This window comes from Aspergillus uvarum (assembly GCF_003184745.1).
Source record: "Aspergillus uvarum CBS 121591 unplaced genomic scaffold BO82scaffold_78, whole genome shotgun sequence".
NCBI lineage: Eukaryota > Fungi > Ascomycota > Eurotiomycetes > Eurotiales > Aspergillaceae > Aspergillus > Aspergillus uvarum.
The window spans coordinates 204-62,673 of NW_020291375.1; the positions used below are offsets into that span (position 1 = coordinate 204).

General features: G+C 57.2%; 19 protein-coding genes across 19 annotated transcripts; 10 read left to right on the forward strand and 9 right to left on the reverse strand.

The window, feature by feature from the left end:
- Positions 1-1,417: 1,417 nt before the first annotated feature.
- On the reverse strand, positions 1,418-3,245 carry BO82DRAFT_321021 (alpha-mannosyltransferase). The gene is made up of 2 exons (XM_025632727.1): positions 1,974-3,245; positions 1,418-1,903 (listed from the first exon to the last, which is right to left on the reverse strand). The coding sequence occupies exons 1-2, from the start codon at positions 2,923-2,925 to the stop codon at positions 1,497-1,499; spliced, it is 1,359 nt and encodes a 452-aa protein (XP_025486944.1). The 5' UTR covers positions 2,926-3,245; the 3' UTR covers positions 1,418-1,496.
- Positions 3,246-4,029: 784 nt separating this feature from the next.
- On the forward strand, positions 4,030-5,041 carry BO82DRAFT_250285 (uncharacterized protein; the record flags this gene model as incomplete). Its single annotated transcript, XM_025630873.1, has 2 exons — positions 4,030-4,128; positions 4,205-5,041. Coding segments are annotated over 2 exons (936 nt in total), but the record flags the coding sequence as incomplete, so codon positions are not given.
- Positions 5,042-6,238: 1,197 nt separating this feature from the next.
- On the reverse strand, positions 6,239-8,113 carry BO82DRAFT_358793 (uncharacterized protein). The gene has a single exon (XM_025636392.1). The coding sequence runs from the start codon at positions 8,044-8,046 to the stop codon at positions 6,346-6,348; it is 1,701 nt and encodes a 566-aa protein (XP_025486946.1). The 5' UTR covers positions 8,047-8,113; the 3' UTR covers positions 6,239-6,345.
- A 1,223-nt stretch (positions 8,114-9,336) lies between these two features.
- On the reverse strand, positions 9,337-11,439 carry BO82DRAFT_295403 (MDR family MFS transporter; the record flags this gene model as incomplete). Its single annotated transcript, XM_025631863.1, has 7 exons — positions 9,337-9,735; positions 9,778-9,938; positions 10,002-10,508; positions 10,582-10,653; positions 10,712-10,962; positions 11,033-11,109; positions 11,218-11,439. 7 exons carry the CDS (start codon positions 11,437-11,439, stop codon positions 9,337-9,339), a joined length of 1,689 nt encoding a protein of 562 aa, XP_025486947.1.
- A 609-nt stretch (positions 11,440-12,048) lies between these two features.
- On the reverse strand, positions 12,049-14,158 carry BO82DRAFT_358797 (transcription factor domain-containing protein). The gene is made up of 5 exons (XM_025636393.1): positions 14,025-14,158; positions 13,454-13,954; positions 13,173-13,403; positions 12,844-13,124; positions 12,049-12,781 (listed from the first exon to the last, which is right to left on the reverse strand). The coding sequence occupies exons 1-5, from the start codon at positions 14,132-14,134 to the stop codon at positions 12,186-12,188; spliced, it is 1,719 nt and encodes a 572-aa protein (XP_025486948.1). The 5' UTR covers positions 14,135-14,158; the 3' UTR covers positions 12,049-12,185.
- Positions 14,159-14,389: 231 nt separating this feature from the next.
- BO82DRAFT_358799 (MFS general substrate transporter) lies at positions 14,390-16,503 on the forward strand. The gene is made up of 5 exons (XM_025636394.1): positions 14,390-15,110; positions 15,166-15,371; positions 15,444-15,738; positions 15,810-15,912; positions 15,995-16,503. The coding sequence occupies exons 1-5, from the start codon at positions 14,807-14,809 to the stop codon at positions 16,422-16,424; spliced, it is 1,338 nt and encodes a 445-aa protein (XP_025486949.1). The 5' UTR covers positions 14,390-14,806; the 3' UTR covers positions 16,425-16,503.
- Positions 16,504-16,727: 224 nt separating this feature from the next.
- On the reverse strand, positions 16,728-18,280 carry BO82DRAFT_358800 (zinc-binding alcohol dehydrogenase family protein). The gene is made up of 2 exons (XM_025636395.1): positions 17,563-18,280; positions 16,728-17,456 (listed from the first exon to the last, which is right to left on the reverse strand). Exons 1-2 carry the CDS (start codon positions 18,141-18,143, stop codon positions 16,919-16,921), a joined length of 1,119 nt encoding a protein of 372 aa, XP_025486950.1. The 5' UTR covers positions 18,144-18,280; the 3' UTR covers positions 16,728-16,918.
- A 235-nt stretch (positions 18,281-18,515) lies between these two features.
- BO82DRAFT_358801 (cytochrome P450 CYP5293A1) lies at positions 18,516-20,502 on the forward strand. The gene is made up of 6 exons (XM_025636396.1): positions 18,516-18,818; positions 18,886-19,309; positions 19,369-19,551; positions 19,605-19,676; positions 19,738-19,969; positions 20,041-20,502. The coding sequence occupies exons 1-6, from the start codon at positions 18,616-18,618 to the stop codon at positions 20,400-20,402; spliced, it is 1,476 nt and encodes a 491-aa protein (XP_025486951.1). The 5' UTR covers positions 18,516-18,615; the 3' UTR covers positions 20,403-20,502.
- A 217-nt stretch (positions 20,503-20,719) lies between these two features.
- Positions 20,720-22,631, reverse strand: BO82DRAFT_346294 (cytochrome P450). Its single transcript, XM_025633747.1, has 2 exons — positions 21,934-22,631; positions 20,720-21,867 (listed from the first exon to the last, which is right to left on the reverse strand). The coding sequence occupies exons 1-2, from the start codon at positions 22,519-22,521 to the stop codon at positions 20,920-20,922; spliced, it is 1,536 nt and encodes a 511-aa protein (XP_025486952.1). The 5' UTR covers positions 22,522-22,631; the 3' UTR covers positions 20,720-20,919.
- Positions 22,632-22,835: 204 nt separating this feature from the next.
- On the forward strand, positions 22,836-35,323 carry BO82DRAFT_194565 (putative polyketide synthase). Its single transcript, XM_025630547.1, has 2 exons — positions 22,836-27,471; positions 27,528-35,323. The coding sequence occupies exons 1-2, from the start codon at positions 23,149-23,151 to the stop codon at positions 35,238-35,240; spliced, it is 12,036 nt and encodes a 4,011-aa protein (XP_025486953.1). The 5' UTR covers positions 22,836-23,148; the 3' UTR covers positions 35,241-35,323.
- Positions 35,324-35,862: 539 nt separating this feature from the next.
- On the reverse strand, positions 35,863-39,127 carry BO82DRAFT_358805 (Zn(II)2Cys6 transcription factor). Its single transcript, XM_025636397.1, has 5 exons — positions 39,026-39,127; positions 37,777-38,949; positions 37,667-37,699; positions 37,485-37,600; positions 35,863-37,425 (listed from the first exon to the last, which is right to left on the reverse strand). The coding sequence occupies exons 1-5, from the start codon at positions 39,095-39,097 to the stop codon at positions 36,216-36,218; spliced, it is 2,604 nt and encodes an 867-aa protein (XP_025486954.1). The 5' UTR covers positions 39,098-39,127; the 3' UTR covers positions 35,863-36,215.
- A 5,173-nt stretch (positions 39,128-44,300) lies between these two features.
- Positions 44,301-46,420, reverse strand: BO82DRAFT_378538 (uncharacterized protein; the record flags this gene model as incomplete). Its single annotated transcript, XM_025637633.1, has 6 exons — positions 44,301-44,449; positions 44,528-45,423; positions 45,456-45,853; positions 45,908-45,956; positions 46,036-46,324; positions 46,354-46,420. The coding sequence occupies 6 exons, from the start codon at positions 46,418-46,420 to the stop codon at positions 44,301-44,303; spliced, it is 1,848 nt and encodes a 615-aa protein (XP_025486955.1).
- Positions 46,421-47,633: 1,213 nt separating this feature from the next.
- BO82DRAFT_346301 (phytanoyl-CoA dioxygenase family protein) lies at positions 47,634-48,894 on the forward strand. Its single transcript, XM_025633748.1, has 3 exons — positions 47,634-47,877; positions 47,945-48,320; positions 48,382-48,894. Exons 1-3 carry the CDS (start codon positions 47,673-47,675, stop codon positions 48,731-48,733), a joined length of 933 nt encoding a protein of 310 aa, XP_025486956.1. The 5' UTR covers positions 47,634-47,672; the 3' UTR covers positions 48,734-48,894.
- A 687-nt stretch (positions 48,895-49,581) lies between these two features.
- On the forward strand, positions 49,582-50,901 carry BO82DRAFT_436354 (uncharacterized protein; the record flags this gene model as incomplete). Its single annotated transcript, XM_025641105.1, has 4 exons — positions 49,582-49,713; positions 49,765-49,895; positions 49,956-50,252; positions 50,371-50,901. 4 exons carry the CDS (start codon positions 49,582-49,584, stop codon positions 50,558-50,560), a joined length of 750 nt encoding a protein of 249 aa, XP_025486957.1. The 3' UTR covers positions 50,561-50,901.
- A 211-nt stretch (positions 50,902-51,112) lies between these two features.
- On the forward strand, positions 51,113-51,868 carry BO82DRAFT_358806 (uncharacterized protein). The gene has a single exon (XM_025636398.1). The coding sequence runs from the start codon at positions 51,254-51,256 to the stop codon at positions 51,707-51,709; it is 456 nt and encodes a 151-aa protein (XP_025486958.1). The 5' UTR covers positions 51,113-51,253; the 3' UTR covers positions 51,710-51,868.
- A 706-nt stretch (positions 51,869-52,574) lies between these two features.
- Positions 52,575-55,540, forward strand: BO82DRAFT_425234 (uncharacterized protein; the record flags this gene model as incomplete). The annotated part of the gene is made up of 5 exons (XM_025640324.1): positions 52,575-52,586; positions 52,650-52,720; positions 52,800-52,886; positions 52,938-53,027; positions 53,269-55,540. 5 exons carry the CDS (start codon positions 52,575-52,577, stop codon positions 55,517-55,519), a joined length of 2,511 nt encoding a protein of 836 aa, XP_025486959.1. The 3' UTR covers positions 55,520-55,540.
- On the reverse strand, positions 55,540-57,073 carry BO82DRAFT_194730 (aldo-keto reductase). Its single transcript, XM_025630548.1, has 4 exons — positions 57,024-57,073; positions 56,785-56,968; positions 56,525-56,725; positions 55,540-56,441 (listed from the first exon to the last, which is right to left on the reverse strand). Exons 3-4 carry the CDS (start codon positions 56,700-56,702, stop codon positions 55,561-55,563), a joined length of 1,059 nt encoding a protein of 352 aa, XP_025486960.1. The 5' UTR covers positions 56,703-56,725; positions 56,785-56,968; positions 57,024-57,073; the 3' UTR covers positions 55,540-55,560.
- A 257-nt stretch (positions 57,074-57,330) lies between these two features.
- On the forward strand, positions 57,331-59,237 carry BO82DRAFT_346314 (glutamate decarboxylase; the record flags this gene model as incomplete). The annotated part of the gene is made up of 4 exons (XM_025633749.1): positions 57,331-57,551; positions 57,617-57,644; positions 57,701-58,336; positions 58,442-59,237. The coding sequence occupies 4 exons, from the start codon at positions 57,331-57,333 to the stop codon at positions 59,084-59,086; spliced, it is 1,530 nt and encodes a 509-aa protein (XP_025486961.1). The 3' UTR covers positions 59,087-59,237.
- A 1,624-nt stretch (positions 59,238-60,861) lies between these two features.
- Positions 60,862-62,395, forward strand: BO82DRAFT_406815 (glycoside hydrolase family 71 protein; the record flags this gene model as incomplete). Its single annotated transcript, XM_025639595.1, has 2 exons — positions 60,862-60,936; positions 61,010-62,395. 2 exons carry the CDS (start codon positions 60,862-60,864, stop codon positions 62,393-62,395), a joined length of 1,461 nt encoding a protein of 486 aa, XP_025486962.1.
- Positions 62,396-62,470: the final 75 nt, after the last annotated feature.

The window sequence follows — 62,470 nt, forward strand, 5'->3', positions numbered from 1 at the left end:
GCAGACCGTGGCCTCTTGAGCCTGCTACACAAGATTCGGAACAAGTTGACCGCAAAAAAGCAAAAGGAATACAAAAGCCAAAATGCGCGATTCGAAAGGATTACGAGCTTTGGGGGATTATCACGAGGATTGAGCCGAGATTTAGGGTACATTTTTACTTTTCTTTTTGCCTTTTTACTCTATGCGACGTCTCCTCTTGTTTCCGTCTGTTATCTTTGTTGAGTCTGATATGTGTAACTTTGGTTGCTGTCCTGTAATCTTCTTTCTACTGGCATGTAACCTGTCCTGTAATGCTTGTCGTTGGTTCCGCCTCGTACTAATAGTCTGATGGTTTGATGAAACAAAATCATAACAAACCGTTTTTTTCTTCCACAAAGACAAGTTTATAATCTCAGTTATCGCCATAATTCAATGTTCACTTCGCACAAAAACCATGTTTGTTCAAGCACAGTTAGTGGTCTATCACCTAGGAAACGTAGATCAAGGTCGTATCCGTACGTCTCATTTCTCCTTCTAGGAGAGATATGACCATGCGATATCCAAGATCAGATGCGGAATTTCAGCTAGAAGTAGAAGTTGGAATAATCTGATTCTCCCTCGAATACGATACCCAGACTCAAAGCCACTAACTAGACCATCTCTGCAAGCAAGTAAACAACCACTTTACACCTCCCGTATTACCTACCTCAATACTTTATCCAAACTTAACTTGGTGCGTACCAGCCGATAGAGCGATCGAGCTTAAAGCAAGCTTAACCCCGGTAAGGATAGAACTCCCTCCTTCCGTGCTGGTTGGGAAAAACAAGCTTTAGCCTCAATTAGCTTTTTTTTTATTCCCTTTTTCGTAAACGGATTTACGGTCCCGCACTTTCCAACTCTTCAAAAGCCCAAGGAGAGGGAAGGGCGGGACTGACGACGGACCCACGGCTCGCGGCGGTCGTGATTTCTCACACGGACTTCTGGGACTGGGTCTTCGAGTCCGCTGGGTGGTAGATGCTAGATCGTACATAATCCCGACCGTCCCGTGGAAGTGAGCTCCGCGGCTGATGATGCCGGCGGTACGCTTTGTCTGCGTGATCCATCGGGTGGGGGATTGCTTTAGGGCACGAGTGGGCAGAGGTGCTCGTGTTTTGGGCAATGTGACTATGACGCTACGGCTGAAGTCGGGGTTGGGGAACGTAGCTAGTGGTCTTTTCCCGGAGGGTTTCTTCCTCAGAGAGGAGTTTGCGATGAGAAAGGAGTTGGCCCGGGGACTCCCTTCTTTACGGGTGGTGGAGATCGTGATACTCAAGTGGACAAGGGAGGAAGGTGGTTTGGCTCAATCACTCACTACTGCAGTGATAGAGGATGATACTTTTTCTTTTCATTCAAAGAAACAAAACAAGTCAATCAAACAGGCTTTTTATGGCTCTGTGAGATGCATAAAGGTTATGAACTCAAGGCTATCTGGAAGACACTATCTATACGACGGCTGAGGTGGTACGTTGAGCCCTACTTTAGTCTTTCCCAAATGCGCCCAGCCCGGCCGCCAGCTGAATGGTTTCATTCAACATCGCCTTTTCTGCGTCCGTAAAGTTCGAAATTTGGTTCGAGTGCAGGCAGAACACATTACTGGGCCGGATATCGTAGTGACCGTCGCCCGCCACATCCGGCGGTTCGGTGATGAAGGATTCGAAGCGGACAGGATGCCGGTCGCCCGAGATCTTGGGAAACAGCCAGCCGTTGAACCAGAGCGGCCGCCTCCCGCCATCGAGATGCAGCACCTGCGCCCCACAGACCGTATACTGCGCGGCATCCTTCTCTGCAACTTCCATTGGACCCATCGTTGCGACACTTCCCTCGTGGAAGGCGTACTCGGTGTCCCCGATCAACTCCCAGCTCAGCCAGAAGGTCTCTTTGTCTCCTGCTCTAGCGATTAGTAACCCGACTCTGTTTTGTTCGAATGGAAGAATAAACAGGGGAAAGAAACCTACCAAGGACCATATCATAAATGCCCGGTCTGCCTTCGTCCTTGTTGCCATCGCGATCCGGACCGTTCAGGCGTGTGACGAGGAGCATGGCCGAGAAGTGGCGCCATTTGTCCACCACGACGACCCCGGATTCCTGCATATTGCTGCTCTCGCCCGTCCAGAAGCGATTTTTTCGAACCGCCTGCGATACCGGGGCGGGCAGGACATTCTTCAGCCAGGCCTTCCGCTCCATGGTGGGCTGGAAAACGCGGTCGTAGAAGAACAAGGCGCCGGTGCGCCGGTAAGCCGGGTCCTCCAGTAGAGCGGCGGGGTTGGTGAAGAAGAGCGAGTCTGCATCCACCAAGATCACCTCCCGGAAACTCGACAGGAGCATCGCGAACGCCTTGGCCGCCCACCCATGAAGGGTCCAGCCCTCGTCATCGATCATCGGGCGGAGGTCCCGCGTCACCACCCCAGGGATCGCCTCGAGTTGCTTGCGATACTCCGCCCCTAAGTCCTCCGCCCCCAGATAAAGCACCTCCACGGGCAAGGTACACCCGAGCCGGCGGAGTGACTGGATCGAGGTCAGCAGATAGACCGCCTGCCCGTTGCCCGCAGTGAAGACTAGCCCCCGCCCGCCCGTCGCGAACTCGGCGTGCAGGTTGATGAGTGGGCCAAAGTAGGGCTGGGTCCAGCCGAAGAGAGCGGTGGAGAGCTGGCTGAGGAACGTGCGCGCCTCCTCGTAGGCGTGAATCACACGAGCCGGGTCCATGGCCAGTCGCGCGGCGACGGCCTCCCGGTGGTGCTGGAGGTATGCTAATGTATCCTCGCGGACGAAGGTCGGTCCCCGGGTGGACGAGGATGTCGGCTTGAGATGGAGAGCTTCCCATGCTTCAAAAAAGGCTTTGAAAACGCGGGCGCGAGTCCCCACTTCCCGGATCTTCGCGTCGCCAGTCTCCTGTATCGGCTCGGTCATATCCTTGCGATCGGCTTCATCCGGGAGGAGGGTGAAGATGTCTTGCAGGGCTTGCGCGACGGAAGTAATCGAGTCTTCGCCGCTCCCGCCGCGGAGAGGGTTGTAATCCAGCACATTATGAGGAAAGGAACTGGACGGCTTGCGCGACGGTGCCTTGTCAAAAGAGGTAGGCCAAAAGGAATCCCTGTCCACATCGCTAGTGTTCAGGTTGTTTTTTTCATAGCCAGAGTTGAGGAGCCAGAAACAATATACAAGGACGGATGTGACGATGAGGACTTTGAGCGGGAGTCCTCCACGCCAGCGGTAGGGAAGTGAAAGCATTGTGGCTAACATCGTAGAATCGCTGGAAGGAAAGATGGAAGATGTAGTTCTCTCCCACCGCGGTGTGGGTTAGCTCTCTATAAGCCCTGAGTCATGACTTCATACACCACCCTCAGCCAACGCTTGACTTGCTAGAGTGATAAAGTACTGTTGGGTGTCCCCACTTCGGTCCAGACCTAATATGAGGTTGTGGGACTGTACAGACCACGAAAGGTGGAAGAATATGCCAAACTTGCCATCCACAGCAATGAAGCGTGCTCAGGGAAGCCGTAAATGGGATGTCGAGTTACAACCGGAAGATTTGGTATGCCATCAGTCAATTACGTGACTCATGAAATCATCCATGCTCCAGTAGTTTGGTTGGGATGCGAAATAGAAAAGATCTTCACCCGTGGCTGAGCCGACGGTTCACTCCCGTAAGCACAATTTGGGCGGCGGCTCGGTCTAGAATCCTTTTGCAACAAAGAAACTCAAAGCATCACATCAACAGTCAGGGGCGGGCCTCATCGGATGGCTTCCGTGGATAGAAGAACTTAATAAGTCAAAGCTATAGAATGGCACAATTTGAATACGTTTGGATATCGAGTCCATTATCTCACAGTTCGACTTTTCTCTAATCTCGAGCAGATCCTACGATATAACCCACAAGTTTTTCCTCTCGATCGCGTCAGCAAGATTTGATTATCACCAGGTGCCAGTTCTGAGTCAAGGTCATAGACAAAATCCCGTTCCAAAGCAACGTCCACTATGGAGAAAGAAAAGCATGTCGATATCGGAGCGGTCCCGTCTCCATCTCCAAGCCCTGAAGAAACTGGGCGAAGGGAGATAAGCAGATACCCCACGCTCTGGATAGTCATTAATATCCTAGCAACCGTTACAATTGTAAGTATCAGCGTGTCAGAGAAGCTTTCGGGAGAAAACCGGGGGGAGGGCAAAAGTTCAATAGCTGATCCTACAGGTATACATCAATAAATCCATCTTTTCAGATCCCGCCTTCAGGAAATGCCAGTTCAGCTTCGTCGCGTATCACTTCACCATCACTGGCGTCCTCCTGTTCATCGTGCGACGAGCCTCGATCCTAAAGATCGCGCCCACAGATACCCCCTTAATCGCGATGCTGCCCCTTTCCCTCATCATGCTCGCCAATATTCTCCTGATGAACCTGTCCCTGGCCTACAGTTCGATCATCAGCTACCAGATCGTCCGCATCCTCCTCACCCCACTGACCGTGCTCATCAACCTCTTCTTCTACAACTCCAAGATCCCGCTGTACGCAGCGCTGGCGCTTGTGCCCGCCTGCCTCGGTGTAGGGCTCGCCACCTACGCCGACCTACTCCCCGGCCGGCGATCGCTCCCCTCAAACCCCGGGGTCATGGACTCAACGTCAGCCCTAGGCATCATCTACGCATTCAGCGGGGTCTTCTGCTCCGCGCTATACACCGTCTGGGTGGCGCACTACCACTCGCGCCTGAACATCTCCAGCATCCAACTGCTCTACAAGCAAGCCCCCTTCTGCGCGATCTTCATCGGCGGCATCTCGCTGCTCACTGATACGTTTCCGACTACGGCGACAATCACACCCCGCAAATGCGGTCTCCTGCTACTCAGTGGCGGGTGTGCGTGCTTGATCAACCTCTCGTCCTTCCACGTGATCCACGGTGCGGGCACGGTGACCAGGACAGTGGTGGGCCAGACAAAGACGTGTCTCATCATTGCGCTGGGGTGGGTGTGCAGCTCGCCTGCGATGGCGACGGAGAGTATTCTGGGTGCGCTGCTTGCGGTGCTCGGCATGGTACTCTACACGGCGGCCATGCAAAGGAAAGCTGTTCGATAGCTTGTGTGGGTCATGGCTGTATACATCTATCCTACATCTCTCAAATGACGAAGCATTTCCCGGGGTTAGTATAGGAGAACCAGTAAATCCAACTCAGTAGGGACCAACCCCGGCGGGCAACAGCTTCACCCAGCAGTGGCTGCACCCGCACTGTCAAGTATACTACTAGGTAAGGTAGCCAGTCGAATTCCAGTGACACCAAGAATCAAATAATCTTACTAGCTTTGAGCAAACTCAATTCAATATTTTTCACCCTATGCGCAAGTGACGACCGAAGCCTACACCTTCAGTCGGGGCCGCGGATTTGAGTTGATGCTTATCTTGCAGATCCTCGATCTCAGGCTCCGTCCGTACCATGGAAGATGTGAGCTCGGTTTCCCACAAGCTTAAAGCACCAGAATGCCTAGCGGACAAAGAAAAAGACTGATGTCATGACTGGCCCGATCAACTTTAATGCTTATACCGTGCATGCAACTTTTTATCTCGGATCGGGATGAGCCCTAACTACGGAACAAGCACGCACGGCTTCGTAAACCCACTCCCGGTCGAGGTTACGACCCGCGTAAAAGTGGTGACTAGAGCGGAGCCTGCTCGTCGCCACGATCACACAAGCACTGGCTTTCGAGTATCGTAATTGATTCCAGGTGTCACACTGTCAACGACAGTCAGAAAACGAACGCCCCATCGATCGATTATACTACACGAAAGAGACGAATCTAGACCGATTTCTTCCGAGGACGAACGGGGGTTTGCGAGGTGGGCTCGAGGAGTTTAAGCTCAGTCGATAACAAGTACTGTACAGTATTCCTACTTGAGTGGTATCTATCACGCGCACCATGATCTACCTCGACGTTGAAGAAGCTGATTCTTTGTTGTGTGTAGATCCCATCGTATCGTCGTCATTGATTCCCCCCTCCAGAGGCCTTTGCACATCGCGTCCTTTGCGAAGAAACTTTCCGCTAGCTGAGACGAGGTCCCCATTTGCTTTCATGCGAGATTGAACAACAATTATTCTGCAACATACATCACCGACTATGATCTGAAAGTCTGATCTACAGCTACGCAGGCGCCAAGTGCCCATCCTGTTGAATCTTTACTCTCGGTCATATGACTAGATTCTCCCTCGAGATGGCTGCACCACACGAACTGACCACACGAAGCCCAGATCAAATTGTGCACTAATTAATTAAACGGCTCATTTCGCAGGGGATCTGAAAGCTTGCCCTATGTTATCCTGGAGAACAGGGGACACCCACTTCTCCGTCCTAGAGCAACTGCTCTTTCAAAGTCTCGAAAACCTCCTCGTCCAAGTCCAGGGGCCCAAAGATCGCTGCCATTTCCAGCAGCAACCGGTAGACGTAGATGGACATATCAATATCACGCAAAACGCGACGCGACCACGTGGACCCGGCCTCAGCGATCTCCGCGGAGAGGCGCTCGCCCTCGGGGTCATTGATGAAGAAGTCCATCACGGCGGGCAGCTCCTCCATGCCCATCGTGACGGGGATATAGTGCGCCCAGGGGAGCAGACGCTCGTCGTGCCACTCCTGGAACCAGGTCTGCTTGAGCACGACGGCGCGCTGCGAGAGCAGATGATAGAACCGGCCGCTCATACTGTTTCCGTCCAGGTCGTAGAGGTAGCGGAACTGCCGCTCGGCCTCCTGGCCCTCGTAGTGCGCCGGACCCAGCACCCGCTCCATGTCGCTGCACACCTCGTTGGGGCACTGGATGTACGCCCCCATCTGCACGTCGAAGGCATTCCGCAGCGCGTGGGTGGTGCGTTCGTCCCCGCGCCGGAGGACTGATGCGGCGGCAGCAGTAGCGGCAGCACCGCCAGCACCGCCGAAATACCGACTCATCTCGAGCACCTCCGCCGCCCGCTGCAGCGCGTGCACGAACCCCACAAACCGCTGGCGTTGGCCGTACCACCACGTCGTGCGCAGCGCGTGACCCCCCGTCGACCGGCCCCGCCAGTAAACCGCGTTCTGCTTGTCGAGGAAGGGGACCGAGTCCGCTTCCGTCTTTTGCTCTTCCACCGGGTTGTCCACGTAGAAGGGGCAGGGGATCAGGATGTCGCGGAAGGGGGCCATGCGCCCGTAGCTCAGGATGGGCGCGCGCGCGTGCGTGTAGCTGAAGGTGCTGGGAGAGGCGATGAAGCCGTGCAGCTTCCCCGGCTCCCGGGATTGGCAGACATCGCGTTCCTGGTCTACTTGATGGTGCGCCACCTGCGTGCAGGATTCCTGGATCAGCCGCTCGATGGATCGACCTCGATGGTCAAAGAAGGTCACGTTGTCGGCCGGGTACACCCCACCGGCTTTGGCGAGCACGCGGGGCTCGTCAATCAGGTTTATGTAGACCAGGAGATTACGCGGCAAGGCATGTGCGAAGGGGGCGACGAGACTGGCCCATTCGCGACCGTACCGGATATCTCCCGAGGCATTGACATGGCCTTCCACAAAGGCCACGCGCCGGGTGTACGGCCAGTCTCCCTGGTGTTTCTCGTTAAGCCGATGGAAGACGCGCCGGGCCTCGTCGGTCCTGTAGGGTTGGAGGTCGATCTCGATCTGATCGAAATCGTCAATCACGCGTGAGTCGTGGTCCAGGGCGAATTGCACCCATTCCCGGAAGCCGGGGGGTGGCGGTCGACGGTAGCGCCGTTCGTACTCGGCGATGGCCGCTTCGGGCGTGCGCGATTGCGCCTCGAGGAAATGCGCCATGCGCGACTGCGCGGCTTCAATCTTGCACCGGATCGCAGCGCTGGATAAAGCTTTTCCGACCTGGCGGGGCGTACAGCCCGACCCGCTCGCCCCAAAAGCCTCGTCGTGGCTGCTGAAGTGGTTCCAGGACCCCCCATGGTGCGATTGGAGGTAGAGCTGGGATGAGATCAGGATAATGAAGATGGTGGCTGAGATCACAAATGCAGCCTGAAGGCTTCGTATCCAGAGTCGGAATCGAAGCAGAGACATGGCGAATTTTGCTTGTAGGCGCCCCTCACTTGATGGCCCAGTATTGAAGGTGTTATGAGAACATGGGCGTTGGCTTTGTCGACAGATATATGGCGCTTTTGCTCTAGGGCCAAAAGAAAGAAAGGTTATCTGTGCAACCAACATATTGCATGAAGCTCTTCCGTTCAAAGAACAGAGAAGCAGATATGCGCGTCATTGGGATTATGGAACCATGGTGACCATCTCAGTTGGCTGTTGAACTATACGAAAATGTAGTTCGGTAGTAACTTTCTTGCCAACCAGGGGTCGAGAGGTGGTCCGGCGATCGGCCTAGATCTACCGTTCCAATTCTTTAATGCCTCGGGCTGAAAGGGTACGGAAGACCATTGCGGCCACTCGGCAAAAGGAAAATCTGCCAGTAAAATTATAAGTAAAAGAAGATAAACCCTTATGATCCTAATAATAAGGAATAATTAATAGTCCCTAATAAGTTAAAAGTAGTCTCTAATTAAAAAACCCTAAGAACAATACCTTCGATCCTAGAAAATTCTAAAGATTCTAATATAAAAAGGGGCTGAGTTTATTACATAATTTAAAGAGCTTTCTTAGGAGGAAGAAAAATAGTAAAAAGACTAAGAGTTAATCTAGAAAATACTTTAATCCTATAGGCCCTAGGGGCTGAAGGGGATGGCGGTATTAAGAGAAAATAGGTTGGTTTAGTATAGAATAGTAGCAGTCTATTGTATTCAAGACTAATCCTTGCTATCCTAAGGTATAGTAAGATTCTAGGGGTTAAGTACTGGAGGTACTTTAAGTTATTAATATTACAACCTTTCCATTAATAACATATAGGTAAGCTGTTTGGTAGTTCACCATATTTCCGGGGATTACCTTTAACAGGCGGCGGAGGAGGGACAGCAGAGGAGACTTGGTTACAATAACTATTTTAGTAGGCAGTCACTGCTGCGGTAAGGATACTAAAAAAAAATTCCATTTGCCGAGTGGCTGCAATGGTCTTCCGTAAAAGGGTTTCTTGAATCCATCAGCTGTGGATGAATCACGACACTGAGCAGCCATAGATAGTACGTATGTTGGAACTGGTATGGGTAAAGGTCCGCCCGCTGCACTTCCCGGACAATGGCCGATTATGCGCGGATGAGGACGTAATTCGTAGTCAGGATAAGAGAGACACGTCAAGTATCGAAGACATAACTACCTGAGGAGGAATTTTATCATCACAATATACACCCAGAGCAGAGAACAACGCTAGACCGACACACTCATTCTAAGACCCAACCCAGCCCCCAGGGATCACGCCTCCATCTCAATCCTTTCCTCCTTCTTCTCCTTCTTCACACTCCGCCACCCGACCCCCCACGCGAACACAAACTGCGCCACCGACAGCGCCGTCGTCAGATAGAACACTTGATCGACGCTCTTGGCGAACCCGCGCACCACCGCCGGCAGGTCTTCGGACGATACCACCGACCGGAACCCCGTCGCGCCCGCCTGGATGACAACCGCCGCGTCGACGCCCGCCGCATACCGCGGGATCTCCGTGCGCAACGCCTGCGCGAAGATCACTTCGGCGACCGCCAGGAAGATCGCGCCCCCGAACGTCTGCGCGCAGGTCATCATCGCCATCGCCGTCGAGACATCGTCGCCTTGCACTGCGTTCTGAATGGCGATCATTGGCTTTGGTTCTGTTAGCTTCATGGACAAGATGGGGAAAGGGGAGAAAGGAGGACTCACGACTTGCGAAATCGCGCCGCGGCCAAACCCTACAAGGGCCTGGTATCCCGCCCACTTGGGGACGGAGGTGTGCGGGCCCAGCGTTGAGAGGAGGCCGTTGCCCACGGAGTCGAGGATGGCGCCCAGCACGCCCCAGGGGAGGTAGTAGCCGAGTTTCGAGGCTGTCGGTCATCATCATTAGTTCTACCGTCAGGCCACCAGTGGTATCAATGGAAGGAGCGTACTCAAAACCCCCGAGACCACCGCCATCACCAACTGACACAGTATATTCGGCAGCAGGTTCACCCCGCTCACCAGTGCGGACTTGCCCCGCACCGACTGGAAGTAGATGGGCAGGTAGTAGGACAGCGTCATCGTGAACCCGAAGATCACCATCGACAGCAGACTACTGCTCAGCACGATCTGGTCGCACACCAGGTGGCCCGGGATCATCGCTTCAGCGCCCATCCGCCGCTCCCACAGCGCGAAAACCGCGAACGTCGCCGCCGCCCCGACGAACAGCCCGATCACCGTCGCGCTGTCCCACGCGTAGCTGTTGCCGCCGTACTGTAGCGCCAGCAGCAACATGATCGATGCCGGCGCGAAGAGCACGAACCCCACCAGGTCGAATTTCTGGAGGAACAGCGATTGCAGCACTTCCCGCGCGGGCGGTTTGGGTTTTTGGTCGGGAATGCGGGTGAAGAGGAGGAGAGCGCCGACTAGAGCGCCGATGGGGAGGTTCATGTAGAAGCCTAGTCGGGGAGAGGGTCAGTGTATGTTGGGTGTTTGTTTGCGATGAGAGTGGGTAGGAGGGATGGGACTTACACCACCGCCAGGTCGAGTAGGTTGTAAATGCACCGCCGACTAACGGCCCGCCTACGAGGCCGAGCTGTCCCACTGCACGCCATCGTTCGTCAGTTTCCTCTTTCCACGGGCAAGGCGAAGGGGTACACACCCCCCATGATCACCCCGATCATTGCCGGCCGCTTCTTGTTCGGAACCGCCCCGGCCAGGATGTTCAGCGCCCCGTTCAGCATCCCCGACGACCCCATCCCGGCCACCGCGCGCCCAATGATCAGCATCTTGGACGAGGTGGCCACCCCGCAGATCAGGGAGCCCAGCTCGAACAGCCCGAAGAAGGAGAGGAAGGTCCATTTCGAGGAGAAGTAGGTGTAGAATTTTCCGGTGAGGGGTTGCAGGGCGGCACTATGGTACCCGGTTGTTAGCTGGTTCTGTCGGCTGCCGGTGGATAGGGTTATGCGAGGGGTGTTCCTACCTGGAGATTGTATATGCACTGCCGTACCAGGCTACATCCTCGAGGGAGTTGAATTGACTCGTGATTTTGGGGATTGCCTGTTCCCAACAATGCCATAATGTCAGCCAAGGTTCCCGCTTTTCTTGTATGTGTGTACGTGTGGCTGTATCCGCCGCGTGCTTCCACTGAAAGAGGGAATGACCCACCGTCGAAACAATCGACACATCCAACAACATCAGAAACACGACCAGCGTGATCCCCGCAATTACCATCACCAGCGTCAACCCGTGCACCCATTCCGGCTCGTACTCGTCTTTCGGGTGGATCGGTTTCTTCTCGTCGTGAGGCTCCGGTTCCGGTTCCCACGGGGTGGGGTTGGAGCCCAGCAGATGGGGCTGGCTGCTGCTGCCGGTGCTGTCGTGGCTCATCGTGGCGGCGTGCAGGCTTTTGGACGATCTGGGTTTCTCGAGGGATTGCGCCATGCTTGGGCTCTGTGTGACAGGAGAATATCCAGATGGGCACCTAAGAAATTGAAGCGGATTGAAAGTCGATGGGTGGGCTTGTTTTAAGTATCAGGGCCGGAGACGGTGTTGGCGGTTCCCGTCGCCGGACGCCGGTTTGTTTTGGTGGGTGATGGCTGCGCTGGCGCTGTCGAACGCCGGTTCTCCCGCTGTGAATCCCGGTCCTCACTACAGTAATTGTCAACTCCGTATCCCCTGTTGGCTGCGACCGGTCGGAGATCCTCCCTTTTGGGAATTTACCGAGAAAAGTCATATAGCTTCAATCTTGCTCAAGTACACAAATTGATTCGACGATGATCCAGGCACAACGGAATAGGACGAACAGCCCCGTTCTCGTGTCTTGCGTGGCCTACGAGGTAGAGTGGCACAAATTGACTCCTGTAGTATTTGTTTCAGTCATTGTAAGCCCCAATGCTAAGGGATGATTCTTGGACTGTTTTTTAGAGAGCCAAAGAGGAATTACAGTCCAGTGATGCTGTAACCGTGTGAGCGTGTGATTGAGTCATGGAAGCGGGGCAATAAATATAAATTCGGCTACCCGGGGTATATGAAGCGCTTCACACCACCAATCCCCCCTACATGATGCGTTTCGACAGCGATGACGAGACTGACAGAGACAAAGACCAGAGCTCTATACATCAAACATATATCCGCTACGACCAAGAAGAAAACCCACCCGCTCCATTCCCCTCGGTCAACCACGCCATCTCCGACCAGCTCAGGAAACTGTCCAGATCGCCCATCTCCATGCTCGACGCAAACACCTCCCCACCCCCGCCACTGCGATCGACCACCACCCCGGGACACTCGGGCAGCCGCACCGCCCACTCGCTCCGCAGCTTCTGCATCATCATCCCCAGCTTGCTGAACGGATCGCCTAGCGCCCCGTCGCTGCGCATCCCGACCGCCGCGGCCACCTGGCTCATACGCGTGGCGATCTGCTCTGCAACCATTAACAGGTCCACCGTGCCTTTGACCGCTGCCTTGTCCCAGCCCGGGTAATCCAGGGTCGACAGCCGGAAGAGGGTCACCAGGCAGTGCGACACCTGCGTGAGATAGGGCAGCGCCAGCGAGGTGTATTCCGCCGGAGAGATGGTGAAGAAGAGGTCGAAGAACTGCTTGACCACGTGCAGGCAGGCGTACAGGTGGCCGAGCCGCTGGCTGCTCATCTCCTCGTCGGGCGGGGGCTTGACGAGGGCGACCTCGTAGAGGCTGATTTCCGTGTCGTACAGATGGAAGAGGATGGGTTCTGGGCGACGGTTAGTCTCTGCTGTACACTGCTCTGCGAGGTTCCAGGGAAATTGCACGTACTGTTGTCGGTCAGGGGAATGGGCATCTCGACTTTGATCGTCTCCAACCGCGACTCGAAGGCCTTGAGATGGAACGCGGCGAGCGCCTGGGTCGGATGGAGGCCGTACACGCCTTCACACCAGGGCCCCTGCAGGATCTGGTCCGCGAGGAGTCTCGTGCGCGTGATCTGCACGAGGACGCCGTCCCCGGGTGATTCGTCGCTTTGCGCGAGAATGTCGAGACACTCTTTCATATGCGGGGTCCATCGCAGCGGGTCCATTCGCCCGAGGAACTGCGCGATTCTGGGCCGGTCAGTCACTCCGCCGTTGCTTCGGTGCCGTGAAGCTTACATGGAAGTCAGCACAAAGCAGCTCAAGACTGCGCGCCGTTCGTTCATCGTGCGGCGCGTCGAGATGGACGCTTTCAGCCCCGGCATGTGGCCCACGGCATTGCTGTTGGACACGGTCATGCTCAGATCCGGCGGTGCGGGCTTGTTTAACCCTAGCTCGAAGACCAGACCAATGGCCATCTGGGCATAGATGCATAGCGATGACTTTTGCGGCTGGCTGTGGAACGTGACCCTACAGTCGGTCAGCGATGAACTCACTTCGACCCGGAACGCAGGAAATACCAGGCGAGATAGACCAAGACCCCCTGCAGCAAGTCCAGGGACTTATCGCAGTCGACCAACAGGCGTTTGCCTGCCAGCTCGCGGATGGTGACACACAAGGCGGCTTGCCGAGCGGCATGCTTACTCTCCACCGCGGTGATACAACGCCACAGGAACGGGGACTGGTGTTTCAGGTCTTGCGCAGTAGTGGTGGCGGGGAGGTGAATCAAGGGGAGGAATTGCAGCCGGTGTGTACGGAAGGCATGCAGAGCCTCTTCTTCCTCAGCCGGAGTGTCGATGTCGATGTCTGCTCGTTCTGGGGCTGGGGAAGATGTTTCGGCCTCAGGCTGTGGATGTTGGAGCGGAGTCGGCGTCTGCAGTCCGGTCCGACCGGCGGCACCGGAGGAGGTCAGCAGCATCATCAGCCCATCCATCTTCCGTTCCAGCTGCACCGTCTTGGATAAGGGGCGCGTCTTGCGACGGCCCTCGGGGATGCGACATTCTTTGTTGAGACGATGGCATCTGTGGAGTTTGCATTATCTTGTCAATGTTAAGGTCACACTCACTGCCAACTGGTCGGACTTTGACCCACCTTTCACAGCGGCCGCCCGCACTCCGGGGAACGCATCGACACTTGGCACGAGCACAGGTGGCACACGCATTGCCATAGGGGAGAGGGGAGCGGATGGCGGATTCCATCATGATACGCACGCAGATCCTACTGAGCTCACATAGAGTGAGAAGAGAAAGGGGCAAAGAAGAGGAAGCGGAGGAGGGATAGGAGGGAAAAACAGTGGAAAAGGCAAGGGAGCGGACACGGCGTTGGGCCAACCCCGGCTTACACGTGACCTCTCCGCCCACCGGAGGCATGCCTGGCGTTCTACAGATTCACTTATAGGTTAAGCAGAGTCATGTCATTTACTCATTTACTGAATACTATGCTGTTTTCTGTATTTCGCTCCGTGCTTCGCTGACTCCGGCCACTCGATCTGGATACAGTCCTGTACTGTGCATACAGTACACATTATAGTACATACAGCCTCACATCTAGATTTATGCTTACCACGTAACCTTATCATCCCCTCGCAACACACCTATCAAGTGAAGAACCGCTCAGGAAGGCTTTCACTCCCTCCACGGACAAGCCAGCCATCTCCGCTCCTTTCCTCAGGATCTCCGACCGTAAAAAGTCTACGATTGGTGGTGAGTCCGAAGGATGCGGCCCCCAGCGCTGGGCGACCGGAGTCTAGCCTTAGAGCCTTGCAGCCTTAGGGCTGGCCCAAACCCTTTTCTTCTGCTATAGAAAAACAACCCCTGCTTCTCCTGCTCAATCCACCTTATCGTGCACCCATCGCTTAATTCATCCCCTCGAGAATGTCGGAGACCCACGACTCATCTTCCACCGCCTCCAGCCTGGAGAAGGGCCCGCAGCCCTCGCACACTGGCGACCATGGCGACTCAGAAACCAGTCACTCGGTGGAAGATGCCAGCCCGGCTGCCGCTTCGCCCCCTAAGAAGCAGGGAACCAAGGCCTGGTTGGCACTGACCGGTGGTGTTCTGGGCATGTTCGCCTCCTTTGGCTGGGTCAACTGTGTTGCAGTCTTCCAGGCTGAGTATGAGCTGAACCAGCTGCGTGACTATTCCAGTTCGCAGGTGTCCTGGATCTCCTCGGTGCTCTGTATGTTGGCATCCCCCTCGAAAAGCGCAAAACCAATATCTCTGACAAGGTCTAGTCTTCTTCATGCTCGGATTCTCCCCCGTGGCAGGTCGACTGTACGACGGCCATGGCCCGCGTCTCCCCATCGTAATCGGCACCTTCCTGCACGTCTTCGGCCTCATGATGGCCAGCCTGTCCACCAAATACTACCAGTTCATCCTCAGCCAGTCCGTGTGCTCTGGCCTCGGCACCTCGTTGATTATCACCCCATCCATGACCGCCGTAAGTGGCCCAGCCCAGCATCTGCCCCCTACTCCCACAAGCAGACCACTCATACTTCTTCCTTCCTCGAAGCCAATGACCTACTTCCACGATCGCCGCGCACTGGCCGGAGGCTTCGCCATCGCCGGCTCCTCACTGGGCGGCGTCATCTTCCCCTTTATGGTCAACCACCTGCTCTCGTCGATCGGTTTCGCCTGGACGATGCGCGCCTGCGCGTTCCTGATCCTCGGCCTGCTGCTCGTCACCTGCACGCTAATCTCGTCCAACGCCACCCACAGCCCGAAGGAGTTCAAGCTCAGCCACTATCTGCGGCCGTTGAAGGAGGTGAACTTCTTACTGATGTGCATCGCCAGCTTCTTCATGTACTGTGCGTTCTCCCATTCCTCTATCCAAAATCCTCAAGAAGCAGGCAACAAAGAGGCTAACACAAGTGAAAAGGGGGCATGTTCGTCCCCTACGTGTTCATGGTAATCTCCTCCATCCACTACGGCATGTCCGTGACCATGGGCTACAATCTGATCCCCATCCAAAACGGCGTAAGGTATGTTGCAGCCCTCCTCTTCCTCCCAAGAAACCACCGTATCCCCCCCCCGCAACAAACAAGAAACTAACCCACCCTTAAGCTTCTTCGGCCGCACCGTTCCCCAAATCTGGGCCCGCAAGTACGGCCAATTCAACGTCTTCATCCTGGCGATGGTCGCCTCGATCGTCGTCGTGCTCGCCTCGTGGCTCCCCTCGCGCGGCAACGCCGCCATCATCGTCTTCACCATCCTGTTTGGGTTCGTGTCCGGCACCACCATCGGCTTGGGCCCCATGCTCGTCATGGCTCTGTCCCCGCCAACCGAGATCGGGTATCGCGTTGGCACGGTGTTTGCGGTGGCTGGGTTGGGGGCGTTGACGAGTCCCCCCATCGCGGGTGTGTTGATTACCCGGAATGGCGGGGATTATGTGTACGCGGCGGTGTTTAGTGGGGTGGCGTATGCGGTGTCGACGGTTGTGATGGTGATTCTGAGGGTGAGGATTGGGGGTTGGGGGTTCTTGTCGAAGGTTTAGTTAGGGGTGGTTTCGTGGATCTTGGGGAGGGCTTGGTCTGGGCTTGGGAAATGGCGGAGCAGTAGAGGGGAGGAGAGGGTTGATGGTGTACATCTGTCTTAGATGCATAATTTATGTAAAAAGGTTAGATTATGATTTGTCTCATATAATCGGTTAATAAGAAAATAAAGTTCTAGGTGCAAGTTCCATCTTGGTGAAAGTGTGTCTTTGACATCAATTGTAGAGCAGATTATAGTATGTAGGAGGACAGATGTAAAGCGCAAAGGTTTAACACCACCCTCACATAGACATTATTGTTATATTTTCTTCTTGTTACGCTGTTTCCTCAGAGTATAGTATCGTCCACTGACATATTTCATATACGCAACAAATCACTACCCTCAATTTGTTCCTCCCAAACTACAAATCGGACACGATTGCAAAAAGCACCGATATTGCCTACCTACCTGCCTACCAGAGAACAGAAACCATCTCAGCAACTAACCAGAAACCAACTAAGCGCACGCCCGAATAGGATACACCAACTTAAATCCCGCCGCCTGACCCCGACGCACCGCGTCAATGCCCCCAATTACCCCCTGCAACCCGCCGGACTCCTCCTGCACGGGATGCGTGACCAGCTTCCCCTCCGCCAGAACCGCCTCCATCGCCGCGTACCACCGCTCCGCCGCGGCGCGGTCCGCCGGCCGGGCCAGGAGATTGTACGGCGCCTCCCAGCCGACGATCTCGCGACCGAACTGCGTGAACAGGAAGACCCACTCCGGCCGCACGCTGCGGCGCGTGTGCCGGTTCAGCGGGAACGGGTCCAGCGAGACGTACTTGCCCCCCGCGCGCCCGATCGCCTCGTAGCAGATCTGCATCGAGTCCGTCGTGCTGATGCAGTCCAGCGCAAACGCTAGCGTGTTGCCCGTGTGGTCATGCAGGTCCGAGCCGCAGGTCGGCGAGCGGTAGTCGAAGGTCGCGGCGGCGCCGAGTTGCTGTAGCCGGGTGAAGTTGTGCGGGGAGCTGGTGGTGAGGGGGGTGAAGCCGGATCTGTTTGCATATTCAGACAAATGGTTAGTTGGGTTGGGGTTTCTTTTGTCTTCTGGTCTTCTTTTTGTCTTTCTAAAGAAAGGTTTTGAGGCGTAGGGTTGCTTACCGGCGCAGCACCTGGATGGCCAGCGTCCCTGTCGCGGTACCTCCGCCGTACACCAGGACATACGTCGGAGGCTTCTTTGAGTCGGTACTCTCCGACTCGGATGCTCCGGCGCCCACAAGCGGCAGGCCGAGGGTCTGGTACAGCGCCAATCCGGTGGTCGCCAGCCCGCAGCCCAGCGTCGCCGCCTGCTGGAAACTCATCGAGTCCGGGATGCAGAGCACCAGCGCCGCGGGCACGGCGACGTACTCGGCGAAGGCGCCGTTGTCGCGTTGGCCCGCGTTGTTGCCGAACACGCAGCCGCACACGCGCGTGCCCAGAGCCAGTCGCGCCGACGAGAAAGCGGAGGAGGTGACTTCCTCACCGAGGGCCACGATCTCACCAGCGAAGTCTAGCCCCGCGGTGGCACCGGGGCTGGGCGACATGTCGGCGGATTTGGCGTCGTACGGGTTCAGTCCCACACAGGCGACCCGCACCAGCACCTCGTCGGCGCGCAGCTGGGGTAAAGGCTGGCTGGTCTGCAGCTCAATGCTACCGGGACCGGCGATCTTCAGCGCCTGTTGGGTAGTCGGTAACTCGCTCATGGTGGCTGATGTGTGTGGACAGGATGCGGGGGTGGGTTGGGGCTGTGGCTGTGGCTGTGGCTGTCTTCGCGAGTTGTCGACGCGTGGAGAATGGTGGACTGGGTATGTATGAGGTCTGGTTTGGTTTATGACCGGATGGCTATTGCTGCGATGAAGTTATTTAGTTGTCTCTATACTTCTGGGGTTTCCGATGATGATGGCTATAGCGTCGCGGACTGATTGGCTGGCGGGGTCCGGCGGGCGGACGGACTTAGGGCTGACGCCGGAGTTGCTGCTTACGCTCCACGGCCTTTGTCCGGAGGATGCATCAGGAGAGGTTGCGGAGATGGAGGCAGGAACCGACAGAGAAAAAGAATACATACGTTATCTACTGACATGATCCAGCTTTTCCGGATGTTGCCAATCTCCTGTCTCAAGTGAATTGTTAATCCCTTAGAGCCACATTTACAGTCACAACCTGTGGAACTCCAACATGGCAACCAGCGCTTTCTTGCAGCAGTTCCAGGCGGACGAGACCAAGAACCAGTATGTCAGTGCAGTGGCTGGCTCGGTGCTCGTCTTCGCCAGTGCGTTCGCATTGAACGCCATGCGGCGACCGAAAGAATTCACAACCGACCAGGGCAAGCGCATCGCCGAGCTTCCCGCCGACGTGCGCATGTCCAAGTTCATTCGCAGGTGAGGATCACCCAGGAGCAGTCCCTACATCAATGACTACTGATCAGGTTCACTGACAACCCTCAAGTCGGGAATTGTCCGAACAAGGGGAAGCTCTCGCCGGCACCGAGCCGTATCTCATCCGCAGCGGGCCCTATCGCGAACTGGTGATCAGCCAGCCCGACCAAATCCACGAGTTCTACCGCAGCGACAGCAAAGCCCACACCAAGCCCCGCAATCTGAACCTGGGCGAGCCCTTTGGCCGCTTCCTGGGCCCCTGTGTCGGGGTGCAGTACGGCGACCACTGGCGGGCGATCCGCAAGCACTTCGACCCGCCCTTCGCCTTCCACCCGGTCGCCCAGCGGATCCCGCGGTTCCAGCGGGAGATTGAAGCCTGGCTGGAGAGCAAGGCCCCGACGGCGACCAGCGAGCTCGACAGCAAGGTCGATTTCCGGTTCTTGGTCTTCAAGCTGCTCTCGCTGCACCTGTATGAAGATGCGTTCGATGATCGAGTGCGTTTTGCCTTGTTTCCATTGCGATCGTCGTGCCGTAGCTGACAAAGTATGGCTAGTCCTACTGGACACTGCTGGAGCTGAACGACCAGCACGACGCCATCATGATGGACATGCTGGTTAGCAAGCACCCAGACTCCAAGCTCTACAGCATGCTGCCCAGCGCCCCCCGCAAGCGACTGCAAGAATTCCACACCCGCTGGCAGGAGTTCAACCGCCTGATCGTCGAGAACGCGCGTGTCGTAAGTACTCCGATCATATCCCCTCCCCAACTTCCAGTACTAACCATCACCAGGGCGGCTGGGCGTGTCCCGTCGAGACGATCTACTGCGGCGTGGAGCCAGACAAAGACTTCACCGAAGACGCCGTACGCGCACCTGCAGCCCCCCATCCCCAAGAAGTCACCGTCTATGCTAACTCCAGCACAGTTCCTAGCAACCATGACCGAGATCCTCTTCGCCAACGTCAACATCAGCGCCGAGGTCTTCCGCACCATCTTCACCAACCTCGCCACCCACTCCCGCATCCAGACGGCGCTCCGCCAGGAGATCCGGGACTGGAAGGCGAAGCCCGACTTCGATCTGTCCAAGTACCTCGCGAAGCAGGATACCTTGCTCAACCGCGTGCTGATGGAGAGCATGCGTATCTCGCCTGCCTTTTGTTCGTGACCCTATCCCGTATTTCCTGATGAGAATATAAGAAAGAAGCATTGCTAATCTCTATGACGATAGGGTTCTCCATGCCCGAAGCTACGGCGGAGCCCAAGAAAATCGGCGGGTACAACATCCCCGCCGGCACACCGGTGGTGATCGACACGCGCCGCCTGAACAACGGCGCCGCCACCTGGGGCGCGACCGGCGCGGACCGGTTCGACCCGGATCGGTTCTTGAAGGTGGCCAGCCAGGACCTGCGCTGTGGGTTCATGCGGTTTGGGACGGGGGCGGCGTCGGGACGGTGTTTGGGCAAGAACGTGGCGGATGCGGTGTTCAAGCTGACGGTGATGGAGGTATTGGAGCGGTTTCGGCTGGAGAGCGTGAGTGAGAGTGGCAAGGAGGCGCGGAAGGTGGATGTCCGGTTGGTGGCCTTGAAGTAAGACAGTTGATTAGTTGCTGTAGTTGGTTTGTTTTCTCGGATTGTTAGTTGGTTGGCTGGGTTGAATTCGATTATGAGTTCTGCGAGTCTCTGGAAATCTATGGTCTTTGTTCTTGGTACCTGCGAGATTACAGTATTTGACGAAGTTGTCCGGGGGGAATGGCTAATACACACTCTAGAACACATTGAACTGGTCGAGATACAAGGTAGATCATAGAGTCTTCTGCGTCGGTGGTAATAAGATGGATTGATACAGTCCTTGCTGTATTTACGCCCTCCCGAAACTCCTACAAGTATCTGTCCGCATGCGATGAAACACTCGAAGCCACGTTTTTTTCTTCATTAAAAACAAGCACTAACGCAATAATCAGGTAAAGACCAGCTACATTGGATTTCATCCGGATAAGACTAGCAGGGATCGGAGTACGCCTGCCTGCCTGCATGCACGCAGCCTCCACATCCGGCTTCCACCTCCGGCCCTCCGCTCGGCATTTCCCCCTACCCCTATCCCCTACCTCCTATTTGTGCTTGTGCAACGCAACCAACACACCCGTCTTATTCGACGGCCCAATGCGCATGACCGAGACAAACGGATTCTCATCGCGCGGCTCAATGCGAGCGTACACCTGCGCCAACCGGGCCAGGATATACGCCGTCTCCGTCTGGACCATCATCTGCGCCGGACAGCGCCGGGGCCCGCCCCCGAAGGGCACAAACTCCCAGAAGTGGGCCTGGTCCACAAATCGCTCCGGCTTGAAGGCATCGACATCCTCCCCGAAGTAGAGGGGATCCTTCTGCATGACCGTCTTGGTGACCTGGACGACATCGCCCTTGCGGATCAGGATGGGCGACTTGCCGTCGGGCCCGCCCCCGAGCGGCAGGGTGGTGTCGTTGATGCACATGCGCACCTGTGACACGTTGTTGGGATTGAGCCGGTGCGTCTCGTTGATGCAGGCGTTGAGGTACTTCATGCCGCGCAGCGCCTCGAAGGTGAGGGGGGCGTCGCCGTGGGCCAGCACCTCCGCGCGCACCTTCGCCCACGCCTCCGGGTTGCGCGCCAGATGCCACACCACGTTGCCCGTGAAGATCGAGGTCGTGTCGTTGTTGGGCACGAACAGCAGCGACAGCTGGGATCGCAGCTCTGCCCGCTCCGGGCAGTGCTTCGCCATGTACCACAGCAGGTCCAGCCGCTCGGGGCCCACGTCCTCCCCGGCCGCGATCCGCCGCTCCCGCTCCGCGATGTCCGCGTACACCCGGTCCAGGTGCTCGTCCATGTACGCGTGCACGATCTTGATCGCCCGCAGCCACCACGACCAGTCGATCAGGTTCATCACCTTGTACATTTGCAGCCGCAGCCGGTTGCCCCGCAGCACGTCCAGCATCGCCCAGGTCACCCGCGCCCGCTCGGGGTGCGTCAATGCATCCATGGGGGCGCCGAAGATGAAGTTAGTGGTCACGTCGAGGAACTAGTAGGTGGTTAGTCGATTGTAGATGAGCCAGCGGAGAAGAAGGCAGGGGAAGGGGAAACTCACCCATCGCTGGAGGTAGGGCTGGATGTTGACCGTCTCTCCGTCCGGAGGCAGGATGCGCAGGAGATGGTCGGTGTAGGAGCGCAGCCGCTCGGTGTCGGCGTAGACTTCGCGCATGAAGAAGGGCTTGATCAGCGCGCGGCTGAAGACCCAGTCCTCGCCGTCGACGACGTTGACGCCGCGGTTGGCGAACGCGGCGCCGGCATTCTTGTAGCGACGGAGCGGGCTGATGGCGAAGTCCTTCCAGTTGATGGCCGTCAGCGACTTGAGGTTCTCGGGCTCGATCGTGTAGACGACTCGCGTGCCCATGAAGGTGATCTGGAAGGTCTTGGGCTGGCCCTTGTGCAGCTCGCTGAGCCAGGGGATGAAGTAGTGGCCCCGCAGCGCCTGCCACTGCGTCCACACCAGATCCACCCCCCAGAACGGCTCCCACTGGAACCGCGAGGGGACCGACTTGCAGCCCCAGGACCGCTGCTTGCGCAGGTCGCTCGCGCGGCGGACAAAGGACCGGAATAGAAGGGCCAGGAAGCCAGAGCAGAGGAGCAGAATGGGCAGGCTCTGCACCGGGAGGTTGTGGTACTGCACCAACATGATGGAAAAATCGTGTTGCTGCCGATTTTGCACGAGAGAAAATGATCTCAAAATTCTAACCAAGCAAGTTGGCAGTAGCAGTAAATGAAACAGAAGGCCGGATTATTTCATATATCTATCTATTGTCAGTCAGCCCGAAACCAAGGACAAGGCCAGTCCGGCGGTGCTTGGCGGGCAGCTCCGGGGCTGATGGAATCTGACCGGACATCAGCACCGCAACCGCCGGACTTTTGAAACTCACCCACCTCCAGCCCTAATGAATCTCCTCTCCATGTGCTTTTCCGACACCGCACCACCAACTTAAGCCTTGTCCGACGACCTCATTGGGTGTAGTCTCATTGGATGTACTTCTCCGCGTGGCAGACAGGGGTTCAGTCCGCGTGGACGTCCGCTCCGGCGGGTCTGAAGACGATGAGGCTGGGCCGGGGGCTTGAATGCCTGCGTATATTCTACATCGCAGACATATACATACGCTCTACGATCGCACCACTGGACAAATCCCCATCATCCGATCATTTGTACATCCCTCCTCCAACTTCAACAGAATTCAGGCCGACTTGCCGTGAATAGCAGTGACTCGCTATTCCCAAACACTCCCCACTCTTTCAACAACAACACACAAAGAAAATGTCTCCCTCCCTTCCTGAACCCATCGCCATCGTTGGCTCCTCCTGTCGGTTCCCCGGCTCGGCCTCCTCCCCCTCTAAGCTCTGGGACCTCCTCCGCCAGCCCCGCGACGTGCGGCGAGAGTTGAATGCCCAAAACCTCAACCTCCAGCGCTTCTACCACCCGTCCGGGGACACCCATGGCTCGACCGACGTCAAGGGCCAGGGCTATCTGCTGGCTGAAGACAGCCGGCTCTTCGACCCGGCCTTTTTCGGCATCAGCCCCTTCGAGGCCGACACCATCGACCCGCAACAGCGCATCCTGCTGGAAGCCGTCTACGAGACCTTCGAGAGCGCCGGTTACACGCTGAGCCAGATGCGCGGGTCGCAAACCTCCGTGCATGTCGGCGTAATGACCGACGACTACCACGACATCCAGGTGCGCGACCTCGAGAGCATCCCGCAATACACCAGCACGGGGACCTCGCGAAGTATCCTGGCGAACCGCATCTCGTACGTCTTCGACTTGCACGGGCCCTCGGTCACCGTCGACACCGCCTGCTCCAGCTCTCTGGTCGCCCTGCACCAGGCGGTCCAGAGTCTGCAGCTCGGGGAGGTCAGCTGTGCGGTGGTGGGCGGTGTCAACCTGATCTTCGACGCCGTCATGTACGTCGCCGAGTCGAAGCTGCACATGCTCTCCCCGGATTCGCAGTCGCGCATGTGGGACAAGACCGCCAACGGCTATGCGCGCGGCGAGGGCGCCGCCGCCATCCTACTGAAGCCGCTCAGCCAGGCCATCCGCGACAGTGATCACATCGAGGGCTTGATCCGGGGCAGTGGCATCAACTCCGACGGTCAGAGCCAGGGAATTACCATGCCCACCTCGGCGGCCCAGGCGGCCCTCATTCGGAGCACATACGAGCGGGCCGGCCTCGACCCCATCAAGGATCGGTGCCAGTACTTCGAGTGCCACGGCACAGGCACGGCCGCAGGCGACCCCGTCGAAGCGGAAGCGATCAGTGAGGCCCTCCTCGGGGAGGGAGCCTCCACCGGCAAGAAGACAGGCGACGAGGGCTCGCCCCTGTATGTCGGCTCGATCAAGACCGTGACCGGTCACCTGGAAGGGTGTGCCGGTCTGGCCGGTGTCCTCAAGGCGCTGGTCTCCATCAAGCATCGCACCATCCCGCCCAACATGCTCTTCAATGAGCTGAACCCCAAGATCGAGCCATACTACGGTCCCATGCAGATCGCGACCGCGCCCATCCCGTGGCCCAAGCTCGCCCCTGGGGTGCCTCTTCGCGTGAGCGTCAATAGCTTCGGATTCGGCGGTACCAACGCCCACGTTATTTTGGATAGCTACGACACCCCAGAGCAGGAACCCATTGCACCCGCCGCTGAAGGCAGTGTGACACTCGGGCCCATTGTGCTCTCCGCTCACTCCGGCGCCTCACTCTTGGGCAACGCTGAAGGACTTCTGCAGTACCTGCAGGAGAGCCCGTCGGTGGACTTGTCAGACCTGAGCTACGTGCTGCAGACCCGACGGACAGCACACCGGGCGCGGGCCTTCTTCTCCTCGCCCACATACCAGGGCTTGGTCAACAGCTTGCAGAAGTTCATCACCGACAACCAGAAAGTGGCCAAGAAGGACACGATTGGGATCCGCCACCAGCCGATCAACCCCAGCGAGACGCCCGGCATCCTGGGCGTGTTCACCGGCCAAGGCGCCCAGTGGCCCGGCATGGGCCGCATGCTGCTGGACCACTCGCCGCTATTCCGAGCAGTGCTCGACCGGTGCGATGGCGTGCTGCAGGCACTGCCCGACCGCCCCGAATGGCTCCTCGTAGACGAGCTGCGCAAGGATGCCGATACCTCGCGCGTCGGGGAAGCCGCCATCTCCCAGCCGATATGCACCGCCATCCAGCTCGGTCTCCTGGAAGTGCTGTTTGCCAGCGGGGTCGACTTCGACGCCGTGGTCGGCCACTCGTCCGGCGAGATCGCCGCCGTCTACGCTTGCGGAATCATTTCCCTAGACGCGGCGATGCAGATCGCCTTCTACCGCGGCAAATACGCGGGTCTGGCGCAGGGCCCGAACGGGGAGCGCGGCGCGATGATGGCCGTGGGGATCGGCTACCACGAGGCGCAGCGGTTCTGCAAGCAGCCCGAGTACCAGGGCCGGATCAGCGTGGCGGCCAGCAACGGCGTCCAAAGCGTCACCCTGTCCGGCGACAGCGACGCCATCCAGCAGGCCAAGGAGCACTTCGACCGCGAGAACGTGTTCGCGCGCCAACTGAAGGTCGACACCGCCTACCACTCGCACCACATGCAGCGCTGCGCCAACCCGTACCTCCAGTCCCTCGAAGCCTGCAACATCCAGATCCGTCGCCCGCGCGACGGCTGCTTCTGGAACTCCAGCGTCCGTGGCGACACCGAGCTGCTGCGGGGCGACCTCCAGTCTCTCAAAGGACCCTACTGGGTGCAGAACATGGTGCAGACGGTGCTGTTCTCGCAGGCGGTGCGCTCGTCGATCTGGCACGGTGGGCCGTTCGATCTCGCCATCGAAGTCGGCCCCCATCCCGCGTTGAAGGGCCCCACGGAGCAGACCCTGGAGTCCGCCTTTGGCACCGCCCCGTCGTATACTGGTGTTCTCAAGCGCGGCGCGAGCGACGTTGAGGCGCTGTTCGACGCGATCGGCTTCATCTGGGCCCATCTGGGCCCGCAGTTTGTCAGCTTCGCGGGTCTCCGACGCGCCTTGGTGCCGGAAGGCAGTCAACACGCCCCCCGACTCTTGAAGGACCTCCCGTCGTATTCCTGGGATCACGACCGGGTCTACTGGCGGGAGTCGCGCATCTCGGCGCGATTCCGCAAGGGCAATGATGTCTTCCACGAGCTGCTGGGCCGACGCTCGCCCGACGACACCGATCGCGAGCTGCGCTGGCGCAACGTCCTCAAGCTCAGCGAACTGCCGTGGGTAAAGGGTCACGAGATCATGGGCGAGCCCCTGCTGCCCGGTGCCTCGTACGTGGCGCTGGCGTTCCAGGCCGGGCAGGCGATCGCCGCCGGCAAGCCCGTGCAGTTGATGGAGGTGCAGGACGTGGAAATCCGGCGGCCCATCGTGGTGCCGGATTCGCGAGAGGGCCAGGACACGATCTTCACGGTGCGGCTGCTGGAGAGCGGCGACCCCAAGGTCATCGAGGGCCACTTCTCCTACTGCTACTGCTCGGACCCCAGCACGGGCGCCATGGTCCACACCTGCGAGGGCCGCCTGATCATTCACCTGGGCGAGGCCGCAGACGACGAGCTGCCCCCCAGCGCCCCGTCGCCGCCCAACTTGCTCCCTGTGGACAGCGAGGAAGGCTATGAGGTGCTGGCGCAGGCGGGTCTGAACTACACCGGGATTTTCCATCGCCTGCAGGACGTGGAGCGCCGGCTGGACTTCGCCGAAGCCAAGGCCGAGTGGTCGACCGAGGAGCTGCGCGGGGGATACGTCGTCCACCCCGCGCTGCTGGACGTGTCCTTCCAGAACCTATTCCACGCTCGCGCGGACCCCAGCGCCGGCAAGCTGCCGACCAGCGTGCTGCCCGTGCATATCAAACGCGTGGCCGTGAGCCCGAGGGTCTCCCTCGGCGCGGAGGCCGGCACCATCCGCACGGTGACGCAGTCGTTTATTACCGCCCGCAACGGCCTGTCGCTCAGTGGGGACATCCATATCTATGATGGCGTGACCGGAGAAGCAGCGTTGCAGGTGGAGGCCCTCTCGGTGAAGCCCATCGCGCCGCCGACGGCCGAGCAAGACCGCCGGCTGTTCTTCGACACCGTCTTCATGGCCGACCCATCGCTCTCGCTGCTCGAGCCGCTGCGCGACCCCGTCGACGTCGAGCGCGATACCGCCCTCGTGGCCGACATCGACCGCGCCGTGCTCTACTACGTACAGCGGGTGCTCGAGCAGGTCGACCCCAGCGAGGTGGCCGGGCTCTCGTGGTACTTCCAGCGCATGCTGGACTGCTTCGAGCACTGGGTGCAGGTGGTCCGCGAGGATTCGCACCCGCTGGCCCAGAGCAGCTGGCTCGACGACCGCATCGAGATCATTGAGGAGATCTTCAACCGCTGGCCCGGCCAGATCGACATCGAGATCGTGCGCGCCGTGGGCGAGAACCTCATGGACGTGCTGCACGGCAAGACCCAGATGCTGGAGGTCCTGATGAAGGACGACCGCTTCGGCCGCATGTACTACGAGGGCTGCGGTTTCGCCGTCGTCAACGCCGGCATGCGCAACGTCCTGCAGCAGATCTCGAACAAGTACCCCCAGGCCAACTACCTGGAGATTGGTGCTGGAACGGGTTCCACGGTAAGGATTTCTGTGTTTACACATTTGCGTTCCAATTGCTAATCACGGTCTTCTAGTCTCACGCCATCCTGCAATCCATCGGCAAGAGCTTCGACACCTACACCTACACCGACATCTCCACCGGCTTCTTCGAGAACGCTGCCAAGCGCTTCTCCGAGTTCGCCAGCAAGATGGTGTTCAAGACGCTGGACGTGGAGAAAGACGTGGTCCCGCAGGGGTATGCCTTGCACTCCTACGACGTGGTCGTCGCCTCCAACGTTCTGCACGCCACGGGCAGCATGGAGGTCACTCTCGCCCACGCCCGCTCGCTGCTCAAGCCCGGTGGCTTTCTGCTGCTGGTGGAGATCACCGGTATTGAGATCATGCGCATCGGCTTCTGTATGGCCGGCCTGCCCGGCTGGTGGCTGGGCGCGAAGGAAGGCCGCCGCTTCCACCCCGGCATGACAACCGAGGACTGGGACCGCACCCTGCAGGATACCGGGTACTCGGGTGTGGACCTGGTCTACCACGACCTGCCAGACGCCGACAAGCACTGCATGTCATTCATGGTCAGCCAGGCGGTCGACGAGACCGTGCTGCAGCTGCGCGAGCCACTGGGGTACATCAACAGTGTGCCCCAGACCGACTCGCTGCTCGTCATCGGCGGCCACAGCCTACCGGTCTCGAAGCTCACAACCGCCCTGCAACGTCAAGTGGGACCCTCCTGGCGCAGCCGCGTGGTCGTTGCCCGCGATCTCGAGACCGTGGATTTTTCGCGTCTCTCATCCCGCATGGATGTCGTGTGTCTGCAGGAGCTGGACGCCCCGCTGTTCGCCGTGCCCGTCACCCAGAAGAAGCTCAAGGCCCTGCAGGCGATTTTTCTGCGCGCGCGCAACGTGCTCTGGGTCACTAAGAGCCGGCGAGCCGAGAACCCCTATCAGAACATGTTTTTGGGCATGTCGCGCGCCATCTGCAAGGAGCTGCCGCAGGTGTCCATCCAGTCCTTGGACGTGGAGTCAATCACCAATACTAATCTCACCGCGCGGACGGTCCTGGAAGCCTTCGTGCGGATGAAGATCTTGTCGGCGGTGGACGAACAAACGCCTCTACTGTGGACCCGCGAGCAGGAGGTGGTCATCGACGGGGACGAGACCCTGATCGCCCGTCTCCGTCCCAACCAGGAGCTCAACGACCGGTACAATGCGCGCTACCGCACGGTCACGAAGCCTGTGTCTGGCTCCAATGCGACGATCCGCCTCGTCCAACAGGGTGACAAGCTAGCCTTGGTCGAGGCTGACAACCGTGGTCTTGCTGATGCTGCTGAGGATGTGAGAGTGAAGACAGCTTTCTCACTGACAGTGCCCGGGAGTGACAAGCAGGAGACGCTCTACCTCACTGTTGGTCACCAGGTTGACGTGGAGACTCCGGTGCTGGCCATCTCGCATGTTGATGCCTCTGTGGTGAGCGTGCCCCAGACAGACGTCGTCCACATCGACGAGACGGCTTGTGACGCACTTGTCCTTGAGAGACTGGGCGACCAGATCTTCGCCGATGCGCTGTTGAGCGCCGTCCCCGCCGGGCAATCCGTCACTTTTTACCAGCCTCGGCGCGGTCTGGCCGCTGTCATTACTGCCACGGCTGAGCAACGTGATGTTGAGGTGTTCTTTGTGTGCTCATCCACCGCAGACGCAGAGGCTCCCAGCGATTGGATCCGGATCCACCCCCACAGTTCTCCACGAGTCATTCAAAGCCTGGTTCCTCGCCAGGACTCGGTCTTTGTGAACTGCTCGGGTTGCACGGACTATCTCGGATCCAGTATCCAGTCTGCACTATCGTCTCCTTGGACAGTTCCGAAGCTCGACAGTGGGGTGTTCCAGAAAGGACTCGACCTCCTGCGAGCTCACGGCTCACTTGCTGCAGGATACGCCGCTCTGCAGGACCGGCTCTTCACGTTAAATGCAGCATTGCCTGTGTCGGGTGAAATCACCGTTTTGAACGTCGATCAGCTTGCACGCGTTGATGCGTCGATCCTGCAAACCACACACATCACTTCGTGGGGTAAAGCGACTGATTCTCTGAGCCTAGTCGTCCAGCCTCCCGACCTGACCACTCTGTTCGATCCCGCCAAGACATATTTGATGGTTGGTATGGCCGGTGGTCTCGGCCTGTCGATTTGTGAGTGGGCACTGAAGCACGGCGTGAAGCACATGGTCATAACCAGTCGAAACCCGAACATCCATCCCCGCTGGCTGGCGGATGCACGCCACCAGGGCGCCAGCGTGCACGTCGAGTCGATGGACGTCACGGACCGGGCGTCGGTCCAGTCGACTGTGCAACGGATCAAGGACACCCTGCCTCCGATCGCCGGTGTCTGCAACGCGGCCATGGTGCTGACGGATCGGATGTTCGTCAACATGGACGCGGACGCGGTCAATCGCGTCCTGAAGCCCAAGGTCGACGGCTCGAAGCACCTGGACGAGGTGTTTGCCGACACTCCGCTGGACTTCTTCGTTCTCCTGTCCTCCTGCGGTGCGACCATCGGTACCCAGGGCCAATCCAACTATCACGCTGCCAACATGTTCATGTCCGCGCTGGCCGCCCAGCGTCGCGAACGGGGGCTGGCCGCCTCGGTCGTCCACATCGGCTTCGTCACCGATGTCGGCTACACCACCCGGCAGGAGCGGGCGATTTGGGAGATCTTCGCGCGCCTGCAGTTCAAGTTCATCTCCGAGATGGACGTGCACCACGCATTCGCCGAGGCCATCATCTCCGGTCGGCCGGACAGCCACCGCCCATGCGAAGTGGGCGTCGGTATGGATCCCCTCACGGAGCCCCTGCCGGCCGGCCACAAGCCCGCCTGGACCTCTGACCCGCGCTTCTCGCACTATCTGCCCTCCACCAATGTCCGGAACGAGGTGGTGGCTCGATCGGGCCAGGAGGACCTTAAGGAGCGGTTCCGCGAGGTGAGCACCGAGGCTGAGGCTGTGGAGCTCGCGCAGGAGGCATTCTCGGCCAAGCTAGAAACCATGATGCAACTGCCGGCCGGCAGCGTGTCAGTCCAGGTGTCTCTGATCGAACTGGGTATCGACTCGCTGGTGGCCGTGGAGATCCGCACCTGGTTCCTGCGCGAGCTGGGCGCCGACATCCCCGTCCTCAAGATCCTGGGCGGAGACTCGATCGCCCAACTGTGCACCAACGCGGCCAAGCAGCTGCTCGCCCAGCAGCTGGAGCAAACGGCTTCCTCCAAGACAGAGGCGGTCGAGACCGAAAGCACGACCGTGGACGAGTCTCAGGACTCGTCGCAGACTCCATCCGAAGCCCCCGAAACCGCCGAGACCAGCTCCCTTGGGGCCGCCGATCAAGACCTGTCGTCTGCAAGCAGCTCTCCCAGCGTCGCCGATCCCACCGACGAGAAGGACGGCCTCGAAGCCGGGGTGAACGTAGGACCAGACCCCCTCCCCGATGTGCGACGCGACGCTGACGATGATGACTATGGCCAAGGTATAATCGAGAGCGAACGTCTCTCGTCGGGCCAGTCACGGATCTACATCCTCTCGCAGTTCCTCAACAACCCCACCGCGTACAACCTCATGTTCCAGTTCGAGATCGACGGCCCCCTGGACATGGAGCGCCTCCGCAACGCGCTCGCCCTCACCATGCAGCACCATGAGTCCCTGCGCACCTGCTACTTTGTGCGCGAGGAGGACAATCAACCCATGCAGGGCGTGCTCGTCTCCCCCGTTGTGCGCTTCCGCCATGTCGCCGACGCGACTGCCGACGACATCGCCGCGGAGGTGACTTTAGCCAAGACCCGGGTCTGGGACCTCGCCCGGGGCGAGACCATGGAGATGGCGGTGCTTTCGACCTCCCCGCAGTCCCACACGATCATTCTTTCCTACCATCATATCATCATGGACACCACCGGCTGGCGCTTCTTCATCCAGGACCTGTCCTCCGCCTACCGCATGGAGCCCCTCCAGCACACTAGCAAGACCTATCTGGAGTACACGCGCCGACAGTTCGAGCACCAGCAGACCGGGCATTTCCAGGCGCAGCTGCAGTACTGGAAGAACGAGTACTCGTCCGTACCTCCCGTGCTACCCCTGTTGCCCATGTCCAAGACCAAGACGCGGCCCAGCACGCAGGACTTCCGCACCACGTACGAGTGGCAGGAGATCGGGCCGGAGGTCGCGCAGGCGCTGAAGGCCGCGTGCCAGAAACTGCGGATCACTGCCTTCCATTTCCACCTGGCGGTGTTCCAGGTGGTGCTCTCGCAGCTGGCGGGCACCAACGACCTCTGCATCGGGGTGGCCGATGCCAACCGGCTGGACGACGACTTCGCTGACACGGTGGGGTTCTTCATGAACATGTTGCCGGTGCGCTTCCGCGTGTCCGCCGACGCGCGGTTCGCGCAGATCGCCCAGACGACGGCGCGCAAGGTGCTGGGCGCGGTGCAGAACTCGGCCGTGCCGCTGGACATGATCCTGGACGACCTCCACGTGGCGCGCTCCTCCTCCCACACCCCCTTGTTCCAGGTCGCCGTCAACTACCGCCTGGGCGTCGTCAAGAAGATCCCCTTCGCCGGCCGCTTCCTGACCATGGCCGACGTCCAGGAGGCTAAGAACCCCTACGACCTCAGCTTCGCCATCATCGAGTACGGCGCCGACGGCTTCGTTCTGGAGATGGCCTGCCAGGAGTCCCTGTACGACAAGGCCGCCACCCGCTCCATCCTGGACACGTACGTGCGCGTCTTGAAGGATGTGCTGGCGAATACCTACACCCCCGTCGCCGACCTTCCCATCCATGCTCCCGAAGCAGTCCTGGCGGCCCTCGAGCTCGGCCAGGGCCCTCGGGTGGACTTCCACTGGCCTGAAACCCTGTCGGGGAAGGTCCAGCTCGCGCAGGAAACCCATCGGGAGCAGTTCGCCATTCGCGACGGGAGCCAGGCGCTCACGTATGCTCAGCTCGCGGAGCGGGTGAACGCGATCGCTGCGGCTCTGCAGGCGGCTGGTCAAACGGCCGACTCCCGCGTTGCCGTCGTGTGCCAGCCCTCGGTCGACTTCACGGCCTCGATGCTCGCCATCCTCCATATCGGAGCGGTCTACATCCCGCTGGACGTCAGTCTGCCTCCGGCGCGGCATGCGGCCATCGTCGCCAGTGCGCGGCCCACTGCGGTGCTTTGCCATGCGGCCACTCTCGAGCGCGCGGCCCAGCTCGGTGTGGGCGCGGAGAACCTCGTCTTGCCGGCCATCAATGTGGATGAGGTCGAGGCCGCTGGCAAAAAGACGATCCCTTGCAATGCACAGTCCCAATCTCCCGCCGTCCTCCTGTACACGAGCGGCTCGACCGGCAAGCCCAAGGGGGTGGTGCTCTCGCAGAGCAACTTCGTCAACCACATTGCGCTGAAGATCGAGGCGCTGAATCTGCGTGCCGGAAGCGAGACCGTGCTGCAGCAGAGCTCGCTGGGTTTCGACATGTCGCTGATCCAGACCTTCTGCGCCCTCTGCACGGGAGGCACGCTGGTGATCGTGCCGTACGAGTCGCGCCGCGATGCGCTCCACATCACCCGGCTGATGCACCAACACCAGGTCACCATGACCATTGCCACGCCGTCCGAGTATCTCACCTGGCTGCACTACGGGCGGGAGTCGCTGGTCAGATGTGCCGGCTGGCGGTGGGCGTGCATGGGCGGCGAGGCGGTCCATCGCTCTCTGCTGCACGAATTCCAGCGGCTGGGTCTCGCCAACCTCTCGTACCTGAACTGCTACGGTCCGACCGAGATTACCGCGGCGGCCACGTTCAACCGCATCTCGCTGGAGACCGGTGAGGAGGATGAGCCTGAATCCCAGAGCATGGTCGGCAAGGCTCTGCCCAACTACGCCCTGCGGATCGTGGACGCGGCCGGCCGGCCTCAGCCGGTCGGATTCCGCGGGGAGATCTGTATCGGTGGCGCCGGGCTGGCCATGGGCTACTGGGCGTCCCCGGAAGAGACGGCGAAGCGATTCGTCACGGACAGAGCACTGCCATCGACAAGATGGTATTGCACGGGCGACCAGGGTCGATTGACGGCTGATGGTACGCTGGTTTTCCAGGGTCGGCTGGAAGGGAGCACGCAGGTCAAGTTGCGCGGGCTGCGCATCGAGTTGGAGGAGGTAGAAGGGGCTCTGCTGCAAGCAGGGGCGTCGCTGTTCTCGACGGTCGTGGTCACCGTGCGTGACGATGTCCTGGTGGCCCATGCGACGACGGTCGGTGACCGAACGGGTGAGATCGAGCCGACGGTGATCGCGGACCTGTTGGCGAACCTGCCTCTGCCGCAGTACATGTGTCCGGCCCAGGTGGTCATTGTCGACGAGCTGCCTCGCACTAGCAATGGCAAGATCGACCGCAACGCCCTGGCCAGCGCGCCGCTCCCGTCAGCGTCTCGGGCGGGTGATGCCCATCTGCACGGTACTGCGCCGAAGCTTAGCCTTCGTCAGGGCGAGCTCCGCATCCTCTGGGAGAAGGTCCTGCCGCCGACCACGCACGCGCTGACGGCCGAGTCGGACTTCTTCCTCGAAGGCGGCAACTCGCTGCGGCTGATCAAGCTGCAGCACGCCATCAAAGAAGCGATGGCGGTCTCCATCTCCACCCGCGAGCTGTATGAGGCCTCGACGCTGCGCCAGATGACCGCGCGGATCGACTTCCAGCGCGAGCACCAGGTCATCAACATCGAAGCCATCGACTGGGCGGCCGAGACGGCCGTTCCCGAGTCTCTGGTGACGGCCGCACGGGACGCCAGCAAGCGCTCTGCCATCCGCAGGAACGACGATCCAGCCATCGAGGTGGCCATGACCGGCGCCACGGGCTTTCTGGGCGGATGCATCCTGATCGAGCTGCTGCAGGACCCTCAGATCCACAAAGTGCACTGCGTGGCCGTCCTGCCCGACGAGCAGAGCCACCTCCCGGCCCACGACAAGATCATCGCCTACACGGGAAGTCTTTCCTCGGCGACGCTGGGGCTCAGCCCGTCCGAGTGCCTCGCCCTGCAGGAGACCGTCGACGTGGTCATCCACGCCGGCGCCAACGGCCACTGCCTGAACAACTACGCCTCTGTACGGCAGGCCAACGTGCATTCCACTCAATTCCTGGCGTCCCTGTGCGCCCCGTCCGCCGTGCCCCTGCTCTACATCTCCTCCAACCGAGTCCCCTTGCTCGCTGACAACAACACCGCCCCGGTGCCTGGGCCCGTGGTCGCCGAGCCCCCGACCAGTGGCGCCGAAGGCTACACGGCGTCCAAGTGGGCCAGCGAGCAGTTCCTGCAGCGGGCCTCGGCACTCACGGCGATGCCCGTGGAGATCCACCGCCCGTGCGTGGTGATCGGCGACCAGGCGCCGACGTCGGACGCGCTGAACGCGATCCTGCGCTACTCGCTGCAGATGAAGGCCATCCCGCGCTTTGCCAACGTGGAGGGTTACTTCGACTTCAAGCGGGTCGAGGAGGTGGCGCGCGAGCTGACCGCCGCCGCCGTGGACATGAGCCGTGGTCGTGGCGCAGGGCCGCAGGAGGGCGGTTTCCAGCAGCAGGTGCGCTTCCGGCACCATTCGAGCGGCAACAAGGTCGCGTTTCCGGCCATGGTGGCGCATATGCGCACGCTGTATGGAGAGGAGTTCGCGGAGGTGGAGTTCATGGAGTGGATTGCGCGGGCCCTCGAGGCGGGGATGGATCCGTTGATCTCCATCTATCTGGAGAGTTTGGTGGAGAAGGGCGAGACGCTCCGGTTCCCGTACATGGGCGAGACGCTGGCTGCTTAGATGGGGGATTCTTCTTCTTCCGTTTTGATGGTTTATTGATGGTTTTAGTCCTGAGTCGGTTCCAGTGTTTGGTCAGGTGGTTGTCTGTCTTTCTTTGTGGGATTAGCGAGGCGTTGTGATGGTCCTGCGCATCTCTCCATCCGCGTCGTGTTTTATATTCGAGCCCTTAGGCCGTGTAATGTGTTGCATGAGTATCGACTTTCATCTCATTCTTCTTCTTTGAATAATATGCGTAGGGCGTAGGCTCAAGGAAGGAAGTTTTTCTTTGTTTAAAATACTTGCCCACATGGTGGTGACAGGAGAAGAGAAGAAGGTTGACATGAAGTGCAGGCGAAGCTGAAACCGAAGGCCGAAGGAAGCCTTCGGTAGAAAGTCACGTGGCCGAACCGCATACTGTACAACAAACACAGTCTCTATGGTTTACAACACTTAATGGCTTTCCGAGGCGATCATCTCACTTTTACACTGTTTCTCTACACGCGCGAGTCCCAATTCATGTTCGCAGCTGCCAATTACCATCTACGTTGGAGATATTGGGTGAAATCACGTGAGGACTGGTACTCCAACGCTGCCTGAGGCAGTAACACGCGCCTTTTGGTTGGAATTTCAACACGTTGTTTATCTCCTTATCTTCAGTACCCCCAGTCAATGGGAAATGTGCATGGCACATCAGTGCGACCTCAGTCACGTACATACTGACCGCTGGCATCCTCTCTCTAGAATGATTATCGATTTTGTAGTCACAGCAAACGAAGAAATGCAGAGCATCGCTAAACACCGCCTCGCCTGGGCTCGAAACCACAATATGCTCCGCCCATGACCCTGATGCTTCTTCTCTAAAGACGATTCGGGACTTTCTGTCTCTTTCTCTAATGGCATCTACTCCAAACACACAACATTCTCTCGCACCCTCTTCCTACCCCAAGATTCTACTCCCCCTTTGTTAGACAATGCGATTCTAACCCCCTCTCATCCTCAAGCAGGAGACAGAAACCCCCACAGGTCAGCCAGTTGCTCCAAAGAATCCCTCACGCCGGCCTGGAACCGCGTAGCCCGGAGGGCAGGCCGGTACTGCACGTCGGCGAGGTCGATGAAGAGGCGCAGGACCTCGCGGGGGCGCCGCAACTCGACCAGCTGGCCGTCGCGGTCGGCGATGATGGGCTCGCCCTCCTTGTACTTGATGAAGTTCAGCAGGGCGGGATGATCGGCGGGGACGTCGTTCAGGACGACAGACCGGTGCTGCGTGGGCACGGTGGCGCCGCGGTCGCTGACAGAGGCGGCAGAGCTGCTCATCATGGAGATGATGCTACTGGAGCTGGCGCCGCTGGAGCTGCTCGTGGTCGACGAGGAGGCGAGACTGGCGGCCTCGATGGGGCCCAGCATGAGGGCTGGCAGCCAGTCGTGCGGGTGGCGCTTCATCGACAGGAACATGGTGACCAGCGCGACGCGGTACACCACGGCCGACCACCAGAGCGGCTGGTCGGCCGGCGGCATCAGGCGCACCAGGCGCAGGATCTGGCCGCAATGCACGAGCGCCTCCTCCTCGCTGTCATGGGCGATGGTCGCCGGGCAGGCGCCCAGCGGACACGGGCCGGAACCCCGCGGGTTCGGGGCCTCCGGGCGCGCGGGGGGCCCGCGCAGCAGCGCCGCCTCGATGCTGGGAAAGCTTGCCATCGCGTTCAGCGCGATGAGGTGGTACATGACCAGCATGGCCAGGCCGGCGGGCGAGTTGGTGTTGGCCGAGTGCACGGCCAGGTTGAACCACTCCGGCAGCAGAGCCTGCACCTGGTCGAGCTGGGCGTGGATGGCCGGGTTGGACAAGCCCTGGGTGCTCTTGCGCCAGCGCACGGGGCAGTTGGGGAAGGACTGCAGCCACTGGCGCAGGTGGCAGACCATCCCGTGCAACGGGACGAGCAGCAGACGCAGATATTGCAGGGGCAGCCGCGTGCCTCGCCCGGGGCGCAGCTCGCCGTTCATGAAGCAGGTATACAGGTCGCGCAGGCAGATCGGGGGTTGCGTGGCGAAGATCTCAGGCGCCAGACGTGCCCAGTCGCCCTCAGAGCCCGCTTTCCACAATCGGTCGTCGGCGGGTAGTGACTCGGTCAGCGTGTCTACGGAGAAGCTGAGCGGAGTGTCGTAGAACAGGCTCCATTCTTGATCTGCTATTACCCACGCGTACGTGAGCCTGGCCGATGAAATCAGCGGGCAGCCTTATGAGGGCAGCCAGAAGTTTCAGTCACTCACCGCGAGCTCATCTCCTCCTCCTTCCATTGCGCCCATTGTTGGTTGAGCCCTAGAGTGCTGCTGAGAAGGCTGGGAGTGTCGCCGTTGTCGAGAGAAGGAGGCTTTCGGTGTAGTAACTGTATCGCTGCCGGTTAGTGTTCCCATTCGACTTGGGGTCATGGCTTATAAGATGAAGGACTTGCCTGAGTGTACATTTGTCGGTGCGCGCAAGATGTCTGTGACCAGAGAATATAAAGGTCAGCAGGTCAAATGGAAACGATGGAAAGAAAATGCGACACAAGGTGGAACTCACCCGCATGAGCCATCGCTCACCAGACCACATCCCCAGATAAAGCAGCAAGAGCGCGCAATGAGACACGATATCCGGCCTCGTGGTGGCCACGTCTCCCTCCATCATATCGGACAGTGCCGTGCGACACGTCTCCGTCAGCCCGGTCGCGAAGTTGTGCAGTTCTGGGGCCGGGGAGGCCGTGGCCCCGATCGCGATCATCAGCAGAAGCAGGATGCCAGCGACCTTGACGTCGTGCGGAAGACCACTCATGATGGTGTTCGGGTCTTGTTGCTCCCCACTCGACAGGCCAAAGTACTGCTCGAAGCAGGAGACCTGGGCTCGTAAGAGGTCGTCCAGCGCTTTGGCCGGAGGCAGGGTCACGATGGTGAGATTGAGCGGACTCAGTCTTCGGCCGTGGCTGCTATGTTCCCGCGATTGGACGTTTCGGGTCTGCATCAGTAGTAGTTGGGTCACCACCAAGAGGTTGTCGCGCGTGGTGTCCGTAATAGGGTCAACGGCCGGTGGTGTGGCAATCGAGGAAGCACTGGACTCCGTGCCGCTGGTGTTCCAGGGCTCCCGGGAATTGAGCGTCTGCTCGAATTGCTGCAGGCTGAGGCGCATCTGGCTGCTCCAATCTTCCCCCCAATGCCGTGGCTGCCCTGGACATAGCGACACCAACGGGCTGTTGCGCCCGCAACTCGAGGATTTGCGCGGCGAGTGAGTCAGGGGAGGGACGGTCATGGGCTCCAGGTATGATTCCCACAGGACATCGCTGGTGGAATAGCTGATGAGCTCGCTGATGAGGTCGAGGTCGGGTGTGGACTGCTGGGGGGCGTCCTGGTCCAGGACCATGGCCAAGGGCATATGTAACGATGACTCGGGCGTAATCTGCTGTAGCCACTCGGTGGACAAGTGCGTCGTCCCCTCGGTGCTGGGGTAAGGGACACTGGCTGCTTGGAGGCGTAATAAGCCATCCGGACTGCCGGTCTCCAGGTCGGACCCTACTATTACTGTGCTATCGGGCCCAGCTGGGTTCTGCTTCGTTGGTTCCGGGGCAGTCTGCTGCTCGTCTCCCCGCGGGACGTCGTCTGGCCGTAGCCTTCGTAATTGGAGTTCGGCTGGACGCTGCATGGCTCGCCGGGCAGAGCGCGGTTGGCAGACCAGCTGCTTACTGACGCATCGTGTGCAAGGCACCTGTGATACTCGTACATATGTTCTTGGTCAGTCCATTGTGCAAAGGAGCTGCGCTGGGACTGCATAGCGCGCCTACCTTGCGATCGCACCGTGCCTTGGCCTTGGAGCAATGCGAACATGCGATGTACCTAGTCTCGTTGGTCTTCATACTGATGGTATTTGTGAATCCAAGTTTCGGTGCTCCATCAAGAGGTGGAGCTGGGCCGCAGAAGAGAAGATATAGGCCGCAGATGCGGAGAGAGATAGCCACGTTCCTTGTAGTCTGCCTCAATTGAATTCCAGCGATCCTCCAAGTTGATCCTTCGAAGCCGTCAGCATTTCCTAGCTTCTCTACTGTGGTTGCGGCTACAGCCATTGGATCGACAGGGTGAGAAGTGTATCAATCTGGTAATCTTCAGCCTGGCCATGTATCGCCACATTTCAGTTTAGGTTTGCGTTGGTACCAGGGAGGCATATCTCTCTGGAGGTGCTTCTCGACTGTTCTCGGCGCAGTTTCGGCGATCCTGAATCATGGCAATCACATCACACACTCTTCTCGCAGACACAACAATGTTGGGTTCCAAATTTCGCCCCCATGATCCTTCCGCCTAGCCTCGACCAGCATCAACATCCATACGAGCGTTATGGAGGCCTTGTTTGACCCCGCGACTGTTAGTGGGGGCGGTGGCGCCGAGGACCCTATCTCACCTCGCGTGGTTGAAGCAGGACGGGAAAAAAAAATTGAAAAAGAATATAAAAAAAAGAAACAATAGGATTGAAACCATTTGTCATCTGAGTCTACCCGAAAACTTACTAGTCACCGATGTGAGAAGGCTGATAAAGAGAGGAGTTGAGTAGTCTCCTGCAGGATCTAGCCAGAAAGCACGTCAGCCCACGTTGTTCGTTGTTTTTAGCGTGAGGCTTCCCACGCGGCCAACGATGCGCCAAGATGGAGCGATTTCATCTAGGGTTACATTTACAGTACGGCGTGCTGTACATGGTTCTTTTTTCCACTGGGGATGAGGACCGTGCACTACTGCTTCACCAACAGCCCGTCTACTAGCTACCTTGAAGTATACCCCGAGTTGAATCTTATTCCAAGGGCATTAAGATCAATGCTGAAGGCCAATTGACTATCTCAGGGCCAATTTGCAACCAAGATTTCTCAGCCAGTCTGGTTTGCTCCGGAACCGTATGTCAAGTACCGGTTTTTTTCAAGCGTTGTGTTGAGTGTTTACTTTATCGGGAAGCGCGTAAGCACTGAGTCTTATACTAGGTTATTACTTGGGCCGGACTTTCTGCGCTCTGCTCTGATTCGCTACTTTGTCCGCTACATTTCTGCAGGCCGATTCTTCTGCTGCACCTAAATCCTTCTTTTTTTTTTTTTTGAATCCGTCCTTGCTCTAAGTCAGCACGTGATCTATATATAGGAGGAGTAAGTGGCCGTTTACTCTATCCAGGCCGTCTGGCAGGATTGGAAGGATGGCCGGATGCCCCCGTCCAGCCACGCGAAATTGCGCGGAAGGTCTGGATGAGGATCGAGATAGAGATAGCTTTCCCACCAACACTGGTGCTTAAATGGAGTTCAAGAGGGGTAAAAGTCTACTGATAGTGCTGGTTGAGGAATAGTTGCTTGAGCCGATGTCTTTTTCCGAGCCACTTGATCTCCCGCCCTAGGCCGATCGAGGGTGCGGACACGTCTTGAAGTTGATTCCTTCAGAGTTATCCGCAGTCAAAACCGGAGTACCGTAGCTAGTATACGTGGATTTCACTCACTCATGTTTCTCAAATCGTATAAGCTGATTAATCCATGAGCACCATTCTGTCGCAGTTCTGACGGTATAATTTTGACTCAGCAGAATTGTCGAGACGGAAGCGTTATCTGGACAATCGATACAGCCTGAATGCTGTATACCCCAAGCGAGAGAGCCCGCTTCAAATCCCGAACCACAAAGGATGATATACCTAGAAGTCAGGATCACTAGCTAGGTGTACTAGCCAGCACTCATATTATTGTGTAAGGAGAGCTCAGAATCCCCGTGCGAGTCAATTCAGCCGAAGCCAGGTCTAAAACCACGGCGCATCGATGCCGTGTTTCGCTATATGCTGGGAATCCTAAATTCTGCCAACAGAGTCAGGGAAATCGAAGAATGAAGCTAGTGGAACAGCCCGATCCCTCACCAACCGATATGATGTAGCTGGTTATTCTCTAGTTGCGCTTTCTGCAGCTCTCTCCTCCCACCAACTTACTGATTGATCGTCATATTACCACGTGGTTTGGGGGCAGGACAGGGGCATTTGTCTGTCCCGTAGATGATCGGTACCCACGGGGTATGAGGTAGAGTACACGTAGTACTGAATTCCAAAGTCTCGGTTTTGTATCATGCCACATTCCGCAGAGGGTCTTACGGCAAACACAGGTGGCCGGGGATGCAGTCAGCAAGCTAAAATTGCTTAGATATGCATATACGAGCGCGTAGTTGAGGTATCGACTCCTTGCTTCAGCGTCACGGCCTCTACTTTCTGCATACGTATACGGGACAATCTGTAATCTTTCGATCTTTCCGTCCACCCGAAATGAGACCCGTTGAGGCGGTAGTGCGAATGGGGAGAGGCAGTGCCAACCCCCGCTCGGACCTAATTTGACGGGAGTGTTTTTCCAATTTGTCCCGCTATACTGTTACTATACTATACTATACTATACTGTACTGTACTGTACTGCACTGCTTGTATTGTCAAGGTTAACCAGAGGGATGCCATCATCCACGCGAACACTAGGGAGTGAATAACGTACTGTACTCGGTAGCTTTCTTTAGCAGTCTACTAGTCAGTACAACCAATTGCGACGATGTAGATACTAGCTATGAGTGGCTAGTGCCTCTGCTTGGTAATATCTCCGTCATGCTGGAATTGCTAACTCGATACCACCTAGCCCGTGATGGCTCCCTACTAATGATCTCCGCAGGATCACCTCGCGTACACTAAGGTTGATCCGGGCTAGATAACCTTGGGGGGCTGAGCAGTCGCAGCATAGGCCGGAATACTAATAAATACTCAATAAGGGCCTGTCATTCGTCCAGATGAGACCACGCGGTCACGCGATTTGTGGGATTTCTTTTTCTATCTCATTTCCATGCCCTTTCTTAGCGTAGCCTTACCCCTCTTCACCACTGCTCACCACCACCACCGTGCTCTCGTCTCATCTATGCAGCACGCATGCATGCATGGCCTTCTTTCCTTCCCCGTTGTTTCACAACCGAGCCCCGTCCTTGATATAACCCAATTGATGGGCAATCAACAATAGCCTGGTCCATTCCCGCCAACCGCGGTCGAGGAGTCTCAGGTAAGGGATGCAGAATTCCTTAAGGCCGACCATCCACGCGTGTTTGTCACCAAGTTGCTGACCAACAGCAGGTCAGAGCGCATTGATCGCCCGGGTATGCCAAGCTGTTTCACGGATCTTATCGTGTGGACAATTATGCATCGAGTCTTCCGGACTGCGGTGTCCAGTGCAGCTCCAGGAGCCATGTGCATCAGGCCACAGCCCATGCTTCCCTCAGTATTCGAGGCGACTGGCTGCTCAGTCGTAGGTGTGTCAGCGTAGGTGCTGTCTGCCTTTACTCGAGACCTCGCAGCAGGACTAAGATGTCTTGGAATGTAACCCAAGGCTAGCGGGCGGTCACCCTAAGCTCTGGATTGCGTGCTAAGTCTCTCGGCAGCGGAGCCCTAAACCCATGATGGTGTTTGGATTCGGTCCGACTCCGATGGAGAAGGCTTTGCTCTCTTCTTTTTTTTTTCATCTGGTTTGTTATTCTTATGTTTTTCTTTCTTTGACTTTATCTGCTGTGACTTGGTCATCCGTTCTCCCGATAACATTGCCCATCCACGGATGATCAGAAAAGTGTAAGCACACCGCACAGTCACAGTTTCACATTCCACTGCCTCGTCCTCGCAATGCGGGCTATAGCATTACGGGCTGTGACCTAGCAGCATTCGGTCGGTCTATCCTGCATTGATCTCCCAGTGGTCTTCCCGTTGTCACGAGGCAAATTGGTCTTCTGCTTCTTCAAAGGAAAAAGGCCACGTGGAATCTCGACAGACGCACCCCAGCGGAGGCGAGTGCAGATTCGATTCTAGAACGCATTAGCCGTCAACTACGGTACATCCCCTCGTTTCACTCTCGTGGCCAAGGTACGCAAGGCTGCTTTCTTCCAAACCAAGCACCTTTCCAAGCACCTCGGCAAACGTGCATCTCCTGAAGCACAGTACAGTACTTACATTGGCCCCAAGAGCCTCTGCCGAGTGCGGCTGAAGCGGTAAGGCCTGGTGGTCAACCCAGCTTGAGGTACCGTACTTTTTCTTTTCCTCCCCCCCCCCCCCCCCGGTGACTGGTCTGCTGCAGGAGTGGCAGGATTCTGGGACGCTGAGACGGATCAGTCATCCTGCAGCGAAGGAACGGAGTCCGTCCCAGAGGCAAGGACTTACCTTGCTTAGCATAGGGCTCAGCGCTTACGTGCTTGGCGAGTCCCTTGAGAAATAACAGTAATAAAATCAGGTTCGCTGTGCTTTCCAAATCTGGTTAGCCGTTATAGGAATTGAGTGCGGGTTTGACTCGTGCAGCATGCTTCTGACGTGAGGAATGGCTTCCTATACTCTATCGCTCGATGGACAGAGAGACGTGGACCCTGACGCAGGAGGTGGCTGGTTTCTTCTTGTCTCGAAGATCTCCATTCGCCCGTGCATAGTGTCTTGGAAGGTGGAAAGGGGACATCTGAGACTAGTATCTGCTATGCTCAACTCTACTTAAGCAGATGGACCTGAAGCCCACATCGCGCGACATCGTTTCCTTGTTTTCAGGAGACAGACATCAAACTCAATTCACCAACCTGTGGTAACACTGTGCAACACAGCGAGAATCTCGGGATCTGATTTGTTGTTGAGCTGCGTGCTCGATACAATGGCACTAGGTAGGTGAGGTAGTATAAGCGAACAACCTCCGTGGTTCATTGCTGTTGCCTATTCCCACTTGGTAATCACTAGTAGCTTTGTACGACAAACATAGCAGCTACAACTCCTAAGGATGAGGGGATTTACTCCACTCAACCGTCGCATCGGCTGATCTTACACATTTCAAAGCCAGGCTGATTTCTTCGCATTGATGTCTCACTCAAGTCAGCATGCTCGCCCAGTCTGGAGACCACCAAGAAAATGCACCAGACAGGCTTTGGAGCTCATCCTCTTTTGATTCTGTTTCATGAGAAGTGCTCCAGCGAGACAGCATAATTTTGTCATGTTCATCCTGCTCTGTCTGCAGGCTGGACTCAGCTCATGATACTCGCCAACTGACCCCAGCGATCCCACCTCCATCGTCCCTACAGAGCACACTCTCCGTCACAAGACTCCGATGCCACCTTGTCATGCTCAACGAGCGTCGACCGACTCAGGCTCTGATTCGAACGCGGAACATCGTTGGACGGGTTAAGCTCGAAGAAGCTCGTCGGCTTGAGCGAGACGACAACGTCTCGACCAGCATGACCGGAAAGTCTGAGCCACTGTACGCAATCTCTCTCTCAAGCCAAACACCCGGTGGCATACATACCTTCTGGACGGGTGACGTGCGTGCTGCCAAACGTGTGCCAGAGCACGAAATCCCGGTTCTCCACGGACTGCTGGCGTTGACTCCACACCCCCAGCCCGGTGTCGTTCGTGCTCTGGTTGGTGAACTCCCCAGCCGCGTAGAGCTCCTCGTCTCGGTAGTCCGTGACCCAGATCGGCTTGGTCGTGAACTGTCCCCGGCGGCAGTTGAAGGTCTCCGGGCCCATCAGGAGCATCTGGCTCGGGGACGCGTGCAGCCTGTACCCCACTGGTTCGCCAGAGATGACGTTGGTGCGCTTGGCGTTGATGATGCGGTACGTTCGGGAGGCGGCGAGATTGAGGTCGTAGCCTCCGGGCTGCGTGATCGCGGTGGTTGTTCTGCGGAACGCGCAGCCTTGCGGATCGTCGACGGTTGGGTCATCACGGACGGGGAGGATATCGTCGTAGACGACCGTGTTGCGGGTGCCATTAAGAGCGGGATCAATCCGCAGGCTGAAGAGATGTCGATGGTTGACGACCAGCACGCCGGGGGCCACAACGGTGCCCCAGGGCGAGTAGGTATGACGAGCAATGGGCATGGTGGACATGATGCCCGTCGCTCTGACCTCCACATGGAGGTTGGCGGCTTGGTCCGGCACGAAGGCAAGGATGTACTCGTAATTAATCACGGTGGCCGTGCACTGGATGACGAGGGTGCGGTTGCGCACCATCGACGCCTGTCCGTTGCAGACGTTGGTGTGCTTCCAGCCAATCCCCTCGTCCACCTCGTGCATGCAGATCACGTTCTTCAGCTCGACGGGCTCGCCGGTCCTCGTCGTGCGGATCCCGTCGAAATAGGCGATGTGGCCCAGACAGTCGCAGCCCAGGGTCAGGGTGTTGGAGGTCAGGCCGAAGCCGAGTCTCCCAGATTGAACGCTTGCTTGCGACGGTACGGGGCCCGCGGGTCGCCGTACGGGACGGTCATCTCGCTCATGGAGACCCGATGGAAGAGCGACCGACCGTCGTAGAGGACGTGGTGGAGCACGGGGCCCTCGCGCACCGTCCATCCCAGGTGGAATGACCATTTCTGCCAGGTGGTCTGGCGTCCATCGATACGAAACGATGGGCCCTCCGGTTGCTCGACGTGGAACGGCTTCAGGTTTTGGCGGAAATAGGGCTTGCCTAAGAGGCGCTCACTGTACTCGACTGGCTCCACGGCGTCCCAAGGCACGGTCTCCTGATCGGACTCCGCTCCCGCTCCTCGTGGCAGCGTTTCGATCTCTACTAATTCGGCGGTATGAGCGTCGAAGATGGGGGCAAATGACATGGGGAGGGAGTAGTGGTTCGCTTCCTAATCATCGTTCAGGACAGCGTACATGTAGCACTGGTAGAGACGACGGGTCACAACGGGGCTGTCGGTCCCGTACAGCCAAGGGTCATTGACCACCGAAGCCCTGTAGGTGTCAGATTCTATGTGCGATACCTTGTATGAGGGGAAGCGGGGGCATAATTTGGCCCGCGAGCGCTGCTCACCCCTCGGGTAGTTTGAGCTTCTTCACCTCGGCACGAACCAGCGGATGCTCATTGCAAACCTTGTGAACGCGCTCGAATTCTTCAGGGTCTGCAGGCCCTTGAACTCCAGGACACTGGCGGTCTTCTTCTACAGTGCCCTCGGATACATTGACTTTGGCCTTGCACAGCGTCGCTTGCCCTTGCTGATGGTAGTAGATGTAGACTTTCCGTGGAGGGGCTGGTGAGCCCCGCGTACGAGCATTCAGATACGCCAGGAGTGAGGCTTTGGGGGGTTCCAAGAGGTCGTAACCTTGAAGCCAATGGGAGTTGTCTTGTGACGCGCTCGCAAGATTTGAGCTGCCTTGCGCAGCTCATTCGGGGCGAGGGGGTCGAGAGGGTGAGACATGGCGATGTGGCAAGTCGGCAGTGAAGGGGCTTAAGTAGCAAGTTAGGAGAGAGTTTTCAATGAATCTTGCACCACTTCATAGTTTCCCAAGTCGTTGCCAGACTTTATATCCCAGGTCTGCTTTTCTCCGGGTGCACAATCGATACCTAAGTATGCATGGTATGGATGACTTCAACGCAGCCGGTGAGCCGCAATCAAGGTACACTGGCCTTTTCTTGATTTGGATTAACTTACGCCCACGAATCACATCGCTGGTCAACCAATGAGTCTTATGCATCCATTCGTAGCTTCTGCATGAGTGATAGATAGGATGTTGGGATGATTGCCCACTCGGGAATCGTTTCCAGCAAATAATAGAGGCGTGCTTGGCCACAGCACTTTACACAATAAGGCAGTAATGCTGAAGAGGCAATACTGATTGAGGCAAGATTGATGCTTGATTTCTTCGCAAAGCAAAACCGCAAAGGAAGCCCCTTTCGAAGTCAAAACGTCTCCATCACAGATACTCCGAGCAGGCTTTACCATGACGTCACTCCGATTAAGAACAATATACTGAACGTGAGGATGATATACTTCGCGACTGAACGCAAGAGCTGAAAATCTGGCTCATCATAGTTCGATGATAGCACTTTTGAATGAATATGGTCTCCAGCTCCTGGCTCATCGTCTTGGGTGTTGAGAATTGCTCGGGGATCCTGAGGCACCGATGTGACCTCCCAAATATAGCAATTTCCCCACTATTTGAACCTGTTGAAAGAAGGGTTTGAGCAGGGATTGTATGTGATAATGAGTGACACAGACCAGACAATTATATTGCCTGCATCAACTGTTGGCATTTCGCACCGCATCCAGGCACAGGCTTAACCATGCCCTTCTTACCCTCAACCCCGCATGATCCATCACCATCTCGGATCGACCCATCCAGTGGGAGTGATAGCCTTGATATGAGGGCTGATAGCAGTTGAAAGCATTTCCTATTGTGGACAAGTCTACTGGCGGGTTCCCCCTTTTGGGAAACGAAGCCACTCGCTTGTACGGTGAATCCGTGGTCGCAGGGAGTCCAGATCCCCTTCCGGTGCCGTGTAAGCTATCATCAACTTCCCCCCGAACCTTGGCGGCGCCTATCCCTACTGCTAGTGGACTGCACACCACTACGTATGGTACAGCCATTTATATGAAGTGAATGTCATGGCTCGAGTGGGATGATCATCAGTTTAACACTTGCACACCGACACCCCCTTAAAGCTGCACCATGTCCTTCAATCCCTCCAAGTACAGTGACAAGGTCCAAAAAGTGTCCAAAGACACACCACTCGAAGAAATCGTATATCTGCTCAAGCGGGACGGCGGGGTTTTCATCAAGAACCTCATCCCCGAAAGTGACGTCGATCAAGCCCATGAGGAGGTCAAGTCGCGACTGGACGAGGATGTCGAATGGAATGGGTCATTCTTTCCAGGTAAGCCTTTGGCAACTATAAAAAAAAATGAAGAAAAATGAAAAAGCGATACTGACACCACCACCAGCACAAACCCAACGGGCTCCATCCCTCATCGCCCGAAGCCCGACCTACACCAAGACGCAGCTCATGAACCCACTCTTCCGCGCCGTCTGCGACCACTTCCTCACCTCCCGCCGATGGTACTGGTGGGGCGACGAGAAGAAGCTGTCCGTGTCCAAGCCCTACGTGCATTCCTGCGTCGCGATGCGCATCGGCCCCGGCGGCACGGCCCAGCCCCTGCACCGGGACGACTACATCAGCCATCGCTGGCACCAGGAGATCGGGCAATGGGATGATGTCCGCGACGCCGAGCGCGAGGCCTCCGTCGGACTGTTCGTGGCCGGCTGCCGCGTCACTAAAGAGAACGGGGGCACTGCGTTCATCCCGCGGAGCCATCTATGGTATGCATTCTCGAACGCTGCTGCACGGAGGGCTGCTGACCATTGACAACCTACTTCCCAGGGGCTCCGACCGGACGACTCCCCCCAACGTGGAGCAATGCATCTACGCCGATATGGAGAAGGGTGATGGGTTCATCATGCTTGCATCCGCGTTCCACGGCGGAGGCGCGAATATTACCCAGGAGGAGAAACGTCTGATGTTCGCCACCTTCATCATTCGGGGTTACTTGCGTCAGGAAGAGAATCAGTTCCTGGCCGTGCCGGCGGATGTCGCCCGGAGCTATGCCCGCGAGGTCCAGGAGTACATGGGGTATACGATGAGCGAGCCGGCGTGTGGCTGGGTCGAGCAGCTGGATCCGATCTACCACCTGCGCCCGGAGTTGAAGGAAGACGGGCGACCGACGGATTTCTAGCTAGGACTTGGACTTGGAGAGTGTGTATACGTGACAGCGCTAGTGGTGAGCGTGACTATGCAAGGAGTGTGTATAGTTAAGTCAGCTTGTGGTTACTAAGCCCCATGGCGAAGACATCGAAACCTGGTTTCTCGACAAGGCAATCAATCATACAAAGCAAGCATAAACTCAGTCTTGTGCGCCCCGAGCTTCCGTTTCTGTGGTCGCATCAGAATTTCCCAGGATCAACGATTTGATCTATCGCTGTAGATGCGGCTTGCAGCAACAAAAGTACGTATGCAGCTGGACCGAAAGGTCAATGCGGTGTCCTGTTCACCTCAGTGACGGCGCTTAGATATCAAACAAGGGTAATTTCGGGAATGGTTAGTGGAGCGGTGGAAATGCTGCGCATACTTCCCAACTGGGTAATGCCTCCCACTGGCCCCGATTCTGGCGATGGCTTCAATTGATGCCAGAGCAGCGGGGACATATTGAAGTGAAGTGAAGTATGATACAAGTATCCAGAAAGAACGACTAGGGATCTCGCGATACTCACACATGGAGAATGCCTTCGAGCGGGAACCGTACGCAGCCACCCAGCCTCGCGGCGAATTTGGCTGGCAAAACTACCTTTGCCACTGGCTCTTTCAGGTATTATAATCCGCGTGTCTCTTACTAGAAAAGTCGAAACGAGGGTCTGTAGCGCCCTGGCAATCGAGACCAGCCACGCCCCGAATCGGTATCGAGCGTATATTCTTTCTCTCGCACACCAAGATCCTGGAACGCTCCATGCAGTCCTAGCGCTTGCATCGTGTTACCAAAACTCCTCAGTAGCTCAGAGGCCAACGAACAAAAGAAATGTTGCGGCGATGATCGAGCACCAACTCGCCGGAATGCACTCACTACTAAGTTCCCTGCTGATAAGGGAGGAATTGCACGGGCTCAGCACAGAAGAGATCGGTGTCCTTCTCGCCACGGTACTTCTCCTCGTTCTCTACGACGTGAGTCAGCAATTACCATTTGTTGCTGGAAGGCCTTCTTACGGTATTTAGATTTGTGAGTCGGGAATTTCTTCACATGGGGTGCATCTAACCGGTACCGCCTACATCTGCCGCAAGATCTCCCAACAACCGACGGCAATGGTTTCCTCTCGCACATCTTTCCTGATAGCCACTCTCGCCTGGTAGGTCAACATCATGTATTGTGGCTCATTATTCGATTGCTGAAGCGAACTCAACGGAAGGCCGGAACTACTTCGAGGCTTCAGCGGCGCCGAGAAACTGGCCTTCGGTGAGGGCACACACCAGCGCACCCGAGAGTTCAACCACATCAGCCTTCCCAAAACAATCGGATGCCCCATCGAGCTCTTTTACGGCATCAGCGGGGTCATTAACTCTGGTAAACTATACCTGGCCGGAACGCTATCTTTATCCGACTTCGAGCACATCCTTGTGGCCGCAGAGCGCTTCTTCCGAACTTGGGACACCGATGACGAGAAGAGAGCTGCCCTCGGCGATGAACGGAAAGCCCTCGCTGAAGCGTACCGCCACACGTGTATCATTCGCGTCTTACGCTTTCACAACACTTGGAGGATCCCCTGCGAGGCCCCAACGATCGCAGCATCAGTGGGGGGGGGGGATTCTCGACGCAGCCGCCAGCATCCCCACCGCATCATCGCCCTGGTTCAAGCGGCTCCTGTGCCCACTGTTTATCACGGGTGCTGAAACGTCCGTGCCGCACCAGCAGCGGTTTGTGGAGATGTGCATTGGCGAGATCAAGCGGAGGACAGGGTTTCAGCATGTCGCCATGATCGAGATTCGGGGCAAGGTGTGGGAGGAGAGGTCGTGACAGGTGGATCGGTCTCGAAATGTGCCGTGGATGGAGTATGTAAGTGCTGCTCGTCTGCGGGTTCTGCTTTTCAGGGTGAGTTGTCGCGGCGTCCAATCGACGCTTTAGACGTGCTCAGTCGATCTAGTCCGGCAGCATGATTATCTGTTCTTCTAGGCGCTGAAGGTCGGCATTGATGTTAATTGCGGGTGGAGTCGACTCTGGCTTGTGGGTGCTCAGGCGACAGACTACGCATCCAGGCCACCTACACTCTCGAACCTGCGTCTCTGGGGCGATCCCTGATTGCGGGCCGACGTTAGTGGAGCCTTGACTGTTTGTTTTTGAGCATGTACGTAGCAGCCAATAGCGATGAAATGACAAGTTCATCATGTGGGGTTGAAACAAAATCCGCTGGCGATGCTCGTACGTATATCCACAACGGGCAAGTGATACGAACCCGACAACATCACCACGGCATGCAACAAACCCATGGGCCTGGATGCAGATTTCAACTTCTATTGATGTCTGCCTATCTTATTCCATACACGTTTAGAGAAGGGTTAGGTCTATGGCTGCGTGATTGGAAGCACATATGAAGGCCTATGCATATAAAGCGTGTCATCCTCGAACGAACATTCTCTTCTCCACCTCCACCCATCTATACTAAAGTCACTCTACTTCCCTCTCGGCTATCAAAAAGCACTGCTAAGAACCATGGTCAACCTCGCCCTTGACAACCATCCGCGCCTCAAGCTACGCTTGCACATCATCGTCGGCGCTCTCATCACCCTGACCTTCATCCTGATCATCGCCCGAGTCGCCGACAAAGGTACCCCGGCGACCCGGACCAATACCTGGGGCATAGCAGTGGTAAACTTCCCTCCCCCCGTACTCTTGTCCGAGTCCCCGCCCGTATCGGCTCGGTTCTCACAATGGTCTACACAGTGCGTCAAAGCAGCAGTCTTCCTAGCCTACCAAACCCTCACCACCTACCACGAGCGCTTCAAACGGTGGGCCAACCCCCGCGCGAACATGATCATGGACATCATCGACACGATCTTCTGGTTCGCCTTGTTTATTATCAGCATCATGGGCGCGAGTGGAGGGCATACTACAAGTAGTAAGGCGCTGGGTGGGATTGTGGCCGTGTTGGCGCTAACATTGTGGTGAGTCTTCCGGTTTCTTCTGATGATGATGGCAGGGTGACTGATAAAGAAGGTGCAGTGGGGTAGTTGGATTGCTGGCCTTTGTGTGTGTGCAGGATTGGAGGTATTTCAAGGTGCATGGCGTGGTGCCGGGGGTGGTAAAGTCGCCTTGCTGAGAGGGGTTTGCATTAGAACAAGAAATACTGTATAAGATCTGGAATATATAGGAATGGGACAACTTTGACTTTGGAATACCTCGCTTAGCTTTTGATATTGCTGTGGTCCAAGTATCTTATTTAGATAGCATCCAAATCCAAGTGCGGCAGCCGGGATCCGAACGCGGATCGACTCGATGCGTTCACGTGACCTTACGTACAGAACACGTACCGTATCCGTTACGGGCACTACGGCCAACCCTTATCTCGCATGAAGTATGAAAGTATCAATACACACTCCCTGTTCACCATACTTCTAACTCAGGTCTCCCGTGATCGGAGAGATAAAGACAGATCGAAATGAGGTCAATACAGTCGGTCAATGAAATCATCGTCAGCCCGTCCATCTGCAAACGGACCATGGAAGTGACCGATCCGCCACCTGCAGGCCCGATCGGTGGTTACCGAGCCGTCTAGAAGGTCTGAACCAACCACGCCCCAACTCTATCCACATGCTGGTGAAGCCTAGATGACCTCATCTAGTTGATTTAGTGTTTGCGAGAGAGATTACTGGGGTAAGTGATTGAAATCCTGCCCGATTTCTGGGAAGTATTAAATAGGGAACGTGGCTCAACATTGCTTCAGTGAGGAACTTCTCGATACAACTTACTTCTTCCACTCAGTTATAGATCAACAACCGTTTAGTCGACATCAGATCCACCCACCGCCGCCAAAATGAAAGACTTGGTCAGTCCAGGCTGCAGCCATTCAAGGTGGTTTTCTTTGCTTACCCTTCATCATTGCAAGTAGACTTTCGACGTTCGCTACGATAATGAATTGGCCCATGAGTACTATGGGGACGGGTCCAAGCTGGCGAACAGGTGAGACCAACTCAGCCACCAAGCACTAATAAGGTAGTTAGTGTTCGTTAGTGAGATGCTGACCGCCGTCATCCCTTAGTCTTCGAAAGATCTACGAAGCCCAGCACCTGGAGATCCCGGACGAATTTGAGTCTACGCTGACCACCCCGCCCATCCACTTCATGTCGTAGGTCTAACCCGGTTGGTTGAGCGACTGGACGGTAACTGACCATGCTAGGGTCTCTGCGCCGGACGATGTAGATATGGATGGTCTCCGGCAGGTTAATGTGCCTCCGGGTCTATCCATCGAGATCTTGGACTTCGAGATGTGAGGGTTCTTACTGTGCTACATAGGTTCCAGTACGCGTTTTAGGAGGGAAGGTCGATTTTTGATAGTTTCAACGGAGCAAGCCCCACACAATGTGATGAATGAAATCGATGGGATTTTGTGATTTGTAATTTCGCGGTATGCACAAACCCATTTTGAGAGGGCGTAGGAGGCGATGATGGACAGGGTTATAGCTAGCGTACGTTAGCGTGTTTTATCTCTCCTAGTGAATATTAGATAGCTACGCACGTATCTCGCCTGCAGTCCAGGCTGCCTCTCTCCGTTTTCTTTTCAACTCCACCCAACGGCTTTCTCTTTCTCCTCCCCGGAGTAAGACCGACCCGCTGAAACCAGCCACTGTGACACTCATCGATATCATGTCTTCCACCCCATCGTCATCATCCTCGCCATCATCCTCAACTCTATATGCACCGAACCCTCAAAGACGCAAAATTCGAAAAGGGACCTTTTCCTGCTGGGAATGTAAGCATCGAAAGAGACGATGCATCTTCGAGCCCGCCAGCAACCCCAGCTGTGTGTATTGCGACAGCCGAGGGTTGCAATGCATGAGCCAAGCCTTTGCCGATCCGTCCAGCAACACCAACTATGAGCAGGTGGAGGATCGTATTCAGCACATTGAAGCGCTCGTGCATCATCTACTGCGTCAGCGGAAGAATGCCCCTCCAACAATCGCATCGTCTCGACCCGCAGCTGCAAGGATTTCCAGGGACAACCCCCCCCTGTTGAGCCAGCACGGGCTCGATGCAGAAACCGCTTCCTTTGCGGTCATCAACCCCAAGGGCGTTTGGCACACGCCCACTCGGTCACTGGGCAGCTTTCTCCTTTCATACATGCCTCCTCCCTCCACTACTGTCATGATCTTGACCAAGGGTAAATTCTTCTATTTCCCATTCACACTTGTGCAATCGCCCCAGGTAAGTCGCCCACAGGCGACCATCGAAGCAGCGAAGCCCGATGCGGCACTGGAACTGCCCTCATCAACCACACCCCCGGTCGATCTGGCCCGTAAGCTGGTGCAGCTTGCTCTAGGATTGCAACAACTCAGTCTGACATCCTCCCGCGAGGTTCAGCTCCAACTGAGAGAACCTCCGGGGGCCGCTGCACAGCGCTATCTCACGGTCGCGAGTCGCCATGTCACTTCCGACAACGAGCTCGTCTGCTCGCTGGAGGGGCTGGACACTCTCATGCTCGAGGCTCGCTACCATATCAACGCAGGAACCATGCGGTCTGCGTGGCTCATCTTCCGCCGGGCCCTCAGCGTGGCGCAGATGCTGGGCTACCCCCAGCGGCTCCCGCAAGCGAGCCAGAAAACGCAGGCGCTCTTCTTCCGACTGGTGTATTGCGATCGGTTCCTATCACTCATTCTCGGGCTACCTCTTTCGCTGTCGGACAATGGTTTTGCAGCCGAGCAGTTCATGGCAAAGCTTCCCCCGTTCGACAGACTCGAGCGCATGCACGTCGTTCTGGCGGGCCGAATCGCCGATCGGAACATGCGCATGCTGCCTCGCTTCGGCTCGCTCGGACAAAGGGAAGAAGTTGGGTTTGATGATTTCCAAGAGACCGACGATATTGACTACGAGTTGAGGAAAGCGATCCGATATTTGCCGCTCGCGTGGTGGGATCCGCCGGTGCTGGAGAATCAGGTGACTGAGGAGGAGAAAATGGGGGCCATCGCGCAGATCATCACCCAGATGCACCACCATTACCTTCTCATCATGCTCTATCAGCCATACTTTGTTCAACATCTGGGACGCTCCAGAGAGGCGGACAGTGTGATCTCCGTCCTCTCGGCCGGGGACCATGGGTACAAGAAGCTCGCGATTCTCTCCGCCAGCCGGGAAGTGCTGACTCGATGTCTGGCCTTCCGCGATGAGCACCCGATGATGTCCTATCACGGGTTGGATAACAAGGCCTTCGTGGCAGCAACAGCGCTCTTGATCATCCACATCGACGGACATAACCTGGGTCGCGCGAATGCCCTGGAGCACCAACGGCCCTTGGATCTGAGGACTGTCGACAACGTCATCGATATACTGGAGCGGCTATGTTTGCGAAATCACTTGACCAGCCCGACGATCGGCGTTGTGCGAAACCTGAGAATGATCGAGGGAGAAGCGGCAGACGGGGCGGAGTTTTACGTCCTGCAGGCCAACGAGGTCCCTGAAACTGCGGAGTGCCGCCTGAAACTGGAGATACCGTACTTTGGATCCTTCTGCATCCTGCGTCGGCCGGCCAGGTTTATTGGTGAAAGTCCGATGATGGCGGTGGCAGACCCGACTTCGACGTTCTTAGTCAACAACATGGGTTTGGATGGTGGGATTTCCGACAATGCTCTTTTCTCGACTGCCAGTCAGACACAGGATCACCCGAACTACTCAGAGATGGACTTCTTCAACGCTTGGATCCGGGACAGCAATGCCGTGCTACCGGGATCTTACAGTGGACAGCAATCTGACTCGCAACTCAATTGATTCTCATTTGCCAATACAGATTAGATGATCTCTTATTTACTCTAGTCCTTCTTTGCAGACGGGGAGGGCTCCAGCGGCGGGGTATTCGCAAAGTCATATCCTGTCAGCGCTTGAAACCGAATCCCAGCAACCTCTTTAACCAACAAGCGGAGTGCGCGCTCCTCATCCCCCGCAAGAGAAATTGAGACACATCCCAGGTTCTCCGCCAATCGCTCGATTTTCGTGGTGCCTGGGATGGCGAAAATGTCGTCGCCCTGCGCGAAGATCCAGGCCAGCGCCAGTTGCGCAGCCGTGATACCCTTCTGTCTGGCCATGTCGGCGATTCTGTCCACAACCGCCAGGTTCTTGCCGATGTTCTTCTCATGCAGCCACGGCAAAACTCCCCGTGAATCGCCGGGCCGACTGACATCCTGGCGGGAACGCAGATTTCCGCCCAACAGCCCATTTCCGAGGGGGCTGTAGGCTACGATCCCCACCCCCAACTCCCGTGCGGTCTCCAGGAGTCGAATCGCAGGAGACTCGATGGCCAAGCAAAATAGGCTGTACTCCACCTGCACACAGGTGATGGGGTGCACTGCATGTGCCCGGCGCAATGACTCGGCACTGCACTCGCTCAGCCCGATGAACCGGATCTTCCCCTCCTGCTTCAACTGCACCAGGGCTGCCATCGTCTTCTCGATGGGGGTGATCTTGTCCAAGCGATGGACGTAGTACAAGTCCACATAGGGCAGATCCAGGCGTTTCAACGATCGTTCCAGCGACTGGCGACAGTACTCGGGCGTCGAGTCCATCTTGTATCCGTGCGGGGATTCGGAGGAGGGGCGAATCCCGAATTTGGTGGCCAGGAAGACATGCTGGCGCTTTTCCGGGTTCGCGGCGAACCATTTCCCGAGGATCTCTTCAGACGCGCCGTATTTATCGGCTGAAGCTCGTCAGCAAATTCATTCCGCTTCATTCCACCTCATTCGAGCTCGATGCTACGGCACGCATCTTTGAAGCACATACCGGTGTCCCAAAACGTCTCACCTCGGGCGTATGCCTCGTCCAGCAAGTTGAGAATTCTGTCATCATCCAGCGGCATACCGTACACGCCGCTGGCGCCCATCAGCCCCAACCCTATGCGAGGAAGCAGAGGCCCGTGTCTGCCCAGCGGACGGGTCGGCAATTTCCCGGGAGCCGTCATTGTCGGTGTAGGAATGGGAGAGGCTTGGTTGATGATGAATCAATTCTGGAACACGGGCTCAACCCTCTTCAGGAGGCCTTACCGCACTCATTGATATAAGATATACAGGCAGTCGGCGATTGCGGTGGATATCGAGTCTCAGGACCCTGCCACTGATCTTATCTCCGCCGCTAACTCCATCGCCGTCTCCGGGGTTGAAAACTGACCATCGCTGGTGACGCGCGTGAATGATCAGATATGACAATCAGATATGATTACGATCCGTCCTTAGTTGATGGCAGCACGATCAGCAACCGACTACGCGACAAGGCAGAAACTAACATGGTCAGCAACGCTCACCCTGCGTCACGTGATGGACTACTATCTCAAGGTAACACACGCTGCGCGGTGTAGCAACACCAATGGCACAGTCGGTCGTTCCATGACAAAGGTTTTCGGTTGCTCATATTCGAGAGAATTAACACGAGGTATAACCAAGTCCGTCCACATGCGGGAGTGGTGAGGTCATCCCGGAGCACAGAGTTTCGGTACAACCATACGCCCCCTTATAAAGACCGACGGTCGCGCGAAGCACTGCTCGTGTCAGTCCAACGCACACCGACTCAATTTGATCTGTGTAGTAGCAACGATGGTCCATCTTTCATCAATCGCCAAAGAATCCCAAACCCACCGTCATCGACGCGAGCAGCGTGACGCTGAGGCGTCCGAGGCGTCCGCCAATGTCTATGGGACACATTACGCGGTGGAGGAGCTGCCCGAGCATGCAATGTCGGAGCAAGAGATGCCGGCCAGCGTCGCATACCGGATGATCAAGGACGAGCTGAGTCTCGATGGCAATCCGCTGCTCAAGTAATGGCCCTTCCCTGCACTTAGCTTAGCAAGCAAAGTGATGATAACCATTTCCGAATCCCCAGTCTGGCGAGCTTCGTCACCACCTACATGGTCAGTCACCCTCTCCACCGTCCGCAGACTGGCGCTGCGTTGCTAATCCAACGCAGGAAGACGAAGTGCAAACCCTCATGTCCGACGCGATGAGCAAGAACTTCATCGACTACGAGCAGTACCCGCAATCGGCGCACATCCAGAACCGCTGTGTGAACATGATCGCGGGCCTGTTCCACGCCCCGACCACCGGACAAGAGGGCACGGAGGAGGACGCGATCGGGACCTCGACGGTCGGGTCGTCGGAGGCGATCATGCTGGCCATGCTGGCGATGAAGAAGCGCTGGCAGAACCAGCGCAAGGCGGCGGGCAAGGACTGGTCGCGGCCGAACATCATCATGAACAGCGCGGTGCAGGTCTGCTGGGAGAAAGCCGCGCGGTACTTCGAGGTGGAGGAGAAGTACGTCTACTGCACCGAGACGCGGTACGTCATCGACCCGGCCACCGCGGTCGACCTGATCGACGAGAACACGGTCGGCATCTGCGCCATCCTGGGCACCACCTACACGGGCCAGTACGAGGACGTCAAGGCGATCAATGATCTGCTGGTGGCCAAAAATATCGACTGCCCGATCCATGTGGACGCCGCCAGTGGCGGGTTTGTCGTGCCGTTTGTGAAACCGGAGCTGGAATGGGACTTTCGATTGGAGAAGGTCGTCTCGATCAATGTCTCAGGCCATAAATATGGATTGGTAGGTGTCGCAGCATACACCGGATAGACAGAGCTCAAACTTGACCAATCACGATGCTATTTCGCCAGGGAATCAATTAGTGCTGACACGGATTCTCTCCCACAGGTCTATCCCGGTGTCGGGTGGGTCTTCTGGCGTGCCCCGGAGTATCTGCCCAAAGAGTTGATCTTCAACATCAACTATCTCGGCGCCGATCAAGCCAGCTTTACTTTGAACTTCTCGAAAGGCGCCTCGCACGTCATTGGTCAATACTATCAGTTGATCCGGCTGGGGAAGCACGGTTATCGCTCAATCATGACCAACCTGACTCAAATCGCCGACTACCTGGCCTCGGAACTGGGCAAACTGGGCTTCATCATCATGAGCGAAGGCAACGGTCGCGGGCTTCCGTTGGTCGCATACAGATTTCCCGAGAAGGAGGGCCGTCTCTACGACGAGTTTTCCCTGGCCCATGTGCTGCGTCGGCGGGGATGGGTGATCCCCGCCTACACCATGGCCCCCAACTGCAACGCGCTGAAGATGATGCGGATTGTCCTGCGGGAGGACTTCAGCATCCATCGCTGTAACCTGCTGGTCGAGGACATTCGCCAGGCACTGAAGTCGCTCGAGGAGATGGACGAGACGATGATCATGCGATACAGGACCTACGTCCAGACGCACGCGACTCGCGGACCCCAGGGCCATCCGGTCTACAAGCACGAAAAACATTCGCTCCAGGGTAAGACCGGGAAAACGCACGCGGTTTGCTGAGTGGATTGTTTTCAGGTTTTGTTGCGCCAATTAAGTTTTGCGACCGGTGACAAGTCAGAGAGATGGATGCTACCCAGTAACTTCCGTAAACATAGCGCACAAAAGACTTTGTATTTCTTCTTGGAAGAAAAACGGAAAGAATGCACACCACCACAACTTGTCAGAGCCAAGTCACCAGTTGCATTGGACTGGTGGCGAGGTAGTAGAAGGAAAATATTCCATGCGTAGGATGAATGCAACAGTTGCATAGTCGTTTGTTGTGGTCCGAACAGCGAGCGGCGAACTCGTGCTCGCCGCCGTCAAAGCTGCACCTCGGCCTGCAACTTTCTGCTTTCTTACGTAGACTGACTCCCTCACCAAGTCGCATGATTCACCATGGGACGGACTATCGGTGGGCTGCCAATGGCCAACGGCCACCGGTTTTGCAGGTGTCGGGAACTCGGGACTCGGCTGGAGTGATTTTCGCGACAAGGGCTCCACCGTTCCCTTCCTCTTTTTCCCCACGGGAGCCGGTGAGCAAGCGGTTTTCCGCAGGCCGCAGCTCTTGGCCAGCGTGTCTGATGTCTGATAACCAACCAACTACCTATGCACATAAGTTACTACATGCACCCAGTGCACTGTATATTGAGGACAACTACAGGCTTACGACTCTGATCTTCCCCCATCGGCCACCCGATCAATGTGAATCACGGTGGCGTAGGGCCAACCAATATCCGATCTGGGCTTGATTCATGATCATGGCGTGTCTTGGGAAGAATGTGAGACCTTTTTCGTATTCCATTATAGCACTGAAACAATACAACACAATTATCCAGTGGGTTTTCCACCATAGTCAGTGGGTTTCCACACCGGTGCGAGAAGAGACGCGCCCCATTGCCTCCATCCACGACAAGGGACCTGTCATACATTGATGATTGATCGCTGTGATTAGGGTTTGTTTTGGTAACCTACTCCGTACAGTACACGAACTCTTCCGCCTGTGGCCTCAATCCCTTCCCAAAGCAGTATGCTGGCGCCGGACACATCACATTCGATGGTCCATATCAACAACAATAATACGCCTCCCCAATGCAGTAGCCTGGAGGTCTATGCTGCAATAATTGGCTCCACTCTCGAACCATTTGACTTGCCCTGCCCTGTCAATCAATCCGGGGTTAATCATCTGTCCCCATTCGCGCAGCAACACACAGAGGGTGTTCGCAGCTGCGTGTCGTCTGTCTGTCTGTCCGTTGGCCATCCACCACACACACATCCCCCCTGATGGAAGAGTGGGCATTACCCGGTGGCCCTTGTCGCCCAATGATCAACTCGCAAGCGAGGGGAGCTTTCGCCAATTATAAATCTGTTTTTTTGATTCTTGCGAGGGTATACGTGAAAATCATTGCTGACAGACCGCTTCCAATAGTTCACGCACTGGGGGGGGAACACCGGATCCTCTTCCCTCTTCTCCCGGATTCGCCTTGTCTCTGACAGGTGGTGCTCAGGCCGTGCAACTCGAGTGTGGAAACAAAACTCAATTAGGCTGTCTACTGTAGATGCTATATTTGTTTGTGCCCCATTGAGGTAATTCCTTTATGGGCTAGTCCCCCTGAATATCAGGATGGACTGTACAGAGTCGAGCGCGAGCTGGCTGGGCTTGGGTGGCCCATATCAACTCCGATGTCCCCGTGCCATCCTACTTTTCTTCTGCTGGGTTTTTCTCGGGTCTCTGGCACAGTGTACGGACAGTTACGATAAGATCGGGTCGTGTTCGTCTCTCGCGCTGGTACAGTACTATGGCATTGATCATTGCCCTGGTAGTGGCACTGGCCTGCCATGCGCAGGCTAAGGCTGTCTTCGCTCACTTCATGGTTGGACTCTCTCTTTCTCAGTTCATCTCCGTCCGATGAAAGACATCTTGCTGATACGTACCCGAATACACAGGTGGCCAATAGTCAAAACTTCACCGTCGATAACTGGAAGGAAGACATCACGCTGGCGCAGGCGGCCAAGATCGACGCCTTCGCGCTGAACATGGGCTACGGCAGCCCGTACGCGGGCCAGATCCTGAACGACGCGTTCACGGCGGCGGCGGATCTAGACTTCAAGCTCTTCTTCTCGCTGGACTACAGCGGTGACGGCCACTGGCCGCAGGACCAGGTCATCACGTGGCTGAGCAACTACACCAAGCTGCCGGCGTACTACAAGCACAACGACGAGACGCCGCTGGTCTCAACCTTCGAGGGCTACGAGGCGCAGGGCGACTGGGTCAACATCAAGAAGAAGGTCGACTGCTTCTTCGTGCCGGACTGGTCCAGCGTGCTGCCGGAGAAGCTGGCGGCGGCGACGGTGGCCGACGGGCTGATGAGCTGGAACGCCTGGCCGGACGGGACGGCGGCGCTGAATACCTCGATGGACGAGCGCTATTTGTCGGTCTTGAAGTCCTCCAATGGCACCGACCGGCCCTACATCATGCCCGTCTCCCCCTGGTTCTACACCAACATGGTCCGCTACAACAAGAACTGGGTCTGGCAGGGCGACGACCTGTGGTACACGCGCTGGAAGCAGGTTGCCGAGCTCGAGCCCGAGTACGTCGAGATCCTGACCTGGAACGACTTCGGCGAGTCGCACTACATCGGCCCCATCCACGACCACGACCTCGGCACCTTCGTGTCCGGCGGCGCCCCCTTCGACTACGCCGTCGGCATGCCGCACGACGGCTGGCGCGCCTTCCTGCCGTACGTCATCGACGAGTACAAGACCGGCGGCGACGGCAGTTCGACCATCGAGTCTGAGGGGCTCGTCGCCTGGTATCGCCTGTCCCCGTCGTGGGCCTGCGCCGCCGGCAAGACGACGGGCAACACGGCCTCGCAGGGCCAGACCGTGCTGCCGCCAGGCGAGGTGCTGACGGACACGATCTTCTTCTCGGCGCTGCTCGAGTCCGCCGCCGAGGTGTCGGTCAGCATCGACGGGAAGTCGGAATCGGTCGACTGGTCCGACACCCCCGACGGCGACAAGGGGATGTACTTCGGCTCGGTGCCGATGGACAACCGCACCGGCGAGGTCATCGTCACCCTCACGCGCGACGGGCAAGAACTCGCCCGCGTCGCCGGCCAGCCCATCAGCACCACCTGCGGCAACAACAACATGACCAACTGGAACGCCTGGGTGGGCAGCAACCTGACCAACCTGTCCGCGGGCAATGGCTCGAGCAACGGTACCTCCAAGAAATCCGGCGCCGCCGCCGCCTGGTCGTCGACTCGGGCGGAGTTGCGGGCGTTGCTGATCCCCGTGCTGATCGTCTGGTTGGGGCTGGGGTTCGTGCTATAATCATGAAGAAAAGATTACTGGAAATTAATGTCACCGCGTTTGTATTATGATCGTCATGCCCGCCGGGGGGGGGGG

What these genes read in the sequence shown, in the direction of transcription:
- BO82DRAFT_321021 (XM_025632727.1), bottom strand. Translation starts at nt 2,925, where the DNA reads ATGACCGAGCCGATACAGGAGACTGGCGACGCGAAGATCCGGGAAGTG. An exon ending in CATTTATGATATGGTCCTTG is followed by an intron (nt 1,904 to 1,973) that starts GTAGGTTTCTTT and finishes TCGCTAGAGCAG; the next exon opens with GAGACAAAGAGACCTTCTGG.
- BO82DRAFT_358793 (XM_025636392.1), bottom strand. Translation starts at nt 8,046, where the DNA reads ATGTCTCTGCTTCGATTCCGACTCTGGATACGAAGCCTTCAGGCTGCA.
- BO82DRAFT_358797 (XM_025636393.1), bottom strand. Translation starts at nt 14,134, where the DNA reads ATGATGGAATCCGCCATCCGCTCCCCTCTCCCCTATGGCAATGCGTGT. An exon ending in TGCTTTGTGCTGACTTCCAT is followed by an intron (nt 13,125 to 13,172) that starts GTAAGCTTCACG and finishes TGACCGGCCCAG; the next exon opens with AATCGCGCAGTTCCTCGGGC. An exon ending in CATTCCCCTGACCGACAACA is followed by an intron (nt 12,782 to 12,843) that starts GTACGTGCAATT and finishes ACCGTCGCCCAG; the next exon opens with AACCCATCCTCTTCCATCTG.
- BO82DRAFT_358799 (XM_025636394.1), top strand. Translation starts at nt 14,807, where the DNA reads ATGTCGGAGACCCACGACTCATCTTCCACCGCCTCCAGCCTGGAGAAG. An exon ending in TCACCCCATCCATGACCGCC is followed by an intron (nt 15,372 to 15,443) that starts GTAAGTGGCCCA and finishes CCTTCCTCGAAG; the next exon opens with CCAATGACCTACTTCCACGA. An exon ending in CCCATCCAAAACGGCGTAAG is followed by an intron (nt 15,913 to 15,994) that starts GTATGTTGCAGC and finishes CCCACCCTTAAG; the next exon opens with CTTCTTCGGCCGCACCGTTC.
- BO82DRAFT_358800 (XM_025636395.1), bottom strand. Translation starts at nt 18,143, where the DNA reads ATGAGCGAGTTACCGACTACCCAACAGGCGCTGAAGATCGCCGGTCCC. An exon ending in GCCATCCAGGTGCTGCGCCG is followed by an intron (nt 17,457 to 17,562) that starts GTAAGCAACCCT and finishes ATATGCAAACAG; the next exon opens with ATCCGGCTTCACCCCCCTCA.
- BO82DRAFT_358801 (XM_025636396.1), top strand. Translation starts at nt 18,616, where the DNA reads ATGGCAACCAGCGCTTTCTTGCAGCAGTTCCAGGCGGACGAGACCAAG. An exon ending in ATGTCCAAGTTCATTCGCAG is followed by an intron (nt 18,819 to 18,885) that starts GTGAGGATCACC and finishes ACAACCCTCAAG; the next exon opens with TCGGGAATTGTCCGAACAAG. An exon ending in AAGACTTCACCGAAGACGCC is followed by an intron (nt 19,677 to 19,737) that starts GTACGCGCACCT and finishes ACTCCAGCACAG; the next exon opens with TTCCTAGCAACCATGACCGA.
- BO82DRAFT_346294 (XM_025633747.1), bottom strand. Translation starts at nt 22,521, where the DNA reads ATGTTGGTGCAGTACCACAACCTCCCGGTGCAGAGCCTGCCCATTCTG. An exon ending in AGCCCTACCTCCAGCGATGG is followed by an intron (nt 21,868 to 21,933) that starts GTGAGTTTCCCC and finishes ACCACCTACTAG; the next exon opens with TTCCTCGACGTGACCACTAA.
- BO82DRAFT_194565 (XM_025630547.1), top strand. Translation starts at nt 23,149, where the DNA reads ATGTCTCCCTCCCTTCCTGAACCCATCGCCATCGTTGGCTCCTCCTGT. An exon ending in GTGCTGGAACGGGTTCCACG is followed by an intron (nt 27,472 to 27,527) that starts GTAAGGATTTCT and finishes ACGGTCTTCTAG; the next exon opens with TCTCACGCCATCCTGCAATC.
- BO82DRAFT_358805 (XM_025636397.1), bottom strand. Translation starts at nt 39,097, where the DNA reads ATGAAGACCAACGAGACTAGGTACATCGCATGTTCGCATTGCTCCAAG. An exon ending in GTGAGCGATGGCTCATGCGG is followed by an intron (nt 37,700 to 37,776) that starts GTGAGTTCCACC and finishes CTCTGGTCACAG; the next exon opens with ACATCTTGCGCGCACCGACA. An exon ending in GAGGAGGAGATGAGCTCGCG is followed by an intron (nt 37,426 to 37,484) that starts GTGAGTGACTGA and finishes TTCATCGGCCAG; the next exon opens with GCTCACGTACGCGTGGGTAA.
- BO82DRAFT_346301 (XM_025633748.1), top strand. Translation starts at nt 47,673, where the DNA reads ATGTCCTTCAATCCCTCCAAGTACAGTGACAAGGTCCAAAAAGTGTCC. An exon ending in GAATGGGTCATTCTTTCCAG is followed by an intron (nt 47,878 to 47,944) that starts GTAAGCCTTTGG and finishes CACCACCACCAG; the next exon opens with CACAAACCCAACGGGCTCCA. An exon ending in ATCCCGCGGAGCCATCTATG is followed by an intron (nt 48,321 to 48,381) that starts GTATGCATTCTC and finishes CCTACTTCCCAG; the next exon opens with GGGCTCCGACCGGACGACTC.
- BO82DRAFT_358806 (XM_025636398.1), top strand. Translation starts at nt 51,254, where the DNA reads ATGGTCAACCTCGCCCTTGACAACCATCCGCGCCTCAAGCTACGCTTG.
- BO82DRAFT_194730 (XM_025630548.1), bottom strand. Translation starts at nt 56,702, where the DNA reads ATGACGGCTCCCGGGAAATTGCCGACCCGTCCGCTGGGCAGACACGGG. An exon ending in TGAGACGTTTTGGGACACCG is followed by an intron (nt 56,442 to 56,524) that starts GTATGTGCTTCA and finishes GACGAGCTTCAG; the next exon opens with CCGATAAATACGGCGCGTCT.